At 47.8% G+C, this 68,979-nt stretch overlaps 6 protein-coding genes across 13 annotated transcripts; 2 read left to right on the forward strand and 4 right to left on the reverse strand.

Moving 5' to 3' along the window:
• Window positions 1-6,385: 6,385 nt before the first annotated feature.
• LOC112892294 (CTP synthase-like) lies at window positions 6,386-12,346 on the forward strand. The gene is made up of 21 exons (XM_025959454.1): window positions 6,386-6,717; window positions 7,993-8,072; window positions 8,169-8,255; window positions 8,672-8,722; window positions 8,828-8,945; window positions 9,046-9,102; window positions 9,205-9,269; window positions 9,366-9,449; window positions 9,552-9,602; window positions 9,685-9,747; window positions 9,838-9,893; window positions 9,983-10,052; window positions 10,131-10,193; window positions 10,286-10,375; window positions 10,455-10,493; window positions 10,592-10,819; window positions 10,951-11,036; window positions 11,140-11,188; window positions 11,306-11,386; window positions 11,466-11,559; window positions 11,682-12,346. The coding sequence occupies exons 1-21, from the start codon at window positions 6,600-6,602 to the stop codon at window positions 11,876-11,878; spliced, it is 1,827 nt and encodes a 608-aa protein (XP_025815239.1). The 5' UTR covers window positions 6,386-6,599; the 3' UTR covers window positions 11,879-12,346.
• A 210-nt stretch (window positions 12,347-12,556) lies between these two features.
• Window positions 12,557-14,382, reverse strand: LOC112892296. Of its 2 annotated transcripts, none has more exons than XM_025959457.1 (2): window positions 13,607-14,382; window positions 12,557-12,983 (listed from the first exon to the last, which is right to left on the reverse strand). In XM_025959457.1, exon 1 carries the CDS (start codon window positions 14,353-14,355, stop codon window positions 13,663-13,665), a length of 693 nt encoding a protein of 230 aa, XP_025815242.1. In that variant the 5' UTR covers window positions 14,356-14,382; the 3' UTR covers window positions 12,557-12,983; window positions 13,607-13,662. The 2 variants fall into 2 exon arrangements, with proteins under 2 accessions (XP_025815242.1, XP_025815241.1); XM_025959456.1 differs by having other exon boundaries at window positions 12,557-12,989.
• Window positions 14,383-14,928: 546 nt separating this feature from the next.
• LOC112894380 (pentatricopeptide repeat-containing protein At4g36680, mitochondrial-like) lies at window positions 14,929-16,306 on the reverse strand. The gene has a single exon (XM_025962070.1). The coding sequence runs from the start codon at window positions 16,215-16,217 to the stop codon at window positions 15,117-15,119; it is 1,101 nt and encodes a 366-aa protein (XP_025817855.1). The 5' UTR covers window positions 16,218-16,306; the 3' UTR covers window positions 14,929-15,116.
• A 459-nt stretch (window positions 16,307-16,765) lies between these two features.
• On the reverse strand, window positions 16,766-19,388 carry LOC112891416 (50S ribosomal protein L22-like). Of its 2 annotated transcripts, none has more exons than XM_025958261.1 (6): window positions 19,139-19,388; window positions 18,615-18,697; window positions 18,097-18,252; window positions 17,548-17,658; window positions 17,377-17,443; window positions 16,766-17,327 (listed from the first exon to the last, which is right to left on the reverse strand). In XM_025958261.1, the coding sequence occupies exons 1-6, from the start codon at window positions 19,272-19,274 to the stop codon at window positions 17,197-17,199; spliced, it is 684 nt and encodes a 227-aa protein (XP_025814046.1). In that variant the 5' UTR covers window positions 19,275-19,388; the 3' UTR covers window positions 16,766-17,196. The 2 variants fall into 2 exon arrangements, with proteins under 2 accessions (XP_025814046.1, XP_025814045.1); XM_025958260.1 differs by having other exon boundaries at window positions 16,766-17,305; window positions 19,139-19,385.
• Window positions 19,389-24,110: 4,722 nt separating this feature from the next.
• On the forward strand, window positions 24,111-32,588 carry LOC112892144 (zinc finger CCCH domain-containing protein 8-like). Of its 6 annotated transcripts, XM_025959237.1 has the most exons (13): window positions 24,112-24,489; window positions 25,635-25,876; window positions 26,217-26,287; window positions 28,625-28,678; window positions 28,777-28,849; window positions 28,939-28,998; window positions 29,101-29,322; window positions 29,740-29,777; window positions 29,876-29,922; window positions 30,572-30,693; window positions 30,819-30,872; window positions 30,988-31,131; window positions 32,074-32,588. In XM_025959237.1, exons 1-13 carry the CDS (start codon window positions 24,222-24,224, stop codon window positions 32,248-32,250), a joined length of 1,572 nt encoding a protein of 523 aa, XP_025815022.1. In that variant the 5' UTR covers window positions 24,112-24,221; the 3' UTR covers window positions 32,251-32,588. The 6 variants fall into 6 exon arrangements, with proteins under 6 accessions (XP_025815021.1, XP_025815022.1, XP_025815024.1 ...); XM_025959239.1 differs by lacking the exon at window positions 26,217-26,287 and having other exon boundaries at window positions 24,113-24,489; window positions 28,763-28,849; XM_025959238.1 differs by lacking the exon at window positions 26,217-26,287 and having other exon boundaries at window positions 24,114-24,489; window positions 28,751-28,849.
• A 663-nt stretch (window positions 32,589-33,251) lies between these two features.
• On the reverse strand, window positions 33,252-37,042 carry LOC112892145 (vacuolar protein sorting-associated protein 32 homolog 2-like). The gene is made up of 8 exons (XM_025959243.1): window positions 36,799-37,042; window positions 36,317-36,430; window positions 35,716-35,815; window positions 35,098-35,183; window positions 34,927-35,018; window positions 34,730-34,844; window positions 34,444-34,639; window positions 33,252-33,630 (listed from the first exon to the last, which is right to left on the reverse strand). The coding sequence occupies exons 2-7, from the start codon at window positions 36,398-36,400 to the stop codon at window positions 34,448-34,450; spliced, it is 669 nt and encodes a 222-aa protein (XP_025815028.1). The 5' UTR covers window positions 36,401-36,430; window positions 36,799-37,042; the 3' UTR covers window positions 33,252-33,630; window positions 34,444-34,447.
• Between the last annotated feature and the right edge of the window lie 31,937 nt (window positions 37,043-68,979).

Raw genomic sequence — 68,979 nt, forward strand, 5'->3', positions numbered from 1 at the left:
TGAAGAGTACTCGTTAACTAATATTGTACCTTCAAGTTGGAGCCTGGGAGGACAAGAGAGCCACCGCTTGTCGCGGACAAACCAATTACAAAGCTTTATGCAGATCGAGTGGTTAGTTTCATCTGTGACATCTTACACTGATTTGGCTTCCCCAACACTACCATCACGGATCTGGAATTCAATTTTCACTCGCATCAGTTTTGGGAGTTTTGTGAACGCAGTGCCATTGAGCTCAAGTATATTTCAGTGGCTCACCCATGGGCCAACGGATAATTTGAGCGCGCCAACGGCTTGATACTTGATGGTTTTAAGAAAAGACTCAATGATGAGAACAGCAAAAAGGGCGGCAAATGGATCAATGAGATCTCATCAGTAGTTTAAGGGCTTCGCATACAACCAAGCAAAGCCACATGACAGTCACCTTTCTTTCTCGTCTATGGGTCCGAAGCTATATTACCGGCTGATGTCATCTGGCAATCTCCTTGACTGGAGATGTACGAAGAAGGCGAGGCTGATGACGCAAGACATCTCAAACTTGATTCGGTAGAAGAAGTTAGATGCAATGTTTTGCTACAGTTGGCCCGCTACTTAAAAAAAGCGCCTTTCCCAAGCCAAATGCATCCGTCATTACCATGACCAGAACGTTTAATGGCGACCTTTCAACGTTGGAGATATGGTCCTTCGCCGAATCCAGAACGAAACCAGGCTGCACAAACTTAATTCGAGATGTGAGTGACCCTTCATCCTGCACAAGGTTATAGGACCAGGGTCGTATCGCTCACAGTACCCTGATGGCTAGAAGGTCCCAAACTTCTAGAATATCGAGCATTTACGCCGTTTTTATCCTTAGCCAACCAGGATATCTTCGCATGGCAACATACGACCTGTCTTGGCCCGACCAAGTAAGTGATCAACCCCACATGAAGGACCTCGTCGTCACTTCCTTGGGCCAACCGTGACGTTTTCGCATGGCAATGTATGAATTCTCATGGCCCGCCTAAGGAATCATTTTCAGTAGGTGAATGGAGGTCTATACTTCCAGTATTACTCTGTTTACCGATTCCTGACTGGTATTACGTGCAAATTTACTGAAGGGACCTCACTCCCATACTTCCAGTAACACTCCGTTTACTGGTTTACACTCTCATACTTCCAGTAACACTCCGTCTACTGGTTTACAACTGGTACTACGTGGAGTTATTGCATGGGCCTCGCTCCCATACTTCTAGTACTACTCAGTTTATTGGTTCACGACTGATACTACATGTAAATTTACTGAATGTGCCTCGCCCCCATACTTTCAGTAACGCTTAGACTACTACTTTCCGACTAGTATTCTATGTTACTGAAGGGGTCTCACTCTCATACTTCCAGTAACGCTCAAACTACTAGTTTCCGACTAGTATGCTATGTTAGTGAAGTGGCCTTGCTCCTATACTTCCAGTAACGCTCAAACTACTAGTTTATGACTATTCTATGTTACTGAAGGGGACTTGCTCGTATACTTCCAGTAACGCTCAGACTACAGCTTCTCGATTAGTATTCTATATTACTGAATGAGCCTCGTTTCCATACTTCCAGTAAACCTCAGACTATTAGTTTCCGACTACGTATTCTATGTTACTGAAGGGGAGTTGCTCCCATACTTCCAGTAACGCTCAGACTACTAGTTTCCGACCGGTAATTTATGTTACTGAAGGGATCTCGCTCCCATATGTAATGCTCAGACTACTAGTTCTCGACTAGTATTCTACGTTACTAAAGGGGCCTCGCTCCCATACTTCTAGTACTATTCTGTTTATTACGTGCAGTTTACTAAAACGGTCTCGCTCCCATAACACTGTGTTTACTTAGTTCTCAACTAGTTTTACGCGTCGTCGGCTATTTCGACTACTCATCTCACCTACAAAACTAGTTGGAATCGACTCCGACTGGTCAGCTTCATCGACATTTCAAGATCTAGCGACAACTTGGCCAATGCCTAGGCTCGAAGGCTGGTACCACCGACTACTAAGTGTATCTCGTGCGACTCATCTAGCTCCTAGGCTTGGGGGCTGGATGCGACACGGCACTTAGGAAACAAGGTTTGATTTGAGTGGTAATTTAGTGCTTTTTTGTAAAGTTATTCGTTTAACCATTTTTTCAGGGAATTCATTAAAAAATGGTTTTTAAATTTCTGAATCAATTTGCTCATCTTAACCATCAAATCTTTACCGTCATATATTGCATGCTACGATTCTTTGGATCCTTTATTCCAAACTTTGGGGATTTGGATTCAAGGCTCAGGGGTTGCAGAACACGTGTCATCAGCAATTTATATTTCAAAATCTTTTGGAAGATGAGGACAGAAGACTCAAGACTAAATTGACCCTCAGCCTAATTCTTTGATTCAACCTAAGGCTCGGGGGCTACTCTATATGGAGTGTAATTTTAATCGCACCCTGTATAAAAAAAGACTTGACAACTACTCGGGGCATGAGCATCTCATAGCCTCGATGCAGCCAAGAAAATACTCGGAAGACACCTTCACGATGGAGTTTGGAAGAACTCGAAGACGCCTTTAGAAGTACTCGGAAGGCTATAGTACTCGACTACGAAGAGCTCGGGGGGCTTGTCAGACCTGGGCCCGCGGGATTGCGCACATAGCATACATTCTACAGGATAAGGGATAGGACATGGCCCACAGCTATACAGTTGTAACTACTCGTACCGTAGTAGAATTAGGGTAGGACTTCTGAGCTCGTATCCGGTTAGAATTCTCATGTAACCGTGTCCCCCAAACTATATAAGCGTGGGCAGGAACCCCCTCCAAACAGGATCACCAAGATCACTCCGATCAACACATAAGACAATACAAACCACACACAGGACGTAGTATATTACGCTCTCGGCAGTCCGAATCTGTCTATACTTTGTGTTCCTTGCACCTTCAAGTTCATGATCTCAGCAATATCCTACCTACAAACTCACCACCTCGGAGATATCTCTCGGTGCGCATGGGGGTAAAACATCGACAGTTATCATCTTTTATTTTGTGATTCAATGTATTTTATTTTCTGAGAAGAACGGCTTCTTTCAACGACTGAAAGACCTACAATTTTGTACCAAATGTATTTAGTTTGTTTATGATGCATAGGTAGGCATAACAGTAATCGACTATAACATAACTACATTTCTGCAGCTCAATTCTCACCACTGAGGTGCCTCACTGGGATTGCTGCATGCTCGAGCACACCTGCTTGGCAGATCTGTAGCAAAATCATGACACAAAATGCCACGGTTAGAAATTGCAGTTCAATTTGGGGGAAAGAAAAGAGGGTACACAAAGGATTTCAATCCACCACTAGTCTGAATTGGCATCGGACCCATAAGGAGAAAATGTGGTCATGCGGCTCAGGCATGATTAGTTGAATTGAGACAAACAACTTTCGCCAGCGCGGGTGGAGACGTAGCTGCCGTAGGAGGTTGCTCACGCGAGGGACCTCTGATAACGGTAGGCCGAGGCAAATGTGCCTGGAGGTTCGCATCCACAGATGCGCGCTGGATGGGAGAAGGGATGCGAGACAGCGACAACGCGGTCAAAACTGCCGCCATCGTGGCCAGCGAATCCGCCTCTGGCAGAGGAGACGACGCCGGCGGCATCGGCAGCACCTGTGCAGTTGGTTCGCCTGCTGAAGACGGGTCCATCACCATGCAGAGTGCATGTAATAGCGTCGCGGCCTTTTGAGCAGGAGGAGGACTGCAGTCCGCAGCTGTCGGCAGGTTCGTCAGCGGCCCCCGCCTTTTGCTCGAGATGCCGCTGTGTCTTCTTCGTGTCCGTCCGTTCTGACGTCTCCACCACCGGCGGCGCCGCGGGCTATTGGAGCAAGAGTCATTGCATCTGATTTGGAGATGGAGGAGACGCCAGTGGTAAGAACGACGAGTCAAGGTTCGGTGAGTGTGCACAATTATGTTTATGAAAGAAAATTAAAGCAATGGAAACAAAAATGCTAGCTGCTGCCTACAGATTTCTGGCATTCGATCTTCACGCGACACATGATCTGCCAGCTTCTCTATCGCACTGGAAGACAGCCTAGAAAGAGTGCAATCAGGAAGCATAGATCCTTGAGAAATAGAGGAGCTATGAGTGCTGTCCACAACCTCTAATGTTCCGAAAGAGATAATCCGTCACTCGCTCCAGAGACCTCAGTACCGTGCTATCGAGGTCAATGCATTCATCAATCGAATCGTCGATGCTCCATGATTCCGTCGATCGAGCTCTGACCATTTCCGTATGCATGGACGACAAGTGTCGCTGCCGCCGCTGGACCGTCAAGCCTGCAGCACGATTTCAGCCGATACGTTCCATGTTCCGATGAGCCGTTCTCGATCTCGAGATTGAATTCCTCCTGACACGTACGACCAGTGCAGGCCTGAACTCATCCCTGCACCTGCCTGCATGTGCTTCGCAGGCTCGCCTTCATCATCTCGATCGCTAGCAATAGCACGCGACGAATCGGAGTGGAGTGGCAGGTTGACCGACCACAGGAATTCACGCAAACAATACATGTGCAGTGACGGCGGATCAAGTTGAGGGAGAGCTTTTATTTGCCATTAGTCTCACGATGGGAACTGATGAGGCAAATTCAAACTGCGTGATGTGCTCTTGCGTGGTGGCAGGGAGTGGTGGTACGGCTCTACTATTTATGGATTTCGGACGTGCGATAGGAGCGCACACACTCGTGGATTGTTAGTACGTGGTGTGACGCATACAGATGTGTATATGTAGCGGTGTGCGCACGCGTGCACATATGCAATCTTGTAATCGAAAAAAATATTTTTATTTGACCAGAGGTCGATCGTTCTCCAGAAGTGCAATGCTCAACTTCAGATTCTGTTGGTGTTCATCTCCAATAATACAAAAAGGCCGTGCACCTTCCGGCAGCGGTTTGTGTGTTGCATGGTTTTCTCCTGGTCTCCATCTGCTACAGTGTTGGAATAATCGCCAAGTGCAATGCACAAAAGACCAAGTGCGGCCTTTTTCTTCCTAGACGCATGCATGATTGTGAACATAAGCCTTTGAGTTCACATGCCCTGGACAGACACGACCATGCATGACTGTCTCTACCCGTAAACCTTTGCTCAAATTGGCTCCTAGTATAGCACCTAGCTAGCATTGTCTTGGTCGCCCCGAGCCAATGGTTTCAAACTTTGAGGCCTCCTTATGCCGAGTCAGCTAGCTTATAACTATACTATATTATATATTAGTTTTTTATCCATGTGGAGGAGAAAGGAAAAAAAAGCTATCTCTTATTTAAGAGATAGTCTTATGTACGCTTCCCTAAATCAGTGAGATTGATACGTAGATCTATCTAGATATATATATTAACTAGTGCCTGAACTGTTGGAAAAAATATCTCTTACGCTATCTCTTAGATGTAGATGTATAAAGTAGAGGTGACTCTTAACGTTTGGAGAAGGCCCGAGGCACACAGCAATGGAGCGACATGGCACACAGTTTTAACACGCAGGAGCAGAACCTGACCAACCAAAAAAAAATGCTACTATAGCTTGGCGGTCACAGACACGGCCGGTGAACCTAGATAAAAAGCTTTTTTACGCAACCAAATTCAATTCTCACCGCACAGTGTGAAGCCTTCATCATCAGCCTATACCAAACACCCGCACAAGAAAAAGAAAACAATATCACAATAAGCAAAAGGGGCTATTTGCATCTCATTATTATGTTCATCGTGCCAAGTCCGCAGCTTGAGCTTGGACACCTTCAAAAAGTACAATCACAGGTAGGAGAGACCAAGTACATGAAGAGACCTTTCCAACTTAACACACGCCATCGCAAGTCCTTTCATTATCACCTATCTATAGTTTTATATGTATTAGTTTCACAGAACCACAAGATTAAGAACTACAGCTCTACGCGGTGAAAACTAGAGTAAAATAGCTAAAGCTTTGTGAAAAAAGGCCATGCATCACACAATGCATTTACTTTTATTTTTAAACTTTTCCTATCCATGGTCTCCATGATCTTAGCCAACATATCTTTCTAAATAAATGTTTATGATATTGCATTTTATGTTGTATATATTCTCACTTTTATTGTACTAAATTTCATAAAATACGAATACAACCATTTAATAATATGATAATGAAGGGAGTAATCATTAGACAATTTTTTAATAGTATAAATATAGACTAGAAGAGCTTCATTGTTTTGGAGCCTTTTGGCAGGACTCGGCTGAATGGGCCTCTGCCCTGAAGTTAAACCCAAGCCCAGAAGATGCACAAAGGAAAAAAAAAAGAAAAACCAAAAAAATCCGACAGAAAAATAGGGACCCGGGCGTATAAATTGCCACCCCTCCAAAGCCCTCCTCCCTCTCTCTATCCCCAGCCGCCTCGCCTCCATTGCCCCCCATTACCTTCTCCCCCCTCACCTCCTAAAACCTCCCCCGCCCCTAGCGCCGCGCCGCCACCGCCGTGCCTGTGTGCGCGCGCGGACGTGGGCTCTGCCGGGAACTGTCGCGCGGGACAGGGGATTGAGGAGGGGGGCGGCGGCGGCGGCGTGGGATTTGTCCGGTCCGGAGATTCCTGGGCGAGTCGAGATGAAGTACGTCCTGGTCACCGGCGGGGTGGTTAGCGGGCTCGGCAAGGGCGTCACGGCCAGCAGCATCGGCGTCGTCCTCAAGGCGTGCGGTCTCCGCATTACGTCCATCAAGATCGGTACGTGCCGCCCGCTGCCGCCTGCCTAACGAACTGCGCCGCACGCGCGCAAATCTTCCAAAACCCGGCTTTTCGTGTCCTGGAAAGGGCCCCGTTCTTAAGAGGGGGTTGCTCTGGGGGATTTGGCCCAGGGAGGCTATGAGCCCTCGATCCGTTCCGGCAAAAGATTTGGTTTTGGAGCGATTCTCGTGGCGGGGTACTGTGGGTGGGGGTTGGTGTGCGGAGGACCGGGGGTTCGTGGTCCGGTTAGGTGAAAAGTCCCTCTTTTGAACCTTCCGCTCAGTGCTATTGCCGTTGTATTCGTTGGTGCCTGGGGTTTAGGGGGATGTGGTGTAAAAATGGATGTGATTTTGATGCTAAGTTTGTCAACCTTGTCTCGTGTGCAGCAAGAGAGTTTTTATTTCTTTTTCTCCAAAGATTGCCTCGTTATTGGTTGGCACTTACTCTAGATTACACTTCGGGCAAAGGGGATTTCCCCTCCACCTGATTTTGTTTAGGAGAATTTATATTTATGGAGGGATGGCACCTTCTTTTGACTTTGTAGTGGTGATTTGGGAATCTTCTGCTTGAGCCATAAAGCTTCGAAGTTTGAACAATGGTGGTCCGTTCAGGATTGGTCTAATATTCTAGAGCCTTGTGATTTTACTTCACTGGTTGGTGGTCAGCGCTTATGCTTGCACAAGTGCCTATGGCAATATGTTCGCCTTTGTTTTTTTAAAAGAAAAATAATGCGTCAATTTGCTCACCCCTTTGGATCAAAAATATGCCATGTTGGCTGTCCATAAATTGGATTCGGCTCACAAAGTTGAGCATAAATTTTTGTTCTCATGCTGCGGTCATGGAAACAAGGTGGTTGGAGAAGACTAGGTTTCCCCTCCCATCCTTGTCTTTGTCTTCCGGATAGCTTGTGCTGAGGAGGGCTTGCCTATGCTGATTTAGATATCAGGTGATGCCAACGCTGATTTAGATATCATCATTTCACGAACCGATGGAAGCCAGCTTCGCACAGTGGAATCTTTTGACTTAATTCAATCTAATGTTACATGTTTTGTTTGCCCCTAGTTATTCTTATCCACTACCACCTAAACCCTTCTTTGTTTTTGCTGTTGTTGCTTTGTGACTCTTTGTACTATTGCTGCACTTGTGCTTTGATTGTGCCCTTTGCCTTGTAAAATTAATGGCGGCAAGCCAGCTAATACTTGTTTGAATGCTTTAGTTGCTTGTGCTTGTCTTCATGTGGTTGACATATTCTCTTTGAATTACCTGAATATGCAGATCCTTACCTTAACACCGATGCTGGGACTATGTCCCCATTTGAACATGGTGAAGTGTTCGTGTTGGATGATGGTGGCGAGGTATTGATATAGTGATGTGCCATAAAGTCAAATTTTGCTAGGGGTAGCTCGTGTTAGCCCATGTGATTTTAAGTATTTATATTTTGCATCTTTTAGGTTGACTTGGATCTTGGGAATTACGAGAGATTTCTGGACATTAAGCTGACTCGGGACAATAATATAACCACTGGAAAGATCTATCAGGTAAGCACAAGCAATTATATTATCTGCCAGACCTTCATTTGTGGCGGTGAATTTTCAATATTGGAGATGTATTTAAAAGTTTAAGCAGAACTTTTGTTTGTTAAGTACTTAAGTGCATGGCATGGGGAGCTAAATAGCTACATAAAAGCATTCTTCGGCATGCATCAGAAGAATTTTGAAACAGTTTTTTTGATGTTGACGTTGATATCTTGTACTACATATGGAGGAAAAGGATGTCCTTGTTGTCTTTATGTGATTTGAGCATGTTAATAATGTAAGGAAAAAATTATCACAAGGATATAAATAAGAATGAACATGTCACATATGTGATTCCGTATATACAGTTGCTTTTCCCTGCATAAAAGGCTACTCTGACTTTTCTTACTTGTAAATTATACTCTTGTGGTTTATGCCAGTCTGTAATTGACAAGGAGAGGAGGGGGGAATACTTGGGAAAGACTGTCCAGGTATTTTTGATCACGTGATGTGGACTTGATTTTGTTTCATCTGTCTTGGTAACTTTTGCCTTTATTCATGTTCTAGTACTGATCACCAAAAAAAATATTTTTAAGGTTGTGCCACACATCACAAATGCCATACAAGAATGGATCGAGCGTGTTGCCATGATACCAGTGGATGGCAAGGAGGGACCAGCTGATGTCTGCGTGATAGAACTGGGGGGCACTATAGGTGGCATGAGATAACCTTTTTTGTTTGTTTGATAGTTGTTCCCGTTAGGCATTTTTGAGCTGGTTTTCCTGTTGTTTGATTGCATTTTGAACATCTTCAGGGGATATCGAATCTATGCCGTTTATCGAAGCTTTGGGTCAATTCTCCTATCGTGTTGGTGATAAGCTTGACACAGTCTGATGCATACAATGTCCATCTTCAGTGAGTAAGCAGGAGTGTTGGTCTCACTTCTACATTATTTTGGTTTGACATTTGACAGGTCCTGGGAACTTCTGTTTGGTGCATGTTAGTCTTGTTCCAGTTCTTAACGTCGTTGGTGAACAGGTAAATTTGGCCATTAGTTATGTCATGTTATTGTTTGGACAAATCTGCTTGGGCCCACTGACCTTAATTCTCTATATGTTTTGTTTGCTCCTGCAGAAAACAAAGCCGACTCAGCATAGTGTACGTGGTTTAAGGGGACTCGGGCTCACTCCAAATATTTTAGCTTGCCGCAGTACAAAGGTTAATCATCAAACTAATTATTTTTGCACACCATCTTGGTAGACTATGAGTCTATGACCTTGCTGAGCACTACTGATAAACTGAAACTGTGGTGTCTAACAGGAATTGGAGGATAATGTGAAGGAGAAACTCTCCCAGTTCTGCCATGTGCCGGTAAGGACACTAAACTTTGCCTATACAAAATTTCATACTCTTTAGCAATTTCAGGAATTTAATGCATAGTTGTCTGGTGCAGGCAGTAAATATTGTCACATTGTATGATGTTTCCAATATCTGGCGCATTCCTTTGTTGCTACGGGTATGTCATATCTGTTTTCTTTGGACTAAAAGTCATTTTCCGTTGTTTTTGGAATCCATATTCTGGGCTGAATTCTTGTGCACCCTGCAGGACCAAAAGGCACATGAGGCTATTCTTAAAGTTCTGAACCTGGACAGGGTGGAAAGGTTTGTTTCAAATATCTAAATAGTAGGTTCTCTGCAAGATGTGACATTGCTGTGTGCAGGCAACTTATATTTATTTATAACATTTCCAGCATTGCTCGGGAGCCAAAGTTAGATGAGTGGGTTGCAAGAGCTTCGATATTTGATGCCCTTCAAGACACTGTTAGCATATTCTCCCATTAAGATCCTTGCTGTCAGATTTCATCCTTTGTTTCATGTGACTAACAGTGATGATTTCAGGTGAGGATTGCTATGGTGGGGAAGTACACTGGCTTATCAGATTCATACCTCTCCGTGTTGAAAGTGAGTTTCTCAGCTTATTCAGTACAGTGATGTTTTCTCTTTCCAAATGTGGACACTGATATCTAACTTTTGTGTCTTGAAAATTTTTACAGGCCCTCTTGCATGCATCTGTTGATTGCCGTAGAAAGCTTGTTGTTGATTGGGTTGCTTCAACGGATCTTGAGGACTCCACAGCCATTGAGGTTTGGCAGCCTTCTATTATTCAGCATACTAAGTCTTATGGTGGTGTCTCATTTTCTTGCCTCTTGCTAAACTTTGTAGGCACCTGATGCATATAAAGCAGCGTGGGACTTATTGAAGGTAAGGACTTGTGCGATGAGTTTTTAGGACACAAATACTTGGATTTCTGTCACATCTTTGATTTCTGTAGTAACTCACAAGAAGAGTTTTTATTACAGGGGGCAGATGGGATTTTAGTACCAGGCGGCTTTGGTGACAGAGGTGTTCAAGGGAAAATTTTGGCTGCTAAGTATGCCCGTGAAAAGAATGTCCCCTATCTTGGTATTTGTCTTGGAATGCAGATTGCTGTGGTGGAGTTTGCTCGTCATGTCATGAATCTCACTGATGCAAATAGCACTGAATTCAATCCTGATACCAAGACCCCGTGTGTAATTTTTATGCCCGAGGTAATTCTTTGTGAGTGGCTTTGCATTCTTGTGGATTTGACTTACACTGATTGCCACTGAGATTTTGATGGCAACAGAGCAATGTTTTGGCATTCTGATACAGATCAGCATGGAACTTTATTTTGTTTTAGGGTTCCAAAACACATATGGGTGCGACGATGCGCCTAGGATCAAGGAGGACATTTTTCAAGGTTGCTGATTGCAAGTCTGCTAAATTGTGAGTGCCATATAGAGCCTTATGCTTAACTCATTGTGCCCCATTTCAATCAAGTTTCCTGTAGTTTTATCACCTCCCTCACTGATTATTACCACCATTTTAGGTATGGGAATGTCACATATGTTGACGAGAGGCATCGGCACAGATATGAGGTATGTTAACTAAGCTTGTGTAAATATGCCTTTAAATGTTATGACTCTTGCTATCTGTTATGATGATGTTCCTACCTCTTGCCTGGTCTTTGTACTGAAATATTGCCATCATCACAGGTGAACCCTGACATGGTTCCAGAGTTTGAAAATGCTGGCCTTCAATTTGTTGGCAAAGATGATACTGGAAGGAGGATGGAGGTCTGACTCGAACTAGGACTTGCTTGAGCAATTTTTGTTTTTGTAAAACTTGTCTCTTAATCAACTTATTATCTTCTAGATTATTGAAATACCCAATCACCGATACTTTGTTGGAGCACAATTCCATCCGGAGTTCAAGTCAAGACCTTCAAAGCCATCTCCTCTATTTGTGGGTAAGAAGCTATCTGAGAAACTTGGTATCTGTTCATTGTTTCAGAAATGTTTGTGCATTCTTTATATTTGCGAAATAAGTCCTCTAAGAAACATATGGTAATCCTCATTTACGTTTCTGCAGGACTAGTTGCGGCCTCATCTGGGCAGTTGGATAGAGTCCTGCAAGACTGCTGCAACGGTCATGTGGTTCCAGCTAAACCCATTCTAAGCAATGGCTCTTACAATCCTACAGTACACCAAAATGGGCATCCAAAGAAGCTCGCCAATGGTCTTTCAAATGGAACATACTATGCCAATGGCAATGGTGTGCATGCTTAGAGCATCAGTGGAGAGAGCCCCAAGGATTTGCGACTATTTGCTTCAATTTTGCAGTTCCTGTTGCATCAGTTTTGGCATGGCTGGCTTAACTATATCATGGTCGCTCGAGAAAGAAAAAGTTCTTTACTCGATGCAGACTGTCTGCAGGGGATAGTGCTCGTTCGGTGGTTTTTAGTGAAGGAACCGAGCTGGATCTCTTTGAAGGCGTGAGATAGTGGTATCCGTGTTCCATCTCTACCCTCTTCTGTCAGCAAATAGAACAGATTTGGGTCAGAAGAGTTTTTATCTGTATATCTGAAAGAAAGGCTGAATGTTTTGGTTGCTTAATAGATTTTCAGTGAGTTCTAAAGTTGACGCTGAGAATGCACTGTAATGGATTAGAGAATTTGGACCTTAGGCACTCTATTTGGATATTGGACAGTTTTTTGTGCTCTTGCGCAAATAAGTTAACGCTCTGCATGATTATCAGTTCTGCCTTGTTAATCTGCATACTGAGCTCAAGATTTTCATATTAATTTTGCATAACTAGAGACACAGAGGTCTTGTTGAAGTTCTGCCGCAATTGTGTTTGCCAGTATTTTCATCTCAATCCGTAGTTTTGATTGCACGTTTTGCCAGTCGTGTCTTATTCATAGTTACAATATTTTGTGCAGATCAACACAACGAAGGAATTGTATGTAGAAAGTTTAATGTATTCATATGCTTGTTTGGCACAACCATCTCTTCTGAAGTATCAACAATACATTGATCAAAAAGAAACCACTAAGTTCTCATCGCAGAAACAGGTCAGATGAAAATTGTACTATGTTTTCAGTAAAATTCAAACTCAAAAGCCAATTGCCATCATTATGCAATGCACAAGAAAAAAAAAATCTGCCTTTCTAAATCTGCTTAGATACCTATTCTAATTCTTAAATACGCCCAATGGCATCCCAGCAAGTATACATAAACAGATTCAAAAACTACAAAAGATTAAAGGCATTGCCATCTTACGTAGAATCCAAAGATTAATATTCTGGGTGAAGTCTGTTCAGGCGAAATCTGTCCTCTGTTCTGAATATGGATCAAGTTGTGCAGACCAATCATCTCCTCCAGCTCATCAGATCTGCAACTACACAAAGTTGAGCTCGAATTATTTAATGCACTACAAAAGAGAACAGTGAAATTCGATTTCATTTCCACGCAACCCGCAAAATATTGCTCATGCTTGTACATGTTTTGAATGAACTGAACATATATGAGGTTTTACTGATTCATGATAAAATGTTAGGTATAACGTATACTAGTTTGCAAAGGGAAATGGTGGAAACAAGCAGCACTCCTATGGTCCAGAATTTCAAGAAAATATACTACACTAAACGGGGACAATTTATCAAATAAATGGCATTTAGAATGAATACTCTGGTGTGGTGACTGACAAACACCTCATGAACTCCGACACTGCAATAATTCAATACCAAAACCTCCACTACCAAAACCACTCCAGAAATGACCTTTGCCCAATTGTATGCACATTGATCTATCATACCAAGTCTTGCAACAATGTTTTAGTGAATTATGCTCTTCTGCATGGGAACACTGAGTTATTGGTACTGAATAACCATGCAATGCCAATACAAACTGGCAGATGGCTGTCTCATCAGATTTTATTCAAGCTGCAAATTCATTAGCACAGAACGTTGCCATCGATTCAAGGCCAATAATCAACGCATATTGAAAATTTCTCACCTTTGCATCCAATACAGGGAAGCACCAACCATGCATTGCTCTTCCTCCTGAAAGGCTCAGGGTTCCCACTGCGAAAGAAGTTTGTCCACCAGCTCCGCAACCTTGCCGATCTCCCGCAGCCGCATCACCTCCTCCAGCGCCCACGCCTCCTCGATCCTGGCGTCCTGCAGCATCGAGTCCCGCACCGCCTCCCGCAGCTCAGGCGAGGCCTGCAACCCGTCCGCGGCCATCTCCCTGAGCGCGGCGAGCGCGCCCCTGGGGTCCTCGAGGCGGCAGAGCCCCGCGACGGCGGCGGCGTAGGTGTTGGCGTCGGGCCGGCGCGGGGAGTCCGGGCGGCAGAGCCACCGCAGCACGGAGGCCGCGTCGCGAGCGCGGCGCTGGGAGAGGAGGCTGTCGAGCAGCAGCGACGCCAGCGGGAGCGGCGAGGGGCGGGCCGGGTGGTGGCGGAGCGCGGTGAGGAGCGCGAAGGCCTCGGAGAGGGTCGGGAGCGAGGCGAGGTGCGCGGCGAGGGCCGGGAGAGGGAGGCGCTCCAGGGAGCCCGGGAGGAGGAGTGCGGCGGAGAGGAGGCGCCCCGCGGCGGGGACATGGCCCGCCGAGAGGAGCCGCGGGAGGAGCGCGGAGATGGCGTCGAGCTCGGACCGGGATAGCGGTTCGGGCGGGGTCTTGGATGGCGGCGGCGCGGCGGTGCAGATGCCGCGAAGGACGCGCGGGAGGGCGCCGGCGAGCGGCGGCGCGAGGCGGGGAAGCATCGCGTTCTGGGCCCGGTACAGCTCAGGGACTGGTTTGGGCAATGGGTGCAAGGCGTGTGGGCGGCCGTCGGATGGACGAGCGACGTCGCAGATCGAGCGGAGGGCAGTAAAAACATCCAAGCTCGTCTCTCACAGAATAAAACCACGGTGTTATTTGAACAGCATTGTAAACATTAACTTGTTTGAGACCTTTTGAAAGAGCATTTGTTTTTTGTTTTTTTTTATGACGAGCATTTGGCTTTGGGGAGTAAGAAGGGGTGAAATTTCTCATGTTATGAGATCACAAAAGATTGTCCATTTGATCGTTTGGCCGAAAATGGGAACAGTGGATGGCAGTTTGAATTCGCAATATTTGCTTTTTATGATGAAAGGTAACAGTTTGGCAATAATATTTACTTAGTCGAAAAGAATAAAATCGCGTGCGTCTGCTCGAGTACTTGATCCAGATGGCACAAAAAACCAGGCGCTGAACACCAAAGTGTCAATTGCACACTCCCAAAAATCGCAGCAGGGCACTTCACAATTCGAAATTCTAAGCTCTAACATGCAAGTATTGGAAAGCACCAATGGGGCTAGAAACAACGAAATCAAGCGTTTGATCGTATCAATAATATACGACACTGGAGGTGTCAACTGAACGAGCAATCTTTTCTCAGAACACCCAAAAGGACAAACGAGCAGCTAATACTCGAGCGTTCTTGTAATCTGTCAATTCAATTATTCAAGTTCGCCACCGTTTTTGAAGTCGCTCGCCAAGCAGCTCACGCGGCGGCCGTCGCCGCCGGTGGCTGCTCGTCGGCGCCGTCGTCCTCCTTGCCAGAGGCCGGCAGCCCGGCCGCCTCCTCGAGCTCCCTCCACGGCCCGTCGAACTGCTCGGGGAACTTCTTGCGCAGGCCGACCACCACCCGCCTCGCCGCGCGCCCCTTGCCCGCGCCCTTGAGCCCGCGCACCAGCACGCGCACCGTGCCGAGGTCGGCCAGCTTGCGGCGCTTCACCCCCTCGTAGAACACGTCCTCCGCCTCCGACCACCGCCCCGCGCCGCACAGCGCGCCCACCACGCACGTGTACGTCGCGCAGTCGGGCGCCACGTCCGCCACCTCCCCGGCCTCCAGGCCGCGGTACACCTCCACCGCCTCGTCCACCCTCTTGTGCCGGGCCATCGCCCGCATCAGCGCGTTGTAGGTGACGACGTCCGGCTGGAGCCCGGCCTCCTCGCGCATGACGCGGATCAGCTCCTTGACCTCGTCCACCGTGCCGTTGGCGGACTTGTAGGAGATCCGGGCGTTGTAGGCGGCGGCGTCGGGGGCGATGCCGTGGTCCTGCACCATGGCGCGCCACAGCTCCTCAGCGCGATGCGGGAGGCGCTGCTTGTAGAAGGAGTCGATGAGGGCGGTGAAGAGCTGCAGCGACGGCGGCGCCCCCGACGACGGCTCCCGGAGGAGGTGGAGCGCGGAGTCGGCGCCGGAGGTGAGGCAGAGAGATTTGGCGAGGATGCTGTCCGTGGAGGCGTCCCGCGGGATGGAGGCGTGCGCGGCGAGGATGGATGGCACGAGCCCCGCCAGCCGGCGGCGGCGGAGGAGCGGGGCGAGGACAGCGTTGAGGTGCGCGGCGGTGGGCGACGGGATGGTGCCGAGCAGCGCGGAGGCGCGGTCGGGGAGGCCGACAGAGGTGAGGGCGGAGAGCGCGGCGACGGTGTGGGAGGGGAGCAGCGGCGCCAAGGTCGCGTCGATGTCGGCGAGGCGGCCTGCGCGGGCGAGCCGGCGAAGCTCGGCGATAGGTACAGGGAGCTCGGTTTTCTCAGCGGCCTTGGCGGCGGTGGAGAGGAGCCGGCGGCCGGCGGCTGAGAAGGTTGCGGCGGCCATGGCTGCGGAAGTGCGGAAATGAAAAGAATCAAACGATCGCAACCAGGGTTGCTAGGGTTTAGAGGATTTCTCTGCTGGTATGCTTCTTCTTTTGCGGGTTGGGTCCTTGAGAATGGGGTAATGAAAACGAATTTAGAGACGTGGGCCCATTCAAGGCCCAATTTTCTGCCGGGCCTTTCTTTCCATATTTTGCCCACATTTTACCAAATAATTGCTTGGAAAGATAGAAAAGTAGCACATACAACCCCTCGTAAAAGTTAAAACGCAGCAAACCAGTTTGTACTTGCTGTGTCTTTTATACCCTAATAAAGAACAAACATTCACAAGGTCGTTTAACTATTTGCTAAGATTAAGATGGTATAAGGTTCATAGGATACATGTTGATAAGTATGACAATTGACAAAAGAAATATGACAGCTTAAAGGAGACCTGAGATTATCATCAACTCCTCATGATGCAACTAGATGAATAAATGATTGTGCTAAGAAAAGAGTAAGACCACATTGATGCTTGCCCAGATAATAACGGGGGCAGGAGAACATACCGAGTCAGACCAGTCAAATAAAACATCACATGTAAATTATTCATTGTATGAGAGCACTGCTGCTAAAACACTGTTCTACAGTCAAGGTAACATGGCAATGTCTTGACAGTTTTCATCCAGATGAAACAAACAAATAGAACAAGGCTGGCTCAGCAAACCAGACCCTGAATTATCTCATGTAAGAGACATCATCTTTCTTCGGCAAATTATAGTGTCTCCAAGCGCAGAACGGTGAATAGAGGCAGACACTGAGACATAGCATAGATAAACTAGCACTACACCGTAGCACCAGCTTCTTCTTTCCTCTTGCGAGCCCACCTCGGGCTAACCTCAATGAGCCGATGTGGCATAAGCTGCCGCTCCTTTCTGGTTAGCTTCTTGTAGTTGCTCACCCTGAGTTTGGCAATCTTTGCCTCTTCCTCGGCTGTAGCTTCTCTAACCACCACTGTCAATCTGCACCTTGGTCGCACCATGACACCGCACCTCCCCTTGGCATGGTAAGATAGCCTCTTCAGGTAAAGTCCCTTTCCCACAAAGGCCTCCTCTGCAGGTTTTCAAAGGTTGCCCTATATATCAAATGCAGTGGATGACGCATGCTTTATTTAAGAATCTTACCAACAATAAGCTTATCAGGATCCAATCCGTGGTTGTGAGCTGCATTGGCGCGAGCAGAATGGATCACCTGCAGTAATTGATAAGATGAAATACTGATGAAAGACTTTTTGGTCATTTTGACTCTATGTATTACAGGAAGCAGTTGAGTAGTCAAAAGTTCACTAAGAGGACCTGGTAAACAGTTTTGGCAGCCCTTTTAACTGTCACTTGCAGCTGCAACAAGGCATCTTCCACACGCATACCTCGGACCAGCTTTGCTACTAGATTCACCTTCTTTGGGCTCTAAAACAGCCAGAAAGCTTCAGAGATAAGAGATATAAACATCTGATGATACTAAATTACAGGAAAAAATGTGCAGTATATCAGTTGATGCAAGACGTGCAACCTTCTTCTGTGTTACCATATATGCTAAATTTTTTTATCAAGCGTTTTAGTAATTCAAACTGAACTGAAGTCAAGCAACAGATGCAGCTTCTAGAAACTCAGCAACATCGATTTAGCAACTTCAATTGAAAGGCTCGGGACTAAAAGGCTTTAGTTGATGATGACGTAACCATTGAAACGGCATGAAGCCATAGTTGGCTATTTCAGAGAACACGCAGGCTATGTTCAGCTAATTTATGATATTTTTCACATTAATAGATATGTCATTGGGGACATACTCACATACCCAATAAATTGTTTCATGGAAAGAAATAACTAGTCCTGCAGTGTTGTTACCTGTCTGATATCCTTTTTTATGGCTTGGACCTTTAATCGCTTAACCACAGCCCCCTTTTTGTCAGTCTCTTCACTGTCACCCAGTGGAGGTGTCAAAGGAGAAGAAATAGGAACCATAGCATCATCTGCAAGCAAGTTCCTTGTAGTTGATATTCCCTGCAATGAATTGCCAATATCCATACAAATAGTTACCCTAGAAACTTAAACACTTAATTAAGAATGACAACGTAATTCTGCTCCATATATTACATGTAAGAGTACTAAGAGATGCAAGCGAAGTAATGGGAATACCAACATGAAAACCACCATACAATTGAACAATTATAGAAAGTGCTTTGCTAACATTTTCTGTTGGTACCAAACAGAAATGGTTGCAAACTTCTAATCAATTATTATATAAAACACGCTGGTTGCACCAGAAAGAAAAACATAGATCCTTTATTAGGACTTTTCCTTTCTTATTCTCATTAAAAAATAGAGTCATAACCATATAGAGAAGCACGAGAGAAGTGAATTACAGCATTGCGGATCAACTGATGAAAGTTTACTGAAATACTCCTTGAGGCAAAGGCTTGTGGCCTGAATAGATTTGCATATTGACCTACATGAAAGCAACAAGATTAGCAAGATTAGCTACAAAAAGATATTCCTGAACAAAGACCCATGCTCAGAGAAACTGTGAAATCAGCCAGAACTAGTGCTAGATAAATAAATTAGCATAACATTTCACTACTCATGATGAGATCGCTACCACTTAAAGCTAAAAGGGTCATGTTACCAATATCAAATGGCGCAATAAGGAGAAAAGATATCTCAAAAGCATTAACTACCCGACCAACGACCGACTAAATAAACAAAACCCGAAGGCGGAAGGCCTGATCATTTGATACAGCTATTATCAACACAAACAGACAACTATCTACATCTTCAAATTACAGCAAGCCTACGTTGTCGAGGCTTCACATCCAACCGAGGACGCGTATGAACGCAATAACATCATGAAGCGTCAAAGGCTCAAAGTTAGGGGGAATCACGCGCTCACCTAAGCCGGACGTCGCATTTCCGCTGCTGCTACAGATGGCCGGGAGCACACCGCCATCGCACCTCCCCGCCGCCTCCGCAGCGGCACCGAGCCGGCGAAGAACGGCGCGAGCGCCCGCCGCCCGCCATACCGCCATCCCCGACAACCGCCACCGGCCTCCGCCGCCGCGCCGCCGCCGCCGCCGCCTATCGAGTGCGAAGGGGAGAGAGGAGGGTAAGTTCGCACGCGAGCAAAGAGGGGGCGGCGAGTCGGGATCTCTGGTTGAGTTGGGCCCAGTGGCTGAGAGAGTTGTGTAGGTTGCTGGCCGGGTTGGGCTCTCACGGTGGGCCGAGCAAAGTTGCAGGGCCCAAAATCTTCAAGTGGCGACTGTTTTTCTTTCACCATGTGTGACTAGCCATGAAACCTATCTATCTTTCGGAAAAAAATTTCAACTTACCTTCCAATGTTTGTGATTCGTGCATGGATCAACAGCCGTTGGATCGTGTACACATCACTTCTCAACCCTAGCAGCTGGTGCCTCATCATCCTCCCACCTACGTCGCCGCCACCCCTATCCTCAGACCGCCAGTGCCCCTAGCCACCCCGCCAGCAACGCCGCGGGTCCCTGACACCCGTGCGCCGCCACGAGTCCTCGGCTCACACGGGCTCCAGCTGCCCACCGCCGCTGGCCCTCGATGCTGTCCGCGGCTGCCCACGCAGCCGCATGCTGCCGCCGGCCACTGCCCCGCCTGTGCCGCACCGCCCTCCCTGCCCCTGGCCACCCGCTCCGCCGCCCAGGCCATCGAAGAAGAAGGCCCAGCCTCGTGGATTAATTCAACATTTTGAATATAGCTTTTCAACATTTGGTGTTTACAGTTTCAACATTTCATTTTTCTAATTTTAACATTTGAACATTAAATGTTGCACATGTTTAAGGCAAATGTTGAATATGCATACGGAAAATGTTGAACATTAAATTTATCTCCCTCCTTAGCTAATTGGGCCAAAGTGGACTGTAAAGATACATGGCTTATCTATCTTCCAAGATAGATAGGAGCCCCTTTTATCACAAGGGAAAAGAAACACCATGCAGTAGAGAATTGAGTAGATTTCGGTGAAACCTGTCCATCTATATTCTAGCTTTTCAAAAAAGATGGAGGAATGAGATTTATATATTTTTTATGAAGAAAATTCACATGGAAATTAAATTTTTAGTCCCGGTATTTTGGTTGGCTTTTAACAAGAATTAAGAAGGAGAGTTTAAAAGGGAATTCTTATTCCCTATTTTATTCATGAGTTTGAGAGCAACGAATTATTCCTTAAGGCAGAATGAATAGTTATGGTACATCGATCTTTCATTTAAATCTAAATTTCCATCCAATTCCCACCTCAATAAGTCGTTGATGGGAGTTTCACCCTAAAAGCAACTCCAACCAATCACAAATCTACGATATACCTTTCTTCCAATTTTCTTCCTACATACATTCATAATTATTCTATCAAAATTTATTTCTAATTCTTAATTATAGATTTGTTCATGTCCCTTATTTCTTATCCGTATTTCTTTGCTTAAGATTAGAATGGATTGTTCTCTTGTTTATGTGCATAGTGTAAGCTATAGAAGAACATGATGATTATTTTGTGCAAAAAAGAGAGGAAAATGAGTGCCTTGGTTATTCCGTTTACAAAAGATTATTCCAACATACATGATGATACATTATGGAGTGAAGCATCTTTCATGGATCAATGTTTTTGTTTTGGTGAAAGCACTGTTGTTATCAAGATTTTTAGGAGTGATTACTTGACTTCTCCAAATTAGAATGCTACTGTTAAATTACTTAATTAGTGAGTTGTTGACAGTCCTTATCACAAAACTGAACCATCAACTAATATACCTAAGCAGCAAGATTTCATTCACCAACTTAAATATAGGAGTTTACCTCTAATTGATTCCAAAAGCTTTGGTGAAATTGTGCTTGCATGTACATATAGATGAATATGAGAGAAAATATACTCAAATAAGGAGAAAACACTTGCTGCAACAAACTCCATATAAGAAAGATTATTAAAGGGCCCACACAATAGGATAAACACAGGCTAAATAGAAGCAAAGCGTCAAGGGTCAAGGCCAAAACCCACTGGGTAGCCCACCACCCAAAGCCGGTGCTGAGAGGCGGCCGAACCTGGCTGGCATCCCGACCGCCTCAGGCTTGGTAGGAAGCTCTCCCGCGCTCTTCCGAAGACGGTGGCCAATGTTTTCATGCTTAGAGACGCTGGAAACCGCCCTATCCCACCTATAAAAGGAGGAGAAGAGCACCCCTCTAAACACACCATTTTGGAGAAGAAGAAGAGAAGGGGGACTTCACCTTTTAGAGCTACCTAGCAGAGTAGGTTAGAGAGTGTGTGTGGAGAAGAAGTCCAAGAGGAGAGCCAGAGTTGTTGGCCTCCCCTCTACTTGTACCTCGGCGGATACGAACCTCCTTTTGAGTAAGTATTTGGGTTTCGTCTACGGTGGTGAGTTCCTATCGAAGTTAAACTTCTGTTATCATTCATTTGCGGGATCATTGTCTGTTCTTGAATTGTTGTTTCTAACTTAAGAATTTGAGTTTTAAGATAGAGTCTGCCCAGGGCTAGAAATAGTAATCGATAGTGTAGACGTGGTGACTAAGTTTGAAGTTACCTTTGTTTGCTACCCTTCCCCAAGGTCTGTCGGGGTAGGCAGCAGGTGGTGACAGTACTGTCCGTCCCTTATAGTCCTCCACGTTTGGGTTGGGCGTAGAGCTAATAGCCGGGTAGGTTTGGCAGACTAGGTGTAAGCCGGTGCCCAAACCAAGCGAGCAGTAGCTAAGCTTATCTTGCACAAGAGTGTCTCTATCCTTAGACAACCACACTACTCAGGACCATACTATCTTCTTTCTTTTCCTTAGGTAAATTAGCTAGAAGATCATTACACCTCTATCTCTTGGGAAATATACGATACCTTGAATACTCTCCGGGTGAAGTGCTACAGCGGTATATCCGTGCGCTTGCGAATTCCATTCGTGAACGTTAAGAAATACCACATGAGTGTAGGAGATTCTCAGTAATGCTTTGGAGTGGCAAAAGTAGCCTACAACTTGGCAAGGTCAATGTATGGATCATGTTCATGAATGCAATTATTTTGAGAGAGGTTGATTCACAAGATTTATAATTTTGGTAGATCGTTTTGGTTTTGCGGTGTCTCACAACAATATCAAGGTTCTTCACAGTTCACATCCTTATTCATAGCTAGCTAAAGGAGAAGGTCTAGAAGTTAAATAAACCAAAAAAACTATAGTTATACAGTGTAATTATCCTAAATGGACCACATTTGTGAAGAGCTTAAATTTTCCACTTGATAATAAAAAGAGAAGCATAAGAGGTAGTTTGGAATGATGTGGAACAGGTAGGATGAAGCTTAAAAGAAATATGAAAATTTGCATCATGATGCACAACATGAAACTAAGACGAGCACAACAAAGATGAAGACTCCCTCTTGGCAGTGTTGTATATCTTATTAAATCTTCATAGAGTGAAACATGAGTTCATTCGAGCTCATCGTGCTATCCTAAATGCTCAGTTGCTAATAAAAAACAATCATGAAAGGCAATTTTGAAAAATGAATACAACAATAGTGTTGATGTATCACAAGTATAGGGAATTGACAACATGTAGACAGAAATATTTTCTAGACTCTATCTCATAAACTAAAGTAAAGTAAGTTTAAAATATTTACAATATGATGATATTTTTGATGTCCAACCATACACTTTAAATTGTTAAACACTCAATGAACATTCCATTCTGATTTAAATCCGGTAGTTTCTTCATGTCGTCACTTATATTGTGGTTCGAATCAGGTAGGTCGGGTGCTAGACTTTCATCCTCTTCATGATGTACATCTTCATGCACTCAGAACTTTCATACCATAAAAACAATCAACAAACAGAACAAACAAACAAGAACGAAAATGACTAGTAGCATTCAACCCACTTTCTCCATTCACTTCTTAGAACATGAGATTAGTCAAATCAAATAATTTTTCTCCCACCTCCTTCTAATCGATTGGGTTGTTTAGGTAGACCTCAATGGTATGACCCTCCATCTTGGAAATATTTCTTTCGGATCCTCTACAACCAGTTCAAATAAATTAGTGCCTCTATCTTTATGTGATTGTGCCACGACCAACTAAGACTAACAATGGGCAGTATATTGCAGATGAGAAAAATAGTTCACTGAGGATTTAAAAGTTCTATAAGAGAAGAAAGGAGGCGGATACACATCTGATTTTAATTTTGGTGAGGTGATAGGTATGTTTTAGCAAGAAGATTTCTATAAGATAAGAAAGAGAGATGCCCTGAAGCACAACTGGCATTTTATCGATGATGTAAATTTTAGCATATACATGGTTAAAAAAGATATTTGAGCGAAGAAGTGGAGATGTAGCACGCACGCAGGTGTTATCTATGTTTGTTCACGAACCATCGGGATGCATGCATGCATACATGCATTACACGCTGATCCAATCAACAAGTGCAACGTGGTATAATTGTGCGGCGTCCGATGTTATATTAAACCATACTAACGCTGAATAAAGCCGTTTTAGTATGTGAAGTATTTTTTTTCTAGCATCTAGGTAAAAGGATCTAGAAAGACTAAGTAGTAAGGATAATTCATCTTTCTTCCGTTTAATATATGATTCTCACCTAATTACCGCCTCCTCCTTGCGAAATGATTGGTGGGAGTTAGCTCTCTAAACTCCTATTTCCAATCCACCAAAACTGCTGCTACCATCAAACAAGCAAGCAATTTGTAAACCTTTCATTCTACCCATTAGCTCCAATCAAACACACCGCTAACCAATGGAACCGTAACTCTGTTGAAGCAGGCGAAGTAAAAGCCTTCAGGAAACGTGACATGATTAATTAAAGGTTAAGAAAAAGCGATTTATTGGTGTGGGTAGAGAGAGCGCCGAGTGCGTCTGCGTGCCCGCACGAGCTCGATAAAGAAGGCTTCGCAGGCTCAGGCCGGCCGCTTCCTCCCCATCCCCACACCGCGACGGGTGCGGAAACCCTAGCCGCCGGTGATGTCGGACCCCCTCTACCCGTACTCCCGCGGCGCTTTCCCGGGCGGCGACAGCGAGCCGCCGCCGCCGCCGCCGCCGCGGTACTCGGACTTTGAGGTCGACCTCATCGCGGCCCGTTACGCCGGCGCCCCGCCGCCTCCGCCCTATCCCTCCGCCGACGCCAGCGCCTTCGACTCGCACGTCGGCGCTTTCGACTCGCACTTCGGCGCCTTCGACTCGCACGTTGGCGCTTTCGACTCGCACGTCGGTGCGGGGCGATCCGCGGGAGGTGAGAGCGGCCATCTCCCTGTTTCGGTTGGTGTGAGGCGTTCCCCCGTGTGTGTTCATCGGACAATGCTGCTGTATTTTGGCTGATGCATGGGCGCGGCGTGGGCGATTTGTTTCCTGTTCGTGGGTACCGTGGTGTATGGACGTATGGCTGCTTGTTGATCTGAAACTTAGTAGTACGAATGTACGATGATACATTGGCTATGGTACTTTGAGCATATGTTAGTGGGTTATATAAATTATGGGTCCTGTGAATTATTGACTGGGTGTTGTTAGTGTTAATGTAGCTTGTACTGATCTAGTGTATATATAGAGTACTTACGATCAGTATATTATGCTTCGCGGAATTGCGAGGGTCCATAAAACTTGCAAACACAGCAGAGAATAAATAAGGGTAATAACTGCACCATTTAGTATCAGCAGTGCCATTGCCTTCTACTTATGTATGGCTGTCCCATAGCCTTATAGCCTCTCAGGTGTTTGAGTTGTTTGAAAGTATTTATGTAAAATGTTGTGTAGATTGTATTTTCATGGATATACGGGGTTCTTTGCAAATGATCTGAGCAATTAAAGACGAGGATCACCAGCCTAGTTCTCTGAAGGTGTTCGAGTCACGTAGCTTCTAAAAGAGCTTTCAAGTAGGCTGAGCTCAGTTGTATTGAACTTTGTTTTAGTTGTACTTTTCAAGCATCTGAGACCTTTATTTATGGAATAAGCTTAGAACAACAATGGTATAATATTTGAACAGGGAAGATCCTTGGTAATGGTGAGTAGTAACTGCACTAGAAAACAGAATACTGGGAGTTGGGACTTTTGGGCTTGTGATTTTGAATGTGGAAAAGCTATCACCATGTTTCTATCAAATAAATCCAGGCCAATTTTGAGGTTAGCTACCAGCTGTAAACGCACTTGATTATTGCCATTCAGCTGTAATGAAACATAAAAAGTTACATTGTTGCAGTACTTCTGAAGTGAGTGATACTAAGAGTTCTCAGACAGCATTAGGGCTAACATTTTCCCTTATACTAGTATTACTTTTAAGTTTGATAGCTATGCTTTCATTCATGTCAGTACTTTATAATTATTTTCAGTATATGGTTGCCTAATACACCTGGCTTATAAAGTTCTTTTGTATATCTACTATAGCTCTCTATCACCAATCTTTTATGGGAAGTCATAATACTATTGGCCAGAATGAGGCTTTATATTCATCAAATACTATGGCTAAACGCCCTAGGCTTGAAAGCAGCCTTCCTTTATATCCACAACGACCGGGGGAAAAGGACTGTGCCTTCTATATGAGGACCAGAACCTGTAAGTATGGAGAGGCCTGCAAATTTGACCATCCACAATGGGTTCCAGAGGGTGGGGTTCCAAACTGGAAAGAGGTGACTACCTGTCATTATTATTTGTAGCAATCTATATATTTTATTATTTCAAATGTTAATTTTAGAAAGCTTATTTGTTGTTTGTTTTTGATGTGCATACCTTTATGGCTTTATCTATGTTATTTCCAAAACCATGCTTGTATTATCGTTAGTAGAACTGGCCACATAAATAGAAGGTAAGAACACAGTTAGCTGGCCTCTATTTCTGCGTTGAAGTGTTAAACAGATGCATTGCAACAACACATTTTTTTGTAATAGCAAGCTAGTTAGCTGCAGCCTGCAGGGTAGCCTTTCAATCATGGTTGACAGAGCCTAATCCTAGCAGAGAATTTTTTCACAGAGACTTCATCGAGTTGCTACCAATCCAGCCACTTGTGAGTCTAGCATGCAAGGTGGGAAGGGGAACAGATGGTTGGTAAAATACTTTGTTTGCGTTTTTTATGCACAATCTATAAAGCTGGAAAAGTCACTAAAGTACCCCTACTCAGTATTTATAGAATGGTATTGAAGTGCACTCTTTAACGTACAGTCCCGAACTCGTAGTAGTTGCAATATTGTATGGTGTTTATTACTGAATATATACTATATACATTGCTTATTTTTATGTTAGGTGAATCTAGGGAGCTTGAGGTAATAGTGATTGATGTCTACGCCAATGCTACACTACTAGCAAATGTTTACTAATCAACAATCTAAGGTTGCATTTGGTGTTGTGCTGGTCTTTAAATTAACTTCCATTTCACTATTCTTTTTTGTGTATATTGAGCGATTCACGTCCTCTCTTCCTCTCTAGTATTGCTGTTGGTGACCTGTACGGTGAAGAAGCCAAGTTCTTACCATAGTTCAGTCAAGCCTACTTCTAACTTGTCCATATTTTGATTTAGAAGATTGTATTTTGAAAAAGGAGAAAAGAACTTTTGTCCCTCTTTGATAAAAGAAATGTCTCTGTTTAATTTATGACTAAAAAGTTCATATAGTTTTAATCACATTCAGATATTCCTCACTTGAGTGTGTGGTCTGCCTGCGTGTGATTGTGTGTGTATGCGTGCATACTCTTCCTTTTGAAGGGGTACATACAATCTGTCCAATGCTCTCTTTCTTCAATACAAAAACATGCTGCTCTCCTGAGTGTTGTGGGGGGGGGGGGGGGGGTTGGGGACTCTAGTTAAAAGTTAGATTTTGTTTATTAATATATTGAAACCTTACAATTCCTGAATTTACTCCTGATGTCTGTTTCCCCTTCACATCTCTTGCCTCCTCCCTATCCTCTTTTGTCCATGATGCCCCTTGGAATTGCTTTTCTTAACACCTGTATTCCTACACCACCTGCCATTCCTTGTTTTCCCTGGCTATATATGTAAGGTGTGTGCAAGATAACCATTTAACTTTTAATGAATGTTAGCATACTGTCTGCATCTCTACACGACATGGTTTGTAAGTCACCGCCTAGGCAGCTAGGCGACAGGTCACTCCTGGGTCCTGGGTGTCGCTGTTGCCCTGGCCAAAGCAGTAAGAGAGGGCAGGGATGGAAGACCGGCAGGGAATCAGCACTCAGCAGGGCCAAGCAACCTCTATTCCCCCTGTCCCTCCCGGCTGCAGTGGTCGATCTGGATGGGGCAGTCGCTACGCTTGATCTGGACAGGAACAGTGGCAGGGGTTTTTATAGGCTTGGCGGGTTTGTTGTGGCTCCCTCTGTGCTTGATCGCTGCTGGTGACACGTTATGGCGTTGCTGCTGCTAGTAATTTGCCTAACCGTAATGGGATGGAATAGTTTAGGAATGCCTGATATTCCCTCTACTTTTTGTATCATTTTTTCTTTTCTCTTGAGAAGTGAGCATGTGTATCATCATGTATGGCATCTCCGTGCCTTAAGCGCCTAGGTTTTAGAGGGGTTGAATCACCATGGGTCACTGTACTGCTGTAAGAGCCATGGTACATTGTACTCCTACCATATGTATGCATGTCTTTTTTTCCTCCAACTACATGTTGCTGTTTTCTTTCTTTCTGAATTGCATACCTTGGTTTTATTCCTCACCATCCTGCTGCAGAACATTGAGACTCAAAATCATTACCATGCCATCCATTGTCATTTGCCACTTTTGGTTCACAACAATCTTGGTTCCAGTCTTTGCATTTTTCCTAGCCTCATCATGCTGGACAAGTGACTCCTTGTGCATTTGCATCTGCACTACAAAGCTGCACGCCTATGCTACTTCAATTCTTAATATCCCTCCCATTAAGACCCTGTTTGGATCACCTAGGACTAAAGTTTAGTCCGGACTAAAGTTTAGGTGCCTAAAAGTTAGGTGACTAAAATTAGTCCATATCCTGTTTGGATCCCAGGATTAAAAGGTAGATGAGAAACACAGGTGGACTAAGACTAAAAGGTGCAACAGAACAGAACTAAAATAGTCCATGCATCTTTGGTGCTTATTTTTAGTCTACCTGTTTAGTCCATGGATCCAAATGGGGCCTAAATAATGTTTAACTTATACTTAATCAGCTGAAATGCTGATAAACATTGACATAAGCAACAATTTATATGGGGGCACACCTAGTAGCTAAAAAACAGTTGCACTTTCATGGGAGTGCTATTTCTGGATTAACCTTTTGAAATTTTCTTGGCTATTACTTGGTTTGCCTTTCTATATTTGGTACCTTATGGAGTAATGACCATAATGTTATGTAGTTGTGCCTTCTGTCTTGTAATCCTCTGAATGATTTTTTTTCCCTGGCTGACTTTTGTAGGTCCCGAACGTTGAAGATTCTTATCCTGAGCGACCAGGGGAACCAGATTGTCCTGTAAGTAATTCATATTCTTGTTTCAGAATATGTTTGATCAATATATGCATAATATTGTTCTTGACTTTGCAGTATTTCATGAAGTCTAATAGTTGTAGATTTAAATCTAAATGCAAGTTCAACCATCCAAAGGAAAAGGTGAATGCATTATGGGCTGGAACAGACAACAGAGTATGTTAATTATATTTATTGACTAGCCTACTAGAGTTTTTTAACCCTCCATAATGAAGTCTCAATGACTATGCTTTCCTGAAATACAGGAGTCTCTAATTGCCGATAGTGCCATCTTACCAGTGAGGCCTTTTGAGCCGGTTTGTTCCGTAAGAACATCTACCATCGCATCTTTTATTATCATAAATTATCTTTATGTTTCTCAATTGTCTAATGTTCAAGTTCATTCCTTAATGTGTCCTGTATTTCAGTTCTATGCAAAAACAGGCAAATGCAAATTTGGTGCAAAATGCAAGTTCAATCATCCCAAAGATGTTGAGATAGCACCTGTGATTGCAAAGGAAACCATATATACAGCAACAACTGATGCAGCAGCACACATTGGTACAGCAGATAGTTCAGTTCCAGCAAAGACGCATGCACCAACTGCCTCAGCTGAGGCACATAACGCAAAGGGGCTTCCTATAAGACCAGTATGTGTTTACCAAGTGATGTTTTTCTTTAGCTAGAGTAGTAACCTTTATTTATATACCTGTCTTAAGGTGGTACCTTTTTAATTTGCTATGGCATCAGATACACTAAGTTCCAGTTTATTCATGTCTTTTATTTGGAAACCATATCAATTAGTCTGTCGCAAAAAAATGCAGCAAATTAACAAATTTAAACATGCTCTATGCCTACTGCAGATTCTGTCGGTAATTCAGTCTTGGTTTGTAAAAGGATTTCATGAGTATAATTGTCATCTCTCTACAATTCCTGTTTCTTAGTTCTCTCAAAGTACTGTCTGCTAGAGTATCTTTTCACATATCACTACAGTTTAATGCTACATTTTACCTTCGCTGTACCCAGGTAGCTTGTATTGCTTAATAACCTTTTCTCCCATATTGCAGGGTGAAGTGGATTGCTCGTTTTATATGAAGACAGGCAGGTACCTTCTTCTCTAACAGGATCACTATCCTAGTTGCCTTTGCCTCTTAATACAAGTTTGGAGAGGTCTGAATTTTTTCCCCTTTTACGCTTGTACAGCTGCAAATATGGTTCTACTTGTCGCTTCAACCATCCTTATCGGCCAGGTTTGTTCTTTTCATAACTAATCATTTGCTCGAGTTAAATTATCATGACATCCTGTGGGCCATTTTATTCTGTTTTCGTTGTGTTACTTCCGGAAGGATAGAGAAACCATCAGTAGCTCACTCTAATTGATGTCATAGCTTAGCCTGCAATGTATTGGATTGGCCTGTTGAATAGAAGACTTGTCATGTACAGATCAAGCTTGCAGTGACCTTGTAATCATTGAGGTTCTAAAAAGTCTTAAAATGATATAGAAAAGACAGAACCGGAGCTTCTAATATTATATGTTCTTGTTATGAAATTATGATAGAAACACTTAGAAATTTTGCTGAAGTGTCTGTTACTCATTAGCTTAGGTTTTGTGGACCACTGACAGAGTCTCTTGCGGCTGTAACCATTATTATGTAGCTCCTTTTTATTCTCATGCTAAAACATATTGACCTTATGCTGCCAATTTTCAGACAGCAATTTCAAGATACTTTCTCATTCCATTTTCAATGTTCAGACTGGTACCTATCAACTTCAATGTCACAACAGCGTTAGTGCTTAAAATTATGAGATCCAATTTTGATGCAACTTTTTACACATACGGAATTGTTTTTAGACCCTTATTTTCCTCTGATATTGTTTTGCACCACATTGTGGATATAGCATTGATGGCTCCACTGGATCACGATACTCTTCCTACTCTAGCACCCATTGTCTCTGCGGCGGTGTTAAATCCAGCTGCAAATATTATGCAAAGCTTTGATTTTCATGCGACTCATATGCCGGTAAGTATAGACTAAGAATCTAAAAATGGCAGTGTGGCACAGTGCCATACGGTAGCACTATGCAGCCTAAGAATCCAAAAATAACAAAATGTAGACTAACATATGCTTTCTTTTGTAAAATGCAGATTGAACCTGTGCCAATAATCTATCCTCAGAGGCCTGGAGAAACTGTTTGTGATGTATGTGGCATGACCATCTTCTTTAATGTCCAATTCAGTTTATCTATGTGCTATTGCGCTCAATTTTTGTGCTTATTTGATCCTTTTGTCCTTTTCTCATTTTTGTGTAATGTAGTTTTACATGAAGACAGGATCTTGCAAGTATTCTCAGAAGTGCAAGTTTCACCATCCTATCAACCGCTCTGCACCTGGTGCCAATGAAAACGGGGATCCTCAGCAGCCTGTGACACTTACTCTTGCTGGCCTTCCAAGGAGAGAGGTAACATTGCTAGACTATATTACTGGTAGCGAAGACACTTGAAATTGTAAAATGGTATCTGCTAAATAGCATCCAACTTTAAAACCTTTTTTAATGCCTTCCGGTCATTCTTTTGGGATAGCACCTTTTATAAACCAAGAATAAAGACCCAAACTTTGTCTTGTTCAGTTTGGACGTTAGATATTTTTTAATAAAAATATTGTATTTTAATTCCATGTGTTGGCTGGGATTGAAATGCCCACCTCTTCCACTGCATCACCTGGGAAAAAATAACCAGGTCAAACCATCTTGTTGGCCAGTACTTGTCAGGCATTAGACATGTTCTGACAAATGGCACTACAGCAAATTGATTTTTTCCATTAATTTTATTGACAAAAATAATTTGTAGGTCAAGCCAACAATCTGCTGGTAATCTGGCATTTGGACTAGTAAACCGATGGTGTGACCGGTTTCATGGGCAGACCTAGGATTGGACTAGACCCTGGGCTGAGCTGGTTGCAACATGTTGCAACTCATCTTTGGGTCTAATATTTATGCAGTTTTTTAAGTTGGCTTCCTTGGAAATTTTGGCCTAGAACCAGGCCACCGGGGGCATCAAGCCCAGGCAGCCTGTGTCAGAGATCTTCCCTGACTGGTTTCCTCACCGGTTCGGTTTCAAAAACTGCAGTAGTTCCTGTTGACAGAAGTCTCTTAACGTTACAGTGTCCATTGTTGTGAGTTCTATGTTCACTCACACTGGAAAGAAAGCTTTTGTGTTGTATGCTGGTTTTCAGCTGGGACTTGCTTGATTTCTACTTATGTTTATGTTTACAAATGTTCTCTTAGTTACTTGTTTCAGTAGCCAAGGATTACTGTTATTGAATTCATCTCTCCCTCAACTTGTCGAATGCTACCTGTAATGGTAGCTCAATAGTGGCTGACACTTCACTTATGCTTATGCAGGACGCCGAGATCTGTGCCTTCTACATGAGATCTGGCACGTGCAGGTATGGCGTGCACTGCAAGTTCGACCACCCTCCCCCACAGGAGGCTATCGCCAAGCTACAGGCAACTGGAAAGGAAGGTGAAAATGAGAATGAAGGTGAAGAGAAGGAAGGTCTGAGCGTCGTCTTGCGCTAGGCCGTGATGCCCCATCCTGTCACCTGCCTCATTAGACTGTAATGCGCGAAGCGCGCTGTAGGTTAAAGGTGGATGTTGTCCGGGTCGTGGTGGGCGTCCGATTTGTGAAGTTGAGTACCACAGGTCGAATTTATTGGAGCAGTGCTGGTACTAGCGAGTTATATCTTCGTTGCCGTAGATGACAGTAGTCTGATAGGATGTCATGTTGACATGCCCTGGTGCCTATTGCAGCAGCGCTTTCTTGGCCTTGCTACCTTGCAGCAGTGCTCTTTGTTGTACGCATGTTTGTAACTTTGCGTAGATGCTCTCTGCCCGCGTATGAGGGCACTGTTGCTGCATAGCCGGTGAGGGCTGTGGACCTGGGAGGTGCGGAGGTGCCAGAACGACACTCCATGACGAGGCGCACACAAACCGTGCTGCGGGTCTCGTACACGTGTAGGGCGTCCGGGTCCACTTAGCTCCATGTGGCGCTCTGCACGGCTACACGGTCCAGTAGGGTAATGGCCTGAATGCCTGATGATGGGCAGGAGGTGGCTAACTGAATGCGCGGCGGTCAGATTGGCAGGGGGCGCCTGCCAGCAGCAGCCCCAGTTTGCTTGGTTGTCGCGTCCTCCGGTATGGGTGTGGCGCCTGCTGGTTGCTGCTGTGTAGTCACCTCGCTCGCTCAGTCCTTGATCCTACAGGCTACTGCAAATCAGCACAGCAGGAGCCTGATCCATCTAAATCGAGAGCATCTTTAATTCTTGAGTTGATTTCATAAAACCCACAACAGTTTATAAGATCAGTCATAGAATTCAGTTTCAAGTTTCATACAACTATTTTGTCTCTTCTCAGTTTTCTCGTGTACGTGATAGCAAAGTTTCCAAGACGATTAGGAAATCGCTGTAAATCCTTGCCCACAGGCCACAGTCCAGATGCCTTCAAAAGTACCATGTTGCTCTAAGTCTTTTTTCCAGCAAAATGCACGAAAAGTAACAAACACTACACTGGTACCTGTGGGGTACAGGAATAACGCTGCTTTAAAAACTGAGAGCTGCAAACAGGCGCATCAAATGTGAACCCTGGGGATTTATAACATTTTTACATGGCTCCAGACAATATGGGTCAATGAAAAATACTGTATGACAACAATGCAGTTGCATGACCTGGAAGGTTAGCATGGATGGAGCTAACCGAGCCACATTAACTGAAACTGTCTAGCCAGAACAGACCCCCAAAACCACTGAAACAAACACTGGCTGGAGCAGCCTTTTTTCTGCTTCGATTGCCAAATACCCCCCAAGATTATACACACACGGGAAAATATTTTATAGCCAGATTCGCTTGGAACTTCGTAGTGTAACGCCAATCATTTACACATTTCACCTCTTCATTGGGAACCTGCATGTTTTCAGTTGAGTTAATTATGAACAAGGGAAATGGTAACTTAGGTCATGCAAAACAGAACATAGGTTGAATAATAATATTTCCATAGAAACCAATCGTCCAAACTTCTTCCCATCTCTATTCCAAACACCCTAAACTTGAATTACAAGTGTAAATTCCAAGCAAATTTTATAAATGTTGATTTTTCCAATTACAATTTTCTTTGATTGTAGTAAGCAGCCAAAATGTGGTTGCAATAAGTTTTTAAGCCACAGTACAACTTATATGAAACTAGGTTCTCAGCCCATTAGTGACTTCAAACTTTAAGATCAACAACAGGTCAGACAAAATAGAAATAGGCATTCCAATTCTCAGGATCATTAGTAACATTGGACACTGGACAACTGGATGGATACAATCTCTCTTTGAAGCATACACCTCTTTATCTGATAAATCTATCTAGACAGAGAACTGTCACACACATGTTTCCAGTATTTAAATTAGCATATTTGAACTTGTGATATCTCTTTATCGGGCTAGTACATTCTAACAGTGATGGTAAAGTACAAAACGATATCATCAGAGTGTTCCAGTGACAGAACATTCCTAGAAGATATCTCGGGAGCTAAGACAATTCCTGAACAGTCAAAGATTCAAAATATTCTAAGAAACAAAAAGAGTAAGAATAAATTAACAGCTAGCTACTGTGTGCACATTTCTACATCAGACCATTAACTAAGAACTACTGTTGAGCTAGCCACAAAGGTACCAGCAACGTAGTCCTGTTGGCAAATAGTACAGTGAGGCAGAACTAGATCAAACATTAACCTGATCACAACGCCATTTCAGCTTGCAGTGCAGCAAGCTCATCATCTTCAGCTGTAGCTTTCTGTGGAGCAGGTCGAGCTGGTTGCTTGTTGGCTGGGACATGCACTGGATGCACTGGAGGAGCTGCAACAGGCTCCAGAAGCTGAGATTCCAGTTCTGCTCCCTCCAGTTCTTCAAGTTCCGCTTCCAGTTCATCCTGATAGTTTTTTCAGTGCAATAGGTGATAAGTACATCAGAGAAAACAATGTAATGCAAGATCAAAAAGTTTAATGGCTACAGTGATTACCTCGTCGAAATCAGCAGAAGCTCCAAGAGGAGCTGATAAAGCATCTTGAATTTGTTTCATGTTTTCAGTCTGTTCGTTAATTTCATCCATAGTCTTGTCGACATCATCAATATTTCTGCAGGGACATGGTAAATAATCAATTTGATACCTCCTATATTGTGGGAAAACCCTAAAATGGACTCAAAATTAACACTAACGTTGCTTTTTGCATTGCTTTCATAGCTGCAGCTCCAGTCCTCAATGCATCAACAGTCTCTGTTGTCGCTTTAGCTGCTTCTAACATGATCATCTGTATTAAGAAGGGTCATACGATTAACACACATAACATATAAACAAAAAACTCCAAATGTTTGAGTAGGAATATTAACCTGATCATGGATTCTCAACTGGAAATTTCCAAGCTGCTCGATTTGTTGCTCATAAAGTTTTTTCCTCTTCAAGGACTGGATAGCCGCTGTTAAGATAAAGGATTATTATTTGCATTAGAACAATCTCCTATAAATATAGTTTTCATCGCGTAACAAAGGAGGTTGGTGGCACTTTAAAGATAACCAACATTGGTTTAAATGAAAGTAAAATAAGAAGCAAAAAAAAAGTGACTGTATGTTGTATTGGCCTGTGAGTAAAAGATGGTGAAGATTGATTAAAAAATAATGCTTTATGCAATTTGCACACTGTGTGCCTCAAGTACAATGCAGGCACATACAAACCTAAATATGATTTAACAAAATGCAATGTCATCATGATGGTATTAACAATGATATGCACAATAACTGTGTCGAAAGGAATAACCACATATTTGATAATCCAGTGTAGCATGTACCAAAAGAAATAATTACATAAAAATAGGCAAATATGGATACTTTTTAAGTTTATAGTGCAACATTGCGCACACAGAAAACTTTATGTGCACTAACAAAAGCATAGCATCTCTGCACCAAAACACAGTATATCTTACAAATGGCAATACGGTGATTTGAACATACCTCTTTTATTCTTTGCTCTTGAGAACTCCTTTGCCCTCTCAAGCTCAGCAGCCGCTTTTTTCTCCAGCACCTTTTCTTTCTTCTCCAGCATATCAAGAGTCTGAATATGAATAAAGTAAGCTTTTAGAACCTCTAATTCGACATGGTATAGGCATTAAGATCTTCCATATTGTCAGTTAGTGCACTAGTGGGCTAAACATATAAAGAGCTAAAGACCCTGATCCTTCCCTAAGAGGCAAAACGTTAGATCTTAAGGCGCAAATACAGTGACAGAAAGAATGATTAACCTATCATTGTGTCAATCGCAAAAGGCTTGATGGAGGAGCTTGCAAATGCAATGGGAGTAACTCATGCATCCCATAAGTTGAGAGAATGTGAGAGTTCCAAAACACTAAAATGTAAGGGTGCGAAATTCTGATTCCAGAGCTTTGTGGTATGAACCAACAAGCAACTAGTGATGCCATGTTCAGGGTGAACCTAACAATTCAATAAAGGCTACAGTAATATTTAGGCTACCGAAATAAGGAAATGAAATCAATGCATGGGAAAACATCTTAGTCAAAGCAATCAGATGTCATGAAATAAAGGGCAAAAAGGTCACCTCATTTAACTTGTCCAGAGTGGCCAACGCATTGGAGTTAGCCTGCTCCTTGGGCTTCCCGAAGATCCTGTTGAACATGGACATGGCTGCGATCGCGACCGAAACTCAAAATACCTGCAACGCGAAGCAGCAGCAGAGAACAACATCACTCACAGGCAAATTCGAGAAACTCATATGTAGCAACCCCGACCACCGTCCCGACTAAAGTAGAAAGGAAAGAAAACAGAGAGCGCACACCCGGCGGCGGCCCGCTCCCCCGACCTATGCTACCCCGACGCGACGAAAACCCCTAGCGTGGAAGCGGGCGCGATCCGAGCAGAGACCGGACCAATCGATGGCGATGAACTAAGCCACAAGACGGGGCGCGCGCAGATCGCCAATCCAACCCCTCGTCTCTAATAGTCTAATCCCGGGGCAGCACCGATCTGGGCGCGGCGGATCTAGCCGGAGCAGGGGGAGGGAGGGGGAGCGAGGAGGCTTACCGGATTCGTCGCCGGCGGAAGCGCGGCGGCGGCAGGCTCTGGGATTGGGCGGGCGCGACTCTAGCGGGGGCCGCGACCGCGAGGAATCTGGTTGGAAGGCGGCTCTGGGTGGGAGTTGGGATCGATGGGGAGGATTTGGTTTAGGTTTTTGATGATTGGGGGAGAGGAGGAGACGAGTTGGAGTTGGGACGGATGGAGACGACCGCGTACGCACGCACCGCGGAAGGTGACCAGGCGAAGCAAACGGAAACACGGTTGCCGTTGGGATTTTTTTTTTGTTTGTTTCCTGTTCCTTCTCTTTTCCCGTCTCTGAGTCTGAGATAGATTATTGGATCGGGCGGGCCCGTGTTGGGCTGTAAATAGTCGGGTACGTAGATTTCTTAGCAATTAGAGATGGGCCCAACTTTTTTGCTTCAAATATAGCTCCTGGAGAGGAAAATTGAGTTAGAATTTTTTTCTTATACCGTCTGCAAAGATCACATCGCTCAGAGCATCTCCGAGAGTGCCTATAAAAAATATAGTTTTAAAAAGCTATTTTTTGCACTTGCCAAAAACTATTGGGAGCTAAAAGAAGACCTCTCCTCCAACAATTCCCAATAGTGAGTTCTAAAACATTTTAAATTCCACCGCACCTTTTGATTTTTTTTCCACATCAACAAATGTCGCTGCTCTCATATCCTAGCCTCGAGCCAACGACAAGGCGCCTCCAGAGAAGAAAACGACGCCTCCATAGTCCTGTCACCGTGCTGCCTGAGTGCCTGTTGATCGTGATGTTGTGGCCTCCAGGAGTAAAAAAAGAAAGAGAAGAAAGTAAGCACGTAGTTGAGGTTGTGCAGCGACAGCAGCACGTACTGCCTCCTGCCCCTCCGTCGCCGCCGCCGGGGCTGGCCTGGTGCGATTGGAGCGCAGCGGGAGACCAGCGCGATGCAGGCGGCGGGAGCCGATGCAGCTGGAAGCGGCGGGACGCGGCCTGCGGGGAAGATGAAAGGCGCGCGCATCTGTTTGCCGCGCGGCAGCGAGCGAAATTATCGATTGGGAGCGGGGTGGGCGTGCGGAAATCTGGCGTCAGAGTGCGGACGTTTTGGGCGTGCGAAAAGATTAGGAGTTGATTTTGGAAACTGTTGGAGTCCGAAATTTGCTGATCATATCCAAAACCAAAACCAAGTTTCGGGAATAGATTAGGGTACTGTTGGAGATACTTTTAGAGCTGATTAGTTGGCTACTAAAATTTACAATGCTAAAATGTGGACATGTCAAAGAATTTTGGCACCTGTTTCGTTGGAATAAAAAAGTAGCTCACCTTCTAAAATTATCAATATTTTAGTAAAAAATATTGCATGCCTATATTTTTGGCATGCCTACATTTTGGCATGTCCACAGTTTGGTAGCCAACCAATCAAGCCTTTATAGTAGTCTTTTCCTATGTAGTAATGCAGTGACGCTGTCCGTGAGGCTGCACGGAACAGACATTTGTTTCTGGAATTTTCTAACTAACTAACAAGGCCGATCTTGTTTCTATTCGCAGTAAAAGTCGTCATCCGGCCAAAATATCAAATGCCATCAAGTCTGCTGTTTGCGTGACGAGGAAAGCGAAGGGACATATTTGTTTTGGGTCAAGCTTTCCAAGAAAAAGATAACTAAAAATTATGGTTTTAAATCTTCGGCAAAAACGTTTAGCGGCAGGGCTACCGTTACGGCGTTTAGCGGGCTATAGCCAGTTTTAACAGACTAATTGCCATAGCGGCTGCTCTTCCTAGCAACTATAGCCGCGGCTATTTAAAACCTTGCTAAAAATACAAGCTGCTCCTGGATAAATGCAGTAGTCAACTACTTGATCAATTTCTACAGGTCAAATTGGAGTTGACTTTGCAAAGGAAAAAAAACACCTACTTCCTCCATCCTATAAAAGTTAAAATCCTAACGTTTGAAAAAAAATTCATAGAAAATATAATCTTAAAAGTTGAATCTCAATTACCTACGATTAGATTTAATTTGCATACTAAAACTAACTGCATGTGACCAACAAATAAGGGTATGAGAATCTTTTCACACCATCACTGATCTGTCCGGAAAAAAAATAAATTGCACTCTTTATAGGATAGAGGGAGTACACGTATGGTTGCCCAATACCAGTGAGGAAGTGGATTTCTAGCCAGCTTACGGTAGAGAGGTTATGGGCTCTTATATTGGTTTCTTTTTTCTCGAACCTTAATTCGACAGTGAAGGGTAACTTTTATGGTAGGCGCTAGTCCGTTGGCGAGATGGAATAGTGATGCCGATGATAGTCTAGTTGGAGCGGGACCGTGAGATAAGGAGACACCCCATAAAAACATAAGGTGTAGCTAGAGACAGCAGTGTATGGACGGTGATGGTGAAGTTCTATGATGTGCCTATCATTTTTGAGATAAAATTATGATCTATTGATGTTAAAATATCAGTTGACCATCGCATAACATTATCTTTTACCTATACAGACAATCTCAAAGTTGCGGTTTTAATTGGTTAATAATATTTCCTAACTTGAGTTAATGTCCTTGTTGGGCGTGGTTAATTTGGTTTGCTGCTTCATCCAGCTAAAATTGCATGCACAAATGTTTGAAGGATCTCGTTGGTTGATGTGTGCGAGCTGTGTGGATATAATTAAGAAATGCTATCCACTACTCCTATGCGTTATCCCTTTTTATTCCACGCAACAGGAAAGAAAAAAGAACGATGGTGTGTACCTGCACAACTTTTCTCAGCAAGGAAATCTCTTCCATTCGAACCAATTGAACAAGGAAATACATAATGTCATATGCTAGCTTCTGAACCAGTACAAAGAGAGCAACCATTATACTGGTCCAAAAGTGTCGGAATTAGGCCCGCTACGACGTTGGTGAAAAGGATAAAAAACAAATTAACATGCAACTTGGCCACCAAAATGGCAACAAAACGAACAACAATAATTCAGCTCACAACTACACATGCTAGGGCACTAGTACAGACCCAACCAATCCAGGACTGCCTCTAGTCTCGCGTATATTTTTCTTACCATCCCACCTATCCAACATATATGATTCTAGATAGGATGTTTTACTTCTAAACTAACTTGTGAAGAATCCTTTAATCCCGGTTGGTAACTCCAACCGGCATTAAAGGGTACTTTAGTTTCGGCTGGAGGCTCCAACCAGAACTAAAGGGTGACTCTCTAGTTCCAGTTGGTGTCACCATTCAGAACTAAAGAGGAATTTTTAGTTCCGGTTGGAGCCACCCCGCCCCCTAGCCGTTGGATCCGAAACTAATGCCTTTATTAATTCTGGGGCCAACCCCAGCCGAAACTAAAGGAGTGGATGTATGTGCTGTTCTATATTAGTGGGGTGGGGTGGGGTGGGGGAGGGAATCACAGAGCAGGAACGCAGTACCCGGAAACGACTACTGTGCAACAATTGAAAAACGTAGCATAGTTCTAGAAAAAAATTGGCAGGTTAACAGTAAAAAAATCGTTTTAGTATTTCAAAAGCGCTTGTGTGTTGCAGTGTTATTAAACGCGCGCGCATCAAATCCCACGTCGCAGCGGCGCCACAGCCCGCACAATTTTCTGCTGAGGAGCCAACTCCACCAAGGCGTGTTTGGTTCGCTGCCTCAGTTGCCACAGTTTGCCACGCCTAAGGTTAGACAGGTTTGACCGAGTTAGGCGTGCGTTTGGTTTGTATCCACATTTGGGGCAAGATTTTTCTTCTACTGTGTAGGTTCCACTCGTCAATGATTTGTAAAGTGTGGCAAGATTCTCTTAGGCATGCCAAGGTGTGGCGCAGAATTTTAGGGGCTGTTTGGAGTGGCGCCTAACCCGCCACAGCGTGCCTAACTTGTGGCGCTCAAAACGGCCGCCACACCTGTGGCGGAAAAAGTGTGGCGCGCCGTGGCGGGTTAGGCGGCACTCCAAACAGCCCCTTAATGTCTAACCTTAGCCAGGTGTGGCAGAAAATGTGTGGCAATTTTTAACACTTTAGGTGTACAACCAAATATGCCCAAGTCACGCACCGCGTGGCGGCGCCACAGCCCGCACAGTTTTCTACTGAGGAGCCGACTCCACCGAGGCACCAAGTCGCGCACCGCGTGGCGGCGCCACCGACCCTGCGGCGACGGCTACGTCCGATATGATCCACGGCTGACCTGGGAAAGAAGTACACACAGTACAATGCCACCGGAAGAGCTCACCGGGTCGGAGCAGCGCATCGGCCAGTTACTTCTAGCTAGTAATATAGACGACGTGTTGTCTAGTCATACCGCGGCTGCGGGCTACCTTGGTTTCCTGCGTACGCCGTGGCCAGGCTCTAGGGATGCACCGACGGCAAGTTTGGTTGCCTGGGCGGAGGCTTAGGCCTGGCCTGTGGCATGCAAAAGCAGCCGGCGAGCCTGGCTTCCGGTAAACGAGATTGAAATACGTTTCTTCGGAGCTAGGCTCATGGGATGCAGCCTATTAGTAGGTTAATAATGGTATTAGTTAATAATTAGCATATCTTAAAGCATATTAATATATTATAAAATAGATTAAGGTTTAATATAACAATAATAACTAGTATATTGTGGATCGAAGCAAAGTAGATATGATCTTAGTACTTGTCTTTTAAATTCAAACTAATACAAAATACTCTAGTACAACCAACCAAACAGCTATTGTCTTGACCCTATACATATTGATTCAGTCAACCAAACGTAAAGCCGCTGTATGTGTTGAGCCTGCTCTAGCTCGGCCTGGCAGGTAGGTGCGAGCCAGGCTCAGCTCGCCAACTGAACAAAACGCGCCCTAGCTGTGCTCGTGCGTGCAGGCTGCGACGCTCAGCCCCTGGCCTCTGCCAGCACTCCCGGCGGCGTCCTGTCGTATGCGCTGGTCGGTAGCTGCTCGCTCTCCTCTCCTGCTGCAGCCAGCCAGAGCGCGATCGAGGCAGACCATGCCTCTGCCGGTGCCGGTGGCGGGGCACGCTCGGACTCGCCGCGCCGCGCGTCTCGTACACGCGTAGGGCGCCCCGGGCTGGCGTCGCTCCATGTGGCAGTTCGAGCTAGTAGGGTGATGGGAGGCAGGAGGAGGCTCGACGCATGCGCGGCGGTCAAATCGGCAGAGCACCAGCGGCCCGGCAGCCACCCCGGCAGGCTTGGTGCCTCTACCTACTTGTCTGGTTGCGCTAGCTGCCGCGTCCTCCGGCTCCCGTCTAGATATGGCGGCATGGCGCCGGCTGAGATTATTGCCACCGTGTGCTCCGTCACCTCCTTTCCTGGCTGACGGCGATGGAGACCGGAGAACGAGTGGTCCTCGAGCCGGCAGTGCAGGCTGCTGCGATCCTGCCAAAGGATCTAAATACGATGCAGCGCTAGCCTTATCTATCCACTATCTAGCCAAGCCATCGATCAGGTAGGTCCTCGTGCCCAGAGAGTGGCATCTCTCTGTGTGTCGCTCGCTCATGCGCCGCATCCCGCATCGATCGTGCGCCTAACCAGCACGCATCGCCGGCGACCGGCGTCCCGGCTGGATGACGAGCGGCGCCTAGGCAGGAGCGAGCGCAGGTCGCGGCCACCATGGTGGGCGGGGCGGGGCCGCGCGACACGCGTTGCGCGTACGGGCTGCCGCGGCGGCGGGCCGCTGGCTGATGACCCGGAGCCGCAGAGCCGGAGAGGCATGCACGCAGGAGCGAGCTCGGAAAAAAATTACGTGCGGGACGGCCGCACAACGCCTTCGTGCGGACGTAGTCCCGATGCTCGACGCGTGGACCTGGAGACCATCGGACGCATAACGCCTCCACGCGCTTTCTGATCGGTCCAGGCTCGGCTCGAACCAATTATCAGCGCGGCTCCGCACGGGCTCGTCTTCGGCACGGGAAAAAAAGGAAATCCTTCCCCAACGGTGGCGGATGCGGTGGCGGCAGCCTCCTTCCCAACGGCTGCGGCGGCGGCCTCCTTCCGAATAGCGCCGGCCTCGTTCCCCAACGGCGACGGCTTCTTTCCCCAACTGCGACGGCGCGTGGCAACCTCCTTCCCCATCGGCGGCGGCGGCGGTGGCGGCGGCCTCCTTCCCCCAACGGCGGGGGCGGTGGTGGCGGCGGTCTCCTTTTGAATGGCGCCGGCCTCGTTCCCCAACGGCGACGGCCTCTTTCCCCAACTGCGACGGCGCGCGGCGACTTCCTTCCCCAACGGCGGCTGCAACCTCCTTCCCCAACGGCGACGGCAGCGACGCATCTCCTTGTACATCGGATCCTTCCGCAACAGCTTTGTATGGAGCAGTATGACTGAAGATGCGTCGCTGTATGGGAGTATTTGTTTAGTAGCTTTCAGTAGCAATGTAATAGCATATAGTAGACTATGTGAGTTACCGTTGATTTTGAGAATTGATTGTTTGCATGATAGAAAAAGAAAAGAAACAGCACTTGATTGAAAGAAATAGGAAACAACTTCAATGTTTATGTCTATATAATGGAAGCAAGGAGTAGCAATGTAGCATAATTTCAGTTGTCAAAATGAACAAGCTGCAATGTTTCATTCTCCTTTCAGCTCTTCCGTTACAAAATGATGTAACATCAAAACATCTAATCTAGGCTTCCACCTTACAATCTCACCCTGACACAATTCTCTAGTGTACAATACAGCATCACCGAGTAATTGAACCGGACTACAAACCATTTACCATCATATGTTTTCATTATTTGACACTCCATCAAATTGCAATTTCCTAATAGCTGACAGAGCATCTTTATCAACTCCTAGTAAGAGACTTGTATATCCTCCTTGCAGACTCATGTACATATCTAAGGTTGGCATTGTGGCATGAGCTTCCCCTCCTTGAACTGATGGCATTGCCATGGTTGCAGATTGGCTACTACCATCAATTGTACTGGTATTAACATCTTCTTCTAAAATCAGTAGTAAAAATTAAAACAAATAGTATAGAAAATACAGGAGCACATTATGCTTAAGTGGCTAAAATTGGTAATTATCAATACCTTTGTTGCTCACACTTTTCTTTTTCTTTCCTTTTCTCTTTTTCAGGGATATGGTTCCATGTTTATTCTTTGGGCCTTTTACCATGTTAGGAACTCTAAATGTTATTTTTCGTGATAATGTATCAGTTGGACAAACAGTCGAAACTTCATTGGCTTTTTCTTGCACCTTGCTTATCCCATCATCTGCTTCCAAGTCCAACTTATCAATGGCTTTCTCTAGAGCATCAAGAAGCTCTTTTGACACCGAACACTTCAGTGCAATAGATGTTGCCTTTCGTGATATACGTGCAGCTTGGGTTGTCAAATTTTCCTTCTCGACTCCTTTTTTCTCTACAAGAAATTCTCTTTTTGCATATTTTGTCCATCTCTACAAGAAATTCTCGGCGCTTTGTCGAGCTTCTTCTAATGCTAAACCCATTCTTTACTGCATACATGTTGTACATCTCATAAGCATCGTCCTCCGACTCAAAAGCCAGTCCAACTTCAGGAACGATCAAAGATTGCCCGATTTTATCCGGTACCTGTTGTAAATAGTTTAAGAAAATACAATCACAGTCTAGCATTATCAAACAACACGGACAAAATCGACAATCAAACAACCTTTACCTGTGTTGCCCGAACCTCATCTACATATTCTGCGTCAACTGCTACCGTACTGACATCAATGTGCGCATGTCCAGCGGCCTCACGTTCTCCAGCGGCATCACGAATTCTAGCGGCATCACGATCTCCAGCGCCATCACGATCTCCAGCAGCATCACGTTCTCCAACGTCATCACGAACTCCAGCGGCATCAACTTCCATGAAGGCTGCTAGCTAGCTAGGGCTGATCAGATGGAACGATCAGATCGATGGACTCAGCGGCGGCGCATAGCCGGTGCAGGCACCAGATCCGTAAGAGAAACGCGGAGCCGTGCGGGAGAGGAAGGCCGAGCCTGGCTCCGATCAGAAAGTGTGTGGAGGCATTGTGCGTCAAGATGCTCTCCACATCCACGCGTCGAGCATCGGGGCTGCGTCCACATGAAGGCGTTGTGCGGCCGTCCCGCACGTAATTTTTTTCCGCGAGCTCAGCCTCATGGTGGCGGTTTCTGGTGGGCCGGCGGCTCAGCCTCAGAGTCGCAAGTGCCATCCCAGGGCCGCGCTTGCTTGCCCGACGGCCTACACGCGGCAGCTGATCGGACAAGCTTTGAACTCGCCGAGGCGTGTGTGGCATTGGATCACCAACCCTGCGAGCGAGCGAGCGAGTAGGACAGTGAGTGACGCAGAGGATCTTGGGGGCTCGGCCAGGAAGGAGAAAGCGAGATCACGGTAGAACCGCCCTGGGCCCCTTTGTTTCACCGCCTACGGCCTACTCTACGCTCTACAGATGCTACTCGTAGCAGCTAGTGATCCCTAGAGCCTACAGGCCTGGCAAGTTCGAGCACTACACGACACACGAATCGGCGGAGCCAAAAGCAAGAGAGAGAATCAAGCAGAGGCCAGATGACGGTAGGAGCACTCCTACGTGTGTCATGCATCAAGGACGGGCCATCAGCTTCAGCCTTCAACTGCCGAACGAAAAAAAAGGATGAGTCGCCGGTCGTCGCCGAATGGCCCTTCAATCCTCCATCTCCACGTGACGATCGTCGCCGGTCGACTCGTGGACACGGTAATGGTCGGCGCATGCACGGCCGGGCAGCTCTATGGTCGATCAGCAGCGCGGCGGTGGTCAAGCCCTGCCCGGCCGTACCCATACGCCTTGTTAACGACGGGCTCCATCGGGGGAGTAGTCGAATTCAACGAGCTAGTGAACATCGGGCGGAGGCCGGGCGTCGCCGAATGGCCCCGCGGCGGCCGGCGGGCGGACGGTGCGCTGTGGCTGCCGTCAACGACAGGGTGGGGTACGGTGGCGATGCCGCCGTACCTCGCTGACCGCCGAGCATGTCTCGATTTGGCGGCTTCAGAAGCAAGAAGCCCGTGCAGCTTTTCCACTCATTTCCGATCACAGTACCTACCAACCACTACCAGCCGTCCGTCGGCTGGAGCCCCGAGCCCGTCTCTGACAGTGGTGAGCAGTGACGACGAAACGGAGGGGGGTGCTAGGTTTGACGATTAGACCTGCACTTTAGTTTTTTAAGGGTTTCTTTACCCGCTGGACAACCCGAAATAGTGGCTCTGTCCGCAGCACACTCCATTTTTTGATTTAGTCTTATAAATATCGCAAAAGTATAATTTTGTCTAAAACACACCACCTCCATTAAATTAGTCAGCTTGAGGAGTTAGAGATTGCCTAATAAAAAGACTAAAATACCCATGACCATGTAATACGCCAAAACAAGGGACTCAAACCTAGCCAGACTTCCAGTAGCAAAATATCATATTTTTTAACATATTTGACAAGTGCAATATCAAACAACAACAACCCACTATATCAAAGTATTCACACACATAATATTATCTTGCACAACTTAACATGCCACAAAATAACTAGTATAGAATAAGTGACCATCATATCACAAATCTTAATTTTAACATCTCAAAATACATCAATTTAGCATGTCAAAAGGCTTTATGCAGTTTGCTTGCACACAAAAGCATACATATCAAGAACTGCATAAGATGCTCAAGAGCCATTCTACCATGCACCTTGGCCTCCTCCATTGCAATTTTCTTAGCTCCACTGTAAAAGATAACAAGGATTAGGAAAAAAAGTTGGTGTCGGTACACACAGATAGGGGTACCTCCTGCTAGGGTGTCCAGGCCCTTGGCTTCTCATAATCCATGAACACCCCCTCACCTCTGAGTCACGTGGCATACGGCCTCCGGGCCTGACTGCTGGGACCACGGTCTCCGGACCCTCCCCGGGCTCCATAAGGTCCGGGGCCTCTGCACACCCAGGCGGGCGGGAGAGCCCTCGGGAAGCTCCTGCAGACCCGGTCCGGAGCCGCCACGTGTGATGGCCAGACCATCACAGGCCGGCCCGCTCCGACCAGCCACGGGGGCCCCGGACCCCCCTTTCCCCCGGGAAGGGGTCCGGTGCCGCCATGTGCTGCCCAGCGGGAGGAGCGGGGCTGGCCCCGCCGCGTGCCTGCGGCCGGAGGCCCCTTACGGGTCGCCTCCTCACCTACCCGCATTCAATGCGGTAGCTGAGTCGGGCGCGCCAAAGTCAAAAGGTGCGGCCTGCCACTAACACACGGGGCAGGTAAGCTGACACCGCGGTAAGCCCGCCCGTTCTGAAGGCGGCGCGTCGTATCACCGCGCACAGTACGCGGACTGTGTGCAGTCCCGTCACGGCGCTGCGCGCGTGATGATGGCCTGTAATAGGTGGGCCAAGGCGTGCGCTGTAACAGTGCGCACGCCACAGGACAGCCCCGTCTCGCCCTCTGACCGAAGGTCCCATCCCAACAGTAACAGCACGGCTTCACTGTTGGGTAACGCTGACGCCGGACACTGTACAAGACAAGGCTGTACACGGCCATATCCTGGCTGTAGATACGCACATCAACTTCTCGATCGAGAGGACTACGGAGAGGAGCTCGAGGAGATGACCTCTATATCTCTCGTAGAACAGCTCCTATTGGCCGGGCCCACCTGTCGGGGTCCCGCACGGTGTAAGCACTCCCCTTGCACTATAAAAGGGAGAGTGTACTCGTTAGAATACAAGGTTCAACAATCAGAAACACAACCAATACAACACCAAAGTGGATGTAGGGTATTACGCTCCGGCGGCCCGAACCACTCTAAATCTTCGTGTCCTTCCTGTGTTCATCTGTCCACCGATCGAGCGCTCCTAAGTCTTCTCCAAACCCATCCTTAACTAGGATTAGGCGGGTGCTTTCCGCCACCCGGCTGGAGAATTCCTCCGACATTTGGCGCGCCAGGTAGGGGGCTTAGGTTTAGTTTGCGCTCGGTCGACCTTCGCGACCTCAATGGCGCAGGAAAATGGTCACCATGACCTCCTGATCGGTGAAGAAGTGGCGTCAACGGCGCCACACGCCTCGCGCCATCCCGCCTCCAGAGTGGCCCCGCGTGCTGCTCCACCGTGTGCAGCGGAGCGGGCCTCTGTGGCCCAATCGGTGCTCCCACCGAGCGGGCCCCTCATGGCAGCCAGGGAGTTGCTCCGCAACCCCCCGGGCGAGGCAGCGTCACCAGACGCGCACAGACAATGTGAAAGGATCGATGGACCAAGAGGGGGGGTGAATTGGGCCTTTTTCAATTTCTAAAACAAGATAAAACAACCTTAACCTATGCAAAACTAGAAAGGCACCAATTCACCAACCGGATAGCCAAACAACCTACACAAGCTAGTTAAGATGAAAAGAGATAAAGCCTAGCAAGGTAGAGCTAACTAGTGATCCCTAAATCAAGCACATGAACAAATTGCATGAAAGATAATGCTTGAAATAAGTAAAGTGGACAAGGGACAACCGGATTTTTCCCGTGGTATCGATGCGTTGGCACACACCCCTAATCCACGTTGTGACACTCACAAAGAGTATTGTCACCTCCCAAGTCACCAAGACGAGGGCGCTCACTAAGAGTCTCCGTTCACCATCCCGGTGTGGTGGAGATCAAGCCACGTACAAATCTCTTCTCCGGGCTTCCACAATCCTTGGCAAGCTCCGCGAGAATCACCTCGATCACCAAGATCGCCTAGGTGATGCCAATCACCAAGAGTAACAAGCTAAGGCCTTCACTTGAGCAAGAACCAATCACAAAGAATGGATGCACACAAGCTTCTCTCTACTCAAGTCCTTAATCTTGCTTCTTGAATGATTGAATGAACAAGTGTTTGAAATGTTGAAGCTCAAGGTGGCTCTTGACTATAGTATGAGTGTTTGGATGTTGCCTGGTGTCAAGAGTAGTAGAATGACCCATTGGAGGGATATATATAGGCAGCTCACACGAATAGAGCCGTTGGAGAAAAAGCTGCCAGAAAAACTGCGTAGCGCCGGTTAATCCGACGTCCCTCCAATAGTCATCGTCGGTTTAACCGGTGAATGTAAAACTCCCCTTTTGAAAAACTAGCCGTTACTGTTTGGGAAGATTAACCGTCGTTGCATCGGTTTAACCGGTGAGTGTAATCATCCATTGATCAACAGAAATACCAAGTCACTGGACAACTGCACCGACGTCAAATTTCAAATATCGTCGGTTTAACCGGTGAGTCTATTTGTCCAATGATCAACTGAAAACCGAGTCTCTGGACAACTGCACCGACGTCCAATTTCAAATAACGTCGGTTTAACCGGTGTATTGACTTGTCCAGACCAGCTGACCTCGTTTAACCGACGTATAGAAAACTTGAGGCGTCGGTTAATCCGGTGATAAGGATTTTTCTGGTTTTGTCTTTTCTGACTTGAGTCTTGAATGAAATCCAAATATTTTTGAGATATAAGTTGAGAACCACTTATTTGAGCTTCTAGAAACCTGAGTGACCATTGTGTGCATCCATTTTCAAATGACCATGTCCATGCTCAAGTAACTAAGCCTAAACCCCTCTTAATAGTGCGATCACTACAAAACTATAAAACCTATACTAACCTAAGTGTCCTTCTCAACCTTATGACACTTAGGACTAGAAAGATCCTTAGTCTTGACATGTTATAGAGTTGAATGCCGAGATCGCCTTTTTGAATAATGAAAGTTAGGGGCCTCTTTTGACATATAACCAAATGAGCAATAATGATTTATAAAGCTGCACAAACTCATTAGTCACAATAATGGTTGTCATTAATCACCGAAACATACCTTAAGGGTCTAGATGCTTACAATCTCCCCCTTTTTGGTGATTGATGACAACATAAACATAGATATCGAGAGAGCGAGAAAGATAAGGCACGAATAAACACAAGCAAACTCGAAAAGAAAGGAACCAAACGAAATCCATAGATATGTCTCAAAAGCTCAGCATGCTCAAATGACAAATGTACATATCCATGAACTAACATCAAATATAATACAATAAGAAACATCAAAAGTCAGATCGAGCTCTCTCTAAAGCTACCCTCCCCCTGACTCCCTCTCCCCCTTTGGCATCAAAGCACAAAAAGGCTACTGATCGGGGTGCCGCGGGACGGCGAGGAAGCGATCCGGGTCATCGTCGTCGTCGTCGTCGTCAGACGGAGGATCCTCAGTGACTGCCGGTAGCTGCTGGTCTGAAGGGCCTGCTGGTGCTGAGCTGACCGGAGGTGTAGCTGTAGTCGAGGCTGTCGTCGAGGCCCTGGTGCTAGCACTGCCTGGGAGAGGGTCCGTGGACGTAGTAGCTGGCTCAGCAGAAGATGTATCAACATCTGAAGTGGTGAGTGCTGAAGCTGCCGGCTGTGAAGACTGCTGGGCTAAGGACACCTCTCCGCCTCCCCCTGAAGGTAATGACTGTGGTACTGCGGGGAGGCCAACTGACTGCACCGCTGTGGGTGACTCCTGGAAAAGTGAGGTCGCAGGCAGAGGAGAGAAGATAGGACGACTCGCAGACCCGAGAAGTGCTGACAGTGAGAACATGATCTCCGGAGTCGCGGAAGAAGCTGGAGCAGTAGTGGCCGGAGCAGGTGTGACTGCAAGTGGAGGTGCTCCGGTGCCCTGAAGGCCTGACTGTCCTGGCTGCTGAGGGGCGAGTCCGGTGTGAGAATATAACTGTGAAATCATCCCGAACATCGCCATCATGCCCTGCTGCATCTGCTGGAACTGAGCGTCCGTCCTCTGAGAGACTCTATCAATAAGGCCGACGAAACGCTCCTCAGTCGCAGCTCGCTCTCGGGCGGCCTCCCGCTGGATCTGTGCAAGCTGGGCCTCATGGGCTCTCCTGGCCTCCTCCTGAGCACGGCGATCCTCCCTCTGCTGTGTGACCAGCTGCTGTAGTAGTGCGGTGAGCTCAGACGGCTGAGACACCTGAGACTCAGAAACTGTAGCAGTAGCAGCTGTCACTGGAGCTGGCTCTCCTGAACCTCCTGCCTCATGATCATGACTAGCTGGGGCTGGTGCAGGGAAGTACTCCTCATCCTCGGAGGAGTCTGACTCTAGGTCTGACCAGTGAATCTCATCATCTCCTCCGGGAAGCTGTGCCTCAGCAGCAAGCAGTGCCTCGTCCTCCTGGGCCACTCGGGCCTGTACCTCCGGTGACAAACGTGCCATGGCAGCTCTATCAGCCTGCCTGCCTCTCCTCCGGTCCGAAGGTGCTGTCGGTCTGTAGACGGGGAACCAGGGAACCTCGTCCTGTCTGTATACGGCACTGACTGGTGACTCAGCTGGCACTATCATGGAGCAAATGAAACTGATCCAGTGAGCATATGGGAACTGACGCACGACTCCCATCCCATCAGTGATGACATCCTCAATCTCTGCCAGTATGAAATCAACAATATCGAACGGCTCGTGAGTGAGGATGTGCAGTAGAAGCAGCTGCTGCAGACCTGTGAACCCCTCTGGGTAGCCACTCCTCGGGAGCAAAGTCCTCCGGAGTGCCATGTGAACTGCGTAGGCCTCAGGGGTCAGCAAGCTGGGGACTCTGGCGTAGGAAGCAGGGAATGGCTGACGGAAGCACTGAGAGATCGCCTCGTGAGAAGGTGCAATCCCGCCAATCATAGCCCTGCGTGGTGGATCGGCATCACCGTAGACCATCTCGTGCAGAGAGACATCAACAAGATCAACTCCAAGTATCCCTGCGAGTGTCGCTCTGGACAAACCAAACACCTGCCCCCAAACATGAAGTGAACTGCTCTGCGCTCTGGGGCGATCCAAGCTGTGGCGTAGAAAACTCTGACCCAGTCCTCAATATATCTGTTCCTCTCAATCGAGAGCAACCTGGGCAGACCCCTGAAGTGCTCGAAGTGCTCACGGACATCGGCTCCCCCTGCAGCTGTCCTCAGTGAAACCCAGTCAAGAACCCTGTGAGGGAAAATCCTGTGGCCCCGTCTCTGGTAAGTCTCGTAGAAACTGGCCTGAAGAAGTGTCCAGAATCTGCGATCGACCCGGCTGTCTCGTGTCACGGGAAACCACTCCTCCTCCTGAACACTCCACCTGAGCCTCTTGACCTTCGCCGCATTGGCCTTGGTCAAGTTCTGGAGCAGTACACCTGGCTCCAGACGCACGACAGTGTCCATGCGGAACACTGCGCGCTCGGCTGCTAGGGCCTCGGCTCGTCGAGCTGCTGCTGCTGCTGCTGTGGACCTGCGAGGCTCCTGTGGCTGGTGGCCTCCTCGCGTCCTAGGTCCGGTGCGACGCTCGGTCGCAGGTGAGGTCTCCTCTGTGGGGGACGTCTGCCGGGTGCGGCCAGAACGTCGTAGAGCTGGTGACTGAGGTGTAGCCTGCCCCTGAGACTGCTCAGACTGGTCTGTCGCTGACTCTGACTCGGACTCTGCCGCTGAGACTGACTGCTCTGACTCAGACTCTGCTGCTGCTGCTGTCACGGCTCTGGTGGCCCTGGCACCTCGGACTCTGCCCATCCCTCTGCCTCTGCCTCTGGCTCTACCTCTGGCTGGCGTGTCCCTGATCTCGAACGGACGAGCACGGCCAGACGCCTGCTCCTCGGCGGCCTTAGCCACCATCTCGGCCCTCTCGGCCTCTCTCGCTGCGCGAGTCCGCTTGCGCGCGGGCTCCTCAACCACTATCTCCTTCCCCTTCCTCTTGTCACGACCCATCTCCACAACAGAAGGAAACAAGAAACCGGCGCTGCACGCTCGGACAAACTGCAGAACACGTGGCGTGCGCGGCGTGAAAGAGTGAATGCGCGAGAGCGAAGCAATGTGCGTGTGCAAGGCACGTGGGCTGCGGCACGGTGGAGATGGTTGCAATGCAGGCGGCACAACGGGCGCGGCTGGGATGGCGCGAGCGGCGATGGTGCGGAAGTGGCGGCGCGGGGGCGCGCGTGAAGGCACGGGCACGGACGGACAACGGCGGCGTGGGCGCACGCGAGCTGCAGGCAGCGGCGCGGGTGCAAGCGGCGGCGGCGCGAGGGCGGCGGTGCAGTGCGTGGACGCGAGCGGGCGCGGGCGCGGGAAGGCGGCGGCGCACGGACGGCGAGCGGCGGCGGCGCGCGGACGGCGAGCGGCGGCGGTGCACGGACGGCGAGTGGCGGCGGCGCACGGACGGCACGAAGGCGAGGGGTCGAGTGGAAACGAAAGCGCGAGCAAATGGGTCGTGAGCCGGCAAGAGAGAAATATGACATGTGGACCCGGCAGAAATTCTTATCGCCGGTTGAACCGATGCTTTAGGTTTTGAGCACCGGTTGATTGCGTCGGTGTAGTTTACCAGAAACACTGCCAAATCTGTATCTGTACGCCGGTTGAACCGATGATCTGACAAATGAACTCGTCGGTTGAACGATGCAAATAACAGTCGATTTTCAGGTCAAAATTGTGTTCTGTTCATCGGTTGATCCGATGCTGCAAATTTTGTATACGCCGGTTGAACGCCTGAAATGACTGAGCTGTGGCTGACACTTAGTAACGCCGGTTAAACCGATGGGTATAGATCCATTGAGCGTCGGTTTAACCGGTGAACCCAAAAACCCTCTCTCAGCTCACTTTTCTATGCTAAGTCCAATGAACTTATAAGATTCAACCAAACTCAAGTTAATGGACTTGCATAGGCGACTTTACCCCTCAAAATAGGATAGCTTAATAACTTAAATAGTTTTTCTTTTCAAAATCAAGGGTAAGTCGCAAGAGAGACAAAGTGTCAATTTAAAATGTATGAGCCATGTCATAGGAATATTGAAGGAGGAAAGCTTCAAACTCACAATGACCTTGCTCACTAGGCAATAACGCACCTAACACTTTACTCTTTTCACTTCTCATGAATTAAGATCTAGCACGTAAAACAAGTCTCATTTTCATCAAGTGATCTCCTTTGTGACCTTTACGCATGCAATGATAATGCAAATTACAAACACATGCGAAAGAAAGGTAAACATGAGATGCACAACTATATGACAAGAAATGCATAACGAGAATTCAAGATCTACTTGTCAAATTTGATCCCATGGAAAGCTTCATCATGATGAGCCTTTCTACAAGCCTAGAGGAAAACAAGTGGACCACCACCTCTAGCTAAACCCTTGCTCATCACTATCTTGCCATGGTTAGACAAGTGTCCTATATGTATGCATTTTTCTATATGACATGGCAACTTACATGACGTTTGCCGCATCTAACACATTTAGCTCATTTCTTAGCCTAACAAAGGTACTCTCGTCTAAAGGTTTTGTGAAAATATCCGCCAATTGCTCCTCGGATCTCACACCTTGAAGGGAAATGTTCCCCTTGGCTTCGTGATCACGCAAGAAGTGATGGCGAATATCAATGTGCTTTGTGCGAGAGTGATGAACCGGATTCTTGGCAATTTTTACGGCACTTTCATTGTCACAAAGGAGTGGAATTCTTCCTAGTTTCACACCAAAGTCCAAAAGGGTTTGCTTCATATATAGAATTTGGGCACAACATGCACCGGCAGCTATATATTCCGCTTCCGCGGTGGACAAAGCCACGGAATTTTGCTTCTTACTCGACCAAGAAACTAGAGAACGCCCAAGCAAGTGGCAACCCCCGGAGGTACTCTTGCGATCCACACGGCTTCCGGCAAAATCCGAATCCGAGTATCCCAAGAGATCTAAACTGGCGCCTTTGGGGTACCACAAGCCTATGCTAGGAGTGTGCTTGAGATACCGAAGGATCCTATTCACAGCAGAAAGATGTGATTCCTTAGGGTTAGCTTGAAAACGGGCACACAAGCACACACTAAACATTATATCGGGCCTAGATGCGGTAAGGTAAAGCAAAGATCCTATCATAGAGCGATAGAGGGATTGGTCAACCGGTTTACCGTCCACATCCAAGTCGAGATGCCCATTGGTTGCCATGGGTGTCTTGATTGGCTTACATTCATCCATCTTGAACTTCTTCAAGATATCTTTAGTATATTTTTCTTGATAAATGAATGTCCCTTCCTTCATTTGTTTGACTTGAAAACCAAGGAAGAAGGTCAATTCGCCAATCATGGACATCTCGAATTCCCTAGACATCATGGTAGCAAACTCATGGCTTAGTAAATCATTAGTTGAGCCAAAGATAATATCGTCAACATATATTTGACAAATGAAAAGATCCCCGTTGACGTCTTTTGTGAACAAGGTGGTGTCCACCCTCCCGATCTTGAAGCCTTGCATGATTAGGAAGTCACGAAGCCTCTCATACCAAGCCCTTGGAGCTTGTTTGAGCCCATAGAGTGCCTTGTGCAACCTATAAACATAATTAGGATTCCTCGGATCTTCAAACCCGGGAGGTTGCTCAACATAAACAAGTTCGTTAATAAAGCCATTTAAGAACGCACTTTTCACATCCATTTGATATAACTTAATATTATGATGTGAAGAGTAAGCAAGAAGGATGCGGATAGCTTCAAGTCTTGCGACCGGAGCGAAAGTTTCACCGAAATCCAAACCTTCGACTTGAGAAAACCCTTTTGCCACAAGTCTTGCTTTGTTGCGTACCACCACCCCATGTTCATCTTGCTTGTTTCGAAAGACCCACTTTGTGCCGATGATGTTCTTGTCTTTCGGAGGAGCTTCGAGGACCCAAACTTCATTGCGGGTGAAATTGTTCAACTCTTCTTGCATGGCCATCACCCAATCCGAGTCCTCAAGTGCTTCCTCTATGCTAGTGGGTTCAATACAAGAAACAAACGAGTGATGTTCGCAAAATGAAGCATGCTTAGAACGAGTTCTTACTCCTTTGGAAGGACTACCAATGATTTGACCAATTGGATGATCCTTGGAGATGCGACCATGCTTCACTAGCGGTATTTGCGTGGATGCTTGTTGGGGTGGATCATGATGACTTGTGCTTGTGGTGGAACATTTTGCTCTTCTTGTTCTTGGACTTGGGGTGTTGGCGTTGACACATTTTCTTGAGGTAGTGGATCAATTTTATCTTGATCTTCATCCACTAGGGGTGCCGTGGAGGTGCTTGGTGTAGATGAGGAAGGTCCTCCCCCTTGATCATTGCCTTCATGCATCTTTTCCGGCTTGATATCCCCAATGGACATCTTCTTCAAGGCTTCTTCAATCTCTTCATCCCCTACATTCTCATAGCCAACAACCTCCTCTTGGGAGCCATTAGATTCATCAAACTCCACATCACATGTTTCTTCAACTAACCCGGAGGTTTGATTGAATACTCTATATGCTTTGGAGTTTGACGCATAACCAAGAAAGAAACCTTCATCACATCTACTTTCAAACTTACCGAGCCTTTTCTTCTTATAAATGAAGCATTTGCAACCAAAGACCCGAAAGTATGATATATTTGGTTTCTTCCCGGTAATGAGCTCATATGGAGTTTTCTTGAGGAGTCGGTGAGGATACACACGGTTGGATGCATGACACGCCGTGTTGATTGCTTCCGCCCAAAACTTCTCGGACGTGCCATAATCATCCAACATTGCTCTTGCTAGGGTGATGAGTGTCTTGTTCTTCCTTTCCACCACTCCATTTTGTTGAGGCGTGTAGGTGGCGGAAAACTCATGTTTGACTCCTTCTTCATCGCACCATTCTTCAATCTTCATATTTTTGAACTCGGTGCCGTTGTCACTCCGAATCTTCACGATTGGGGAATCATATTCCCTTTGAGCTTTTCTTGCAAATGTCTTGAAGATTTCCGGAGTTTCAACCCTTATCGCCTAGAAACATGACCCAAGTGTAACGTGAAAAATCATCAACGATTACTAGGCAATAGAGGTTACCACCAATGCTCTTATATGAAGTTGGACCAAAGAGATCCATGTGTAGTAGCTCGAGCGGCTTGGAGGTAGACAACATCGTCTTGATGGGATGATGAGTTGCAACTTGCTTCCCGGCTTGACACGCTTTGCATAGCTTGTTCTTGTCAAAAGTGACGTCCTTAATGCCGGTGATCATCCCTCTCTTGTGGGCTTTCTTGAGGTTGCTCATGCCAATATGAGCAATTCTTCTATGCCAAAGCCACCCAAGAGACGACTTGGTGAAGAGGCAAGTCATGGTGCTTGTTTGCTTTGAAGAGAAATCCACCAAATAAATATTGCCATGCCTAAACCCCGTGAATACCAATGACTTGTCTTTTTCATAAGTCACTACAACACCATTCTTGTCAAAGGTACACGTTAGTCCAAGATCACACAATTGTGCAATAGAAATGAGGTTAAAACTAAGTGCTTCTACAAACAAAACATTTGAAATGGATAAATCTTTTGAAATTGCAATTCTACCCAAACCTAAGACTTTCCCCTTAGAGTTATCACCATAGGTGACATGTTCATGATCGCCGGGGTCTTCAAGTGAGGTGAACATGCTATCATTGCCGGTCATATGTTGAGAGCAACCGCTATCAAGTACCCAATGTTTCCACCGGCTTTGTAGTTCACCTACACACATGAGAATTTATTTTTTGAGTTTTCGGAACCCAAACAAGCTTTGGGCCTTGCACATGTGTGACAAGAGCTTTTGGGACCCAAAGTTGCTTGGGGAGCTTCTTCTTTGACTCCTTAGCAATTTTGCCAATGAACTTGGCCTTCACCTTGCCTTCACTTTACTCAAGAGAAAATGATTATTTTGAAACATTGATGAGTAATTCTTGGGTAATTTAGAGGACGTGATGGTAAAGTGCACTCCCTAGTGTGGTGCCCGGTGACTTGGCAATGTTGGCAATATGAACCAACTTCCTTGATGAAGCTTGTCTTGATCTCCGGAGAAGGAGTTGTAGCCATGTTTGGCTCCGGAAATGAACCAAGACCTCTCTTACCATAGTCACGGGCATTGTTGAAGAGAATCTCCTTGTGGATGTATTCTCCCCTTGAGAGTTTCTCCACACTACTCTTGAGGCTTGCCACTTGATCCATCAATTCCTTTTCCCTAGAAGAGGCAAGCTCGGGCACAACATTAGTGGCATATGCATCAATGAGTAGGTCATCACATGAAGTAGAAGCATTGACCGTTTCATTTACAACTTTCTCAAGACTTGGGTCAATTACTTCATAAGCAAATTCGAGTTCTTGATACTTGTGAGCCAACTCCCTATGCTCTTGTTTAAGCTTTTTGTGGCTCTCTTCAACTTGCTTAGCAAGTACAAGTGACTCATTGTGCTTTTTGAGCAAGTCATTGTACTTACTAAGTAAGTCGGAGTGGGCAAGCTCTAACTTAGCATGAGTGCTCTCAAGAACTTTAACTTTGCCCTTTTCCCTCTTGATGACGGATGTGTACTCATTGATGAGGTTAGTAAATTCATTAGGATCAAGCTCTTCATCACTGTCATCTTCACTATCTACCTCACATACCTTGGTGTTACCTTTTGCCATGAGGCACATAGGAGGCGGAGGTAGAGAAGGTTCTTCATTGGTGAGGGCGATGGTGACAATGTCTTCTTCATCACTTGAGTTTTCGCTTGATGAGACATCGGTCACCCACTCTTGTTTCTCCACCAAGAAACTTTTCTTGGTGTGCCCTTTCTTCTTTGGGAAGAGCTTGGTCTTCTTGTCATGGGTCTTCTTCTTCCCAAATCTCTTGTTTTTGTTCTTCCTCTCCTCTTCTTCATCATCGCTTGAATCATGGCGATGCTTACCCTTGTTATCCTTGCTTCTTTTGTCCGGCTTGGGGCAATTTGGACGGATGTGTCCTTTTTCGCCACAATTGTAGCAAATCTTGTTCTTGACATCCATTGGCCGGAACATTCCCTTCTTGGAGTCAAAGTTGAAGCCCTTCTTATTGATCTTCTCATTCAAGCGTGTGAACTTTCTCATCATGAGAGCAAGTTCTCCATCATCTTCAACATCGGATGAGCTCTCATGGTGATCATCTTCTTCATTGCTTGAGCTTGAGTCTTGTTTGACCATCTTGAGCTTGCGGGATTTGTTTGTCTTGGTCTTTAGAGCAATTGACTTGCTTGATGTTGGCTCTTCGGTCATACCAAGAATGCTCATTTCATGAGCGCGAATTTCGCCCACAAGTTCTCCAACTTCCATTGCGGCGAGATCCTCCTTTTGAAGCATAGCATTGATGATGTTATACTTGGGCTTCGGGAGTAGCATGAGGATCTTGCGGTTGATGGATGCACTGTCAATTTTGGATATTTCAAATGCATTAATGTCCTTGACAATGACATTCAAGCGAGAATACATATCATTGCAATTTTCATGAGCTAGCATTTTGAAGGAATCATACTTAGCTCTAAACAAGTGATATTTTTGTTCACGAACTTTGGTGGAACCTTCATGTATTTCAATGAGCTCCTTCCAAATATCACTTGCTAGGTCCATGCCATTAACTCTAGCAAAGACCTCCTCACTAATAGCTTCGAAAATTGCATTTCTAGCTCTAGCATTCCATTTTAATTGGTCGGGGGTGGGCTCTCCGGTGAATCCGACTTTAGTTGCCAACCACACTTCGGGGGCAATCGCATCAAGGTATGCGGCCATGCGAACTTTCCAATAGGCAAAGTTCTTGCCCTCGAAGTGAGGCGGCGAACCACCCATCTTGGCCATAGCTCAAGGCGGTGAAGCCTAATGATCCAAATGAGCAACGAGGCTCTGATACCAATTGAAAGGATCGATGGACCAAGAGGGGGGTGAATTGGGCCTTTTTCAATTTCTAAAACAAGATAAAACAACCTTAACCTATGCAAAACTAGAAAGGCACCAATTCACCAACCGGATAGCCAAACAACCTACACAAGCTAGTTAAGATGAAAAGAGATAAAGCCTAGCAAGGTAGAGCTAACTAGTGATCCCTAAATCAAGCACATGAACAAATTGCATGAAAGATAATGCTTGAAATAAGTAAAGTGGACAAGGGACAACCGGATTTTTCCCGTGGTATCGATGCGTTGGCACACACCCCTAATCCACGTTGTGACACTCACAAAGAGTATTGTCACCTCCCAAGTCACCAAGACGAGGGCGCTCACTAAGAGTCTCCGTTCACCATCCCGGTGTGGTGGAGATCAAGCCACGTACAAATCTCTTCTCCGGGCTTCCACAATCCTTGGCAAGCTCCGCGAGAATCACCTCGATCACCAAGATCGCCTAGGTGATGCCAATCACCAAGAGTAACAAGCTAAGGCCTTCACTTGAGCAAGAACCAATCACAAAGAATGGATGCACACAAGCTTCTCTCTACTCAAGTCCTTAATCTTGCTTCTTGAATGATTGAATGAACAAGTGTTTGAAATGTTGAAGCTCAAGGTGGCTCTTGACTATAGTATGAGTGTTTGGATGTTGCCTGGTGTCAAGAGTAGTAGAATGACCCATTGGAGGGATATATATAGGCAGCTCACACGAATAGAGCCGTTGGAGAAAAAGCTGCCAGAAAAACTGCGTAGCGCCGGTTAATCCGACGTCCCTCCAATAGTCATCGTCGGTTTAACCGGTGAATGTAAAACTCCCCTTTTGAAAAACTAGCCGTTACTGTTTGGGAAGATTAACCGTCGTTGCATCGGTTTAACCGGTGAGTGTAATCATCCATTGATCAACAGAAATACCAAGTCACTGGACAACTGCACCGACGTCAAATTTCAAATATCGTCGGTTTAACCGGTGAGTCTATTTGTCCAATGATCAACTGAAAACCGAGTCTCTGGACAACTGCACCGACGTCCAATTTCAAATAACGTCGGTTTAACCGGTGTATTGACTTGTCCAGACCAGCTGACCTCGTTTAACCGACGTATAGAAAACTTGAGGCGTCGGTTAATCCGGTGATAAGGATTTTTCTGGTTTTGTCTTTTCTGACTTGAGTCTTGAATGAAATCCAAATATTTTTGAGATATAAGTTGAGAACCACTTATTTGAGCTTCTAGAAACCTGAGTGACCATTGTGTGCATCCATTTTCAAATGACCATGTCCATGCTCAAGTAACTAAGCCTAAACCCCTCTTAATAGTGCGATCACTACAAAACTATAAAACCTATACTAACCTAAGTGTCCTTCTCAACCTTATGACACTTAGGACTAGAAAGATCCTTAGTCTTGACATGTTATAGAGTTGAATGCCGAGATCGCCTTTTTGAATAATGAAAGTTAGGGGCCTCTTTTGACATATAACCAAATGAGCAATAATGATTTATAAAGCTGCACAAACTCATTAGTCACAATAATGGTTGTCATTAATCACCGAAACATACCTTAAGGGCCTAGATGCTTACACAATGGCGTGACGACGTCGACCGTCTCCTCAACCTGGCACAGGCTTCCCCAGGCTCTGCGGGGGGGTCTGTTTCCAGGCAGCGCCGTCGCCAGGGCGGTGCATCCGGTTCTGTGCACTCACCATCCGTGAGGAGTGCACGGACCGAAGACCTCCGGGCGGAGCTCAACCGCAGGCATGCGGGAGAGGACGCCAGGGTCTCCATCGAGCGGGCGCGCAACCGACGACTCAATATAGAGGGTCGGAACCTTGCGCCCGAGCTCGATGCGGCAGCGGCCAGGTCGCAGGGACTCCCCCAGGCACCGGTGTCGGGCGTGGCCTGCGCAGCGCTCGCAGGCCACCTCCGCGCAGTCGCCTGGCCGTCCAAGTTTCGGCCTCACCTGCCGGAAAAATATGACGGGTCCTCCAACCCGTCAGAGTTCCTGCAGGTCTACATCACCGCCATCACGGCGGCCGGAGGTAACGAAGCCGTCATGGCAAGTTACTTTCATGTAGCCTTGACCGGGCCAGCCCGGACCTGGCTCATGAATCTTACCCCAGGAACCATCCAGTCCATGGGTGAGCTCTGCGCGCAGTTCACTGCGAACTTCGCCAGCGCGTACCAGCAGCATGGCGTGGAGGCCCAACTCCACGCCGTGAGGCAGCAACCCGGGGAAACCCTCCGGGCCTTCATCTCCCGCTTCACCAAGGTACGTGGAACTATCCCGCGTATCTCCGATGCGTCTATTATCACGGCCTTCCGACAGGGGGTCCGAGACGAGAAGATGCTAGAGAAGCTGGCGACCCACCATGTGGAAGCCGTCACCACCCTGTTCGCTCTGGCGGACAAATGCGCCCGGGCTGCAGAAGGTCGTGCATGGCACTCTGCAACCCAGGCAGGACCCGCTCAGACGAGCGGACCCAGCGACGCTGCCCCCGGCAGCGGCAAGAAGAAAAACAAGAAGGCCCGTGGCTTTGACAAGTCACGGATTGGGGGTCCGGCCGTTGCAGCTGCGACGACCGGGGGCCAGAACTCCCGTGGCAAGCGCCCGCGACAGCAGCGCACCAACCCCGGGTCGTGCCCTGTTCATCCGGGGGCTCGCCACAGCGCCACTGAGTGCCGCGAGATCCAGAAGCTCGCGGAGCGCCTCAGCAAGAGGCGAGATCAAGCCTCCAAGGAGGGCTCCTCCCCACCGTGCCGGTCCGGTAAGGAGAAAGCCTCCGATGCCGACGCAGCCGCGACGGAGAGAGAGTTGGGGTATCAAGCCCCCAACAAAGACCTCAAGGGACTTTTCCAGCAGTCCGATTCCGAGTCCGGCGGGGACGAGCGCCGCAAGAAGCTGTACGTTATGTACGGCGGCAGTTCGGAGCTCGTCTCCCGGCGGGACGTCAAGGCCCTTCGCCGGGAGGTCCTCTCGGTGAAGCCAGGGGTGCCGAAGGCGGCGCCCCATCAGCGGTGGAAAGGCACCACCGTCTCCTTCGGGCCATCCGATTGCCCAGAGAACATGGCGGGCGCGGGGGTGCTGCCGCTCATCACGGCACCCACCATCGCCAATGTTCGCCTTCACCATGTGCTGATCGACGGAGGAGCCGGCCTCAGCGTCATCAGCTATGCAGCGTTCAAGCACCTGCAGATTCCGGAGTCCAAGCTGGCTCCATCACGCCCATTCTCAGGAGTGGGCCCGGATCCCGTGTACCCGGTGGGCACCATCACCTTACCGGTTACATTCGGGATGGAGGACAATTTCCGTACCGAGAACGTGCAGTTCGAGGTCGCGGAAGTTAACCTCCCCTTCAACGCCATCATCGGCAGACCAGCCCTGTACCGGTTTATGGCCGTCGCCCACTACGGGTACCTGGTCCTGAAGATGCCCTCTCCGACAGGCGTCCTCACTGTCCAGAGCGATCGTGCCGCGGCTGTTGTGGCGGTCGAAAAGCTCCATGCGCTGGCCACGGGGCTTACCCCTGCAGCCGGCGCCCAGGGGTCCGACCCCTCGACCTCACGTGCCAAGGCTCAGGCCAAGGCACCGAAGGTCCGTCCGTCCGACACGGACGATGTTCCCGTGAAGACCGTCCAGGTCGGAGCGGAGGCCTCCCAGACCACCCGCATCGGTGGCAACCTGGGGGAGAAATAGGAAAGCGCGCTCGTCGCCTTCCTCCAGGCAAATGTCGACGTGTTCGCCTGGGAACCGTCACAGATGCCCGGGATCCCTAGGGAGGTGATTGAGCATCATCTGAAGATCCACCCCGACGCCAAGCCGGTCCGGCAAAAGCCACGCAAGCAGTCCATCGAGCGGCAAACTTCATCCGTGAAGAGGTCCGCAAGCTGCTGCAGGCTGGCTTCATCGAGGAGGTCTACCATCCTGTATGGTTGGCCAACCCGGTCGTAGTCCCAAAGGCCAACGGGAAGCTTCGGATGTGCATCGACTACACCAATCTAAACAAGGCATGTCCAAAAGACCCTTATCCACTTCCGCGTATAGACCAGATTGTGAACTCCACCTCTGGGTGTGATTTGCTGTCCTTCATAGATGCCTATTCTGATTTTCACCAAATCAAGATGGCTAGTGATGATAGGAAGCACACAGCTTTTGTAACAGTGGATGGTCTTTATTGTTATATAGTGATGCCTTATGGATTACTTAATGCTCTACCCACCTTTGCTCGTGCAATGAACATCACTCTAGGTGATTTGGTTAGAGATATAGTTGAGGTATATGTCGATGACATCGTTGTCAAGACTAGGGAGTCGGGTTCCCTCTTAGAAAATCTAGCTCAAGTCTTCAACAAGCTATGCGCGACCTCTACCAAGTTAAACCCCGAGAAGTGCGTCTTCGGCGTATCGGCGGGAAAGCTCCTTGGATTCCTGGTCTCCCACCGGGGGATCGAGGCCAACCCGGATAAGGTCCGGGCGATCGAGGCAATGAGACCCCCGGTGCGCCTCAAGGATGTGCAGAGGTTGACGGGATCCCTTGCAGCCCTCAGCCGCTTCATTTCGAGGCTGGCGGAGAGGGCGCTTCCCTTCTTCAAGTTGATGAGGGGGTCCGGCCCATTCGTATGGACCGAAGAGGCAGAACGTGCCTTCCAAGAGATGAAGCAGTACCTTACCTCCTTGCCGGTCCTGGTCGCACCGGACCCAGGTGAGACACTGTTTCTTTACCTTGCAGCAACGACCGAAGTGATCAGCATGGTGCTGGTCGCCGAGAGGTCCGAGCTTCTCCCGCAGGGGACCTCCGTGGACCCTCCTGCAGAAGGGGGAGGTCCGGCCTCCCCCACTCCAGCAACCGGCCCTATTTCGGAGGGTCCGGCCGGGTCCCGACCTGGAGAAGTGTTAAGCAGCTTGGGGGCCGACGGGACCCCAGCTCAAGTTGAAGGATCCAGTCCAACTGGCAGAGTCAGGACCGTCCAGAAGCCGGTCTACTACGTCAGTGAGGTCCTTCATGAGGCAAAGGCCAGGTATCCTGAGACACATAAGCTCCTTTATGCTATACTTGTTGCGTCCAGGAAGCTCCGCCACTACTTTCAGGCCCACAAGGTTGTGGTAGTGACCTCCTACCCATTGAGGGCCATCCTCCACAACTCCAACGCCACGGGCAACATCGCCAAGTGGGCAGCGGAGCTCGCTGGGTTCCAGCTCGACTTCCAGCCGCGTCACGCCATTAAGAGTCAGATCCTTGCTGACTTCATCGCAGAATGGACGCCCGCACCAAGCGTCTCCGGGGGTCCGGACCAAGGCACGGACCCCCACGTCCGGAGGTCAGGGCTCCGGTCTTCACCGGACCTCACTGGACCCTTTTCTTTGACGGGTCCGCCCGCAGCAAGAGGGCCGGGGCGGGCGTGGTCCTCATCGACCCACGTGGCGAGCAGTTAAAGTACATGGTGCACCTCGATTTTGAGGCCACCAACAACATGGCAGAGTATGAGGCCTTGATCTTTGGGCTCACGGCGGCTCTGTCCCTGGGGGTCCGGGAGCTCCTAGTCAAAGGGGACTCCCAACTCATCATCAGGCAAGTCCGGGGGGAGTGTTGCTGCAACAACCCCCAGCTCGCAGCCTACCTCATTCATGTGAAGAGGCTCGAGAAGGACTTTGATGTGCTGGAACTGCAACATGTTCCACGCGAAGGCAACACAGCAGCTGATGCACTCTCCGCGAGCGCATCAACCCAGGCACCCGTGCCTGAGGGCATCTTCCAGAGACGCCTGCTGAAGCCTTCCGCCCAGCCTGCCGACCTGGGCGAAGGGGGCCGGACTAGCACCTCGAAGCTGGCGGTCCCGGCGGAGCTCCATCCGTGGAGCCCACCAAGGGTCGTGTGCTCCCTTGAGGGTCCCGAAGACCTCAGGGGGGCACGCCCAGTTTCTCAGGAAGGTCCCGATGCATGGATCTCTAAGGTCCGGGACTACCTGAAGGAAAATTACCTTCCTGAAGATCAAGCATCTGCTGAGCGCATTGTCCGGATGGCTAAGCGGTACACAGTGGTAGAAGGGGATCTCTACCGCCGTGGCGCCAACGGCGTCCTCATGCGGTGCATCACCCAGGAAGAGGGCTGCGACTTGCTTGCGGAGATCCATGGAGGCGAGTGCGGAAGTCATTCTTCATCCCGCACGCTGGTTGGTAAAGCTTTCCGGCATGGCTTTTACTGGCCGACAGCACTCCAGGATGCAGCTGAGTTGGTAAGGTCCTGCAAAGCGTGTCAGTTCCACGCAAAGCAAATACACACTCCAGCTCAGGCACTGCAGATGATTCCTCCCTCTTGGCCCTTTGCCGTGTGGGGGTTGGATATTTTGGGACCTTTCCCTAGGGCCGTTGGCGGGTACCGGTACCTCTATGTTGCCATTGACAAATTCACTAAGTGGCCAGAGGCAGCCCCAGTGGTCAACGTCACCAAGGCGTCAGCAACTGCTTTTCTCAGGTCAATTGTGTGCCGGTTCGGGATCCCGAACCGGGTCATTACTGACAATGGGACTCAGTTCACGAGCCAGTACTTCCAGGAGTACTGTGAGGATATGGGCATCCAGCTCTATTTCGCCTCGGTGGCCCATCCCAGGAGCAATGGCCAAGTTGAGCGGGCCAATGCCGAAATCCTCAGAGGGCTCAAGATCCGAACCTACTGTGACCTTGAGAAGCATGGCGCAAGATGGATTGAAGAGCTTCCGAGTGTGTTATGGGGGAACCGGACCACACCCAGCCGTGCAACAGGGGAAACACCTTTCTTCTTGGTTTACGGGGCAGAAGCGTGCCTTCCCCCGGAGATCACCATGGGCTCCCTACGAGTCCGGTCCTTTGATGAGAAAATGCAGGAACAGGAGCGTCGCTAAGATGTGGACCTCGTCGACGAGCGCAGATGGCGAGCAGCAGTCCGAAACGCACGTTACAACCAAGCGCTCCGGCGCTACCACCAACGCTTCGTGCGTAGTAGGGAGCTCCGGGTCGGGGACCTAGTCCTAAGGCGGATCCTAAACCGGGAGGGCATGCACAAGCTCTCCCCCAGCTGGGAGGGGCCCCTCAAGGTGACAAAGGTGTGCCGACCCGGATCTGTTCGATTGGCTGCGGAGGATGGAATGCAACTGCCCAATCCATGGAACATTGAGCACCTACGTAAGTTCTATCCCTAGGACCCGTTTGAGTGGGAATTTTCTCTTTGTAATTGGTAGCATCACCGTGCGGTCCAGGGCGGTCGAGGTCCGCCCTCGTAAACCCGGCCCCTGGCGTACATCGCACAACTCTTCTGTACCGATTTATTAAGGGAAAATTTGTTCTCAAAGGCGTCCTTGAAACCTATGCGATTCTATATTTTCTTCGCTTCTTGTTGCGCTAACCCCTCGCATGTTTTCTGCGTCTGTGTTATGCCCAAGGCTCTTCTTAAGTTGCTACGCCACATCTCTGCCCGAGACCCTTGTTTCACAGGGGAAAAGGGACCGGACCCCTGTGAACTGGCTTCAGGGAGACGCGCTCGCCCTTTGCTGGGGTCCAGGGTCGTGTAGCCGCTTAGCCTGGTTCCGTACCCTAAGCTTACACGCCCTGCCCTCCTAGGGTGAGTGCCGTTGTTCCCCAAACCATGTATCAGGGGACCGGGACCCCTTTTAGCCCTCGAACATGGGTCCTGGAGCTCTGACTTGCTACGCAACTTAGGAGGCCTCCACTGGCCAGACCGGGAACCTGTGGGGACGTCTACTAAACGTCGATCCTAAGTCATGTGCAGGACCTCGGTTCTATGGCAGATAGTCCCGACTTATCGCGACTACCTCCCAGGGGGCCAGGGGACCTCGGTGTACTCGAGAACACTTTCCGGATCGACAACCAGGAAAACAGATAAGTTTTTCGCAAAAAGTAGACACATGGAATACTTAAACACATTGCTGAAAATGTGCACAACATTATAAAGTTATCTTACAATAACAAAAGTTGTATTACAAAAGAAATAACAAAAAGATACTAGCACTACTGCTCTGGTGGTCCGGAGGCACTCCCACTCTCTGCAGGTTCAGGACGTCGCCGGAGGCGGACCGCGACCAGGTCCACTGCCTCCTGGACTCCTTCCCGCGCAGCGGCTGCTGTTGCCCGGAGGGGTCCGACCAGGATGGGAGTCAGCTGGACGGCAGGATCATGGCTTCGGAAGCTGGTGAGGATGTACTCCGCCATCCCCCAGGCAACCACTCGTCCCTCTGCCTCCAGGAGGTCCTGAAGGCCGGCCTCCGCATCCTGTAGCCGCCTGGCGGTGGAGTCCAGCAGTTGGAGTGCGGCACCAAATGGTGAAGGAGCCTCTGGTACCCAGATGGGGTTGGCTCCGAGCGCTTCTAGCAGAGGGTTCACCGCACCAACCCATCTTGTTAATCGGTTGGCGCCGGCGCGCTGCTCTGCCAGGAGCCCCTCTACCTTGGCCTCCCTCTCCTGAAGCGCTGCCTCGCGCTCCTGGAGCCTCCGGTTCCCGGCTGCCAGCTCCTCCTCCACGGCCTCTTCCCGCTTCTGGAGCTCCTGCTGCCGGACCACCTCCTCTGCTTCTCGGGCGGCCAGCTCTTCTTCTTTCTTCGCTGCCGCCGCCGCCCGATCCGCGAGGGCGGCCTGATGCGCCTCGGCCGTGGCAAACGCCTCCCTCGCCGCGCCTATCAGCTCCCGGGCGGCCCGCTCCGTCTCCGCCGCCGCCTCTTTCTGCCTCTCCACGGCAATCAGCCCCTGGAGAGCCTCTGCTTCCCGCCGTGTGGCCGCCAACTCCCGCTGGCGCGCTGCTTCCTCCCGGTCGCGCGCCTGCTCCAGCTCCTCCCGCAGGAGCTCGCGCCCCGCCACGAGTTTGGCGCGCTCCTCGGCGTAGCGGGCGGAGACAGAGTTGATGCAGCCCCCCAGGCGGACCTCCCAGTCGAAGAGCCGCTGGCGCTCCGCCTCCAGCTTCTCCCACTCCCGGCGCATGCCAGCCTCTAGCTCCTGTTGAGCTTGCTGGCATCTGGCTATGAGCCGGGGGAGCGGGACCTCCGCTGTGCTCGGGAGGAGGTACCTTCCCAGCACCACCTCCGGTTCCTCCTCCTCTGCCGGTGGGTGGGTGCTGCTGGCAACTTCGGCGACCTCCGGAGCCGCTGCCTCTGCTGGCTCTGGAGCCGTCGCCTCTGTCGCCTCCGGTGCAGCCGCCTCTGCCGCCTCTGGTGCCGCGACCTCCACCACCTCCGCTGCCTCTGGCGCAGCAGCCTCCGCCGTGGCAGTGGCCCCCTCTGCTGCTAGCTCAGCTGGTGAGGGCCCGACCTCAACACCCGGCGCTGTCGCCGGTGCCTCGGTCGTCGCAGCTGACCTGGTGCCCTCCTCCTGGGGGGCAGCTTCGGGTCGTGGCGGTGTGGTGGCCTCCGGCTCCGGGCCCATAGGTCCGGGGGCTTCTGGAGCTGTTCCAGGCGGGGGCCCTGCTGGGAGCGGCGCCGAGGGCCCCGATGCTGGCTGGGGGCCGGATCCCCCAGTGGGAGCATCCGAAGACTGCGGCCTGCCGTATCACCTGTATGGTTAAGGACCGGAAGCCAAGAAAGAAAATGAAAAACCATGACAAAACCACTTACGGGAAGTCGGACCACTCCCATCTGCCCCGGGCTGCGGGGGGGACTTTCCTCCCAGCCGA

The sequence above is a fragment of the Panicum hallii genome, chromosome 5, assembly GCF_002211085.1.
Source record: "Panicum hallii strain FIL2 chromosome 5, PHallii_v3.1, whole genome shotgun sequence".
NCBI classification, from domain to species: domain Eukaryota; kingdom Viridiplantae; phylum Streptophyta; class Magnoliopsida; order Poales; family Poaceae; genus Panicum; species Panicum hallii.

Coding starts and splice junctions, on each gene's coding strand:
- LOC112892294 (XM_025959454.1), top strand. CDS start 6,600: ATGAAGTACGTCCTGGTCACCGGCGGGGTGGTTAGCGGGCTCGGCAAG. Junction 9,103..9,204: donor TCAATTCTCCTATCGTGTTG/GTGATAAGCTTG, acceptor GACATTTGACAG/GTCCTGGGAACTTCTGTTTG. Junction 11,560..11,681: donor GCCATCTCCTCTATTTGTGG/GTAAGAAGCTAT, acceptor ACGTTTCTGCAG/GACTAGTTGCGGCCTCATCT.
- LOC112892296 (XM_025959457.1), bottom strand. CDS start 14,355: ATGCTTCCCCGCCTCGCGCCGCCGCTCGCCGGCGCCCTCCCGCGCGTC.
- LOC112894380 (XM_025962070.1), bottom strand. CDS start 16,217: ATGGCCGCCGCAACCTTCTCAGCCGCCGGCCGCCGGCTCCTCTCCACC.
- LOC112891416 (XM_025958260.1), bottom strand. CDS start 19,274: ATGGCGGTATGGCGGGCGGCGGGCGCTCGCGCCGTTCTTCGCCGGCTC. Junction 17,659..18,096: donor TAAAAAAGGATATCAGACAG/GTAACAACACTG, acceptor TGGCTGTTTTAG/AGCCCAAAGAAGGTGAATCT. Junction 17,444..17,547: donor CTGCCAAAACTGTTTACCAG/GTCCTCTTAGTG, acceptor CAATTACTGCAG/GTGATCCATTCTGCTCGCGC.
- LOC112892144 (XM_025959236.1), top strand. CDS start 24,222: ATGTCGGACCCCCTCTACCCGTACTCCCGCGGCGCTTTCCCGGGCGGC. Junction 28,850..28,938: donor GGGCTGGAACAGACAACAGA/GTATGTTAATTA, acceptor CCTGAAATACAG/GAGTCTCTAATTGCCGATAG. Junction 31,132..32,073: donor CTGGCCTTCCAAGGAGAGAG/GTAACATTGCTA, acceptor ATGCTTATGCAG/GACGCCGAGATCTGTGCCTT.
- LOC112892145 (XM_025959243.1), bottom strand. CDS start 36,400: ATGTCCATGTTCAACAGGATCTTCGGGAAGCCCAAGGAGCAGGCTAAC. Junction 34,845..34,926: donor AAAGCAATGCAAAAAGCAAC/GTTAGTGTTAAT, acceptor ATGTCCCTGCAG/AAATATTGATGATGTCGACA. Junction 34,640..34,729: donor CTTCTGCTGATTTCGACGAG/GTAATCACTGTA, acceptor AAAAACTATCAG/GATGAACTGGAAGCGGAACT.